The 67,488-nt window shown below is 39.5% G+C and overlaps 1 protein-coding gene across 1 annotated transcript; it reads left to right on the forward strand.

Annotated features, from left to right (window-relative positions):
- The first annotated feature begins 12,796 nt into the window (after positions 1-12,796).
- Positions 12,797-60,507, forward strand: eif3ea (eukaryotic translation initiation factor 3, subunit E, a). The gene is made up of 13 exons (XM_041792411.1): positions 12,797-12,917; positions 14,783-14,900; positions 16,863-16,980; positions 20,991-21,033; positions 23,457-23,561; positions 33,304-33,429; positions 33,813-33,937; positions 40,953-41,079; positions 43,862-43,963; positions 49,880-49,989; positions 58,538-58,640; positions 59,097-59,231; positions 60,341-60,507. The coding sequence occupies exons 1-13, from the start codon at positions 12,828-12,830 to the stop codon at positions 60,374-60,376; spliced, it is 1,338 nt and encodes a 445-aa protein (XP_041648345.1). The 5' UTR covers positions 12,797-12,827; the 3' UTR covers positions 60,377-60,507.
- The last annotated feature ends 6,981 nt before the right edge of the window (positions 60,508-67,488 follow it).

Here is a 67,488-nt window from a genome sequence, read left to right on the forward strand (position 1 = left end):
GACGGCAGGGGAGGGGAGAGAGGGATTCCATTTACATTTCAGGAGATGGATATCATCACACCACTGCTGTGTGATCCATATTATATTTCAACCACTAAAGTTTGGCAAAGACAGTTTCGGTAGTAAATATCTCACCTGTAAGTTCCTTGAAATGGCCTGTACTATCTGAGCTAGGTTGTATGTTAATTTGCACTAGTTGAGTGAATATGTAAATAAGTGTAATAAAGTCTTTATTGCCTTGAAATTACACCAACTCACTTACTTCTGAGTTTTGGCAAAGAACAGATTTTACATGTCTTTCCTGTTTGTGTCTACAGATGTAGAGATTGTGCTCTGTTCTCAGCAATGTCCTGTTTTCAAAGAAAATTGCAGAGGAAAAAAGAAGTTAGACATAATGAGAGGGGCGAGCATGGGAGTAGAGCTTGCTGAGGAAGGATTAGAGGGGTCAAATATTGATCGACTCCCTTGAGTGTCTTCTGATATTGCTGAAGTGTGTGAGCACAAGTCACTCCTTGTTTGTGCAGCAGACATGTGTTGCACAGATGTTTGCCATGCTTGATGCCATAGGGCCCTGGCTGGAAGTTTATATTGTTTTCTGGCCCACAGGCCTGGTCGATAACCTTCATCCCTTTGCCATTGAATGTGACAGTGCTGAAGTCAGCACTGGGCTCTGAATCAGGAGTGTGGGCTGCTGATTTATAACCTGACACGCACACTGAGCGAGGTGATGCATATCTAAAAAGTTTACTAAAGAATCATTGAAATTCATATGAGATGCTACGATTCGGATTCAGGGATGCTTGGCTTTGCAACATCCAGCGCCGAGTCATTTGTCTTCAGGTTTATTGATTTATATTTTGACAGATATTAGAACAAGGCCAGTGGTGGGTGTCTTTGGCAGTATCATCTCCTCCCTCTCTCTTGGATTCATTTGTTGACCAAAAAGCTTTCAGGGAACTGAAGAGCTGAGGTTTTTCATGGAATATTTGGCCCTTTACTGCAAGGCCCTTTAAGTTGATCCCATTAAGGATGAGGAGTCGTTTCTGAGAGACAAACTTGTGGAATGATGGATAACTGACTGCTGAAATGTACTGGTGTGTCTGACAGCATCCCAATCTTAAACCTGGCTATTATGTGTGGTCAAAGCCATCACAGCCTTTATCATCCTACAAAAATACACACATGCTTCGACTTTAGGAGACAGAAATGCTGCATGACTGTTTATATTTACTCCACTCTAAAGGTTTTTGTTTAAAGGTCTGATATGCTGTAATCCCAAATCATTAGTTACATTCATCCTGTTGGTCGAAAAACAGCTTGGCAGGAGGAGATAACAAAGTTGGAGCAATACTGCCAAAACACAGTTATATAAGTGAGCAGACCACCAGGAACTAAATCCACACAATCAAAGTGAAGAAGGGTTCACATTTCCAGTTATTGTAGACTATCTTGAAGCCATTGGCTTCAATGGGCCAACACGTCTGACATTTTCTGAATTTTTGTATTTCCTTTTTGTCCAGAGTCAGATGTGAAAAATCAACCATTTATGACTGTGCACTAAACAAAAACTTTTCCCAGAGTTGGTTAACTCAGCTTAGCATTAAGACTGGAAAAAAAGGGAAAATGGGCCATCTTTGTCTTAGGAGTGGTAACAAATGACACAAAATAGCATCCGTAAAGAGCAGTAACACAGGATATCTTATTTGAATGGGATTTTTGAAGAGAAGATGCCCTTTGTTTAGCTGGGTTGGGGGACCACATACGAATGGGCTGGTTTCACTGTACCAGACTGCAACAAATGTTTAAGAAGTACAAGAACAACAAAAAGTAGGCTCCACCTTGGATTTTTTTTCTTGACAAAAAACTACAAAAAAAAAACCTTGTCAATGTCAAAGTGAAAACAGATTACTATGAAGAAATGTTACTGGCCTAATTCAACAGAGGTTGAGCCAGTTGATGCTAGTAGTCTCACAATTAGTGAAAGGGAGGTCACCTGAGTGCAGTGAATGTGTCTGATTGGAGTATAGACACCTGTGTCTGTTCTACAATCCAGTAGTCCAAGTCCAGCCACTAATTAATCAGTATCCCTGACTACCATTTCACCATGAAGACAAAAGAACACTCCAAGCAACTCAGAGTGAAGGTTATTGAAAAGTAAGAGTTGGTGGATGGTAAAAAATTTTAAAGGAACTGAACATCCCCTGGAGTTCAGTTAAATCAACCATCAAAAAATGGAAGGAATATGGCACATGTGTAAATCTGCCTAGACCAGGCCATCCTCACAAACTGAGTGACCATGCAGAAAGGAAACAAGTGAGAGAGGTCACCAAGACACCTATGACTACTCAGAGGGAGTTACAAGCTTCAGCAGCTGAAATTGGAGATACTTTTCATACACAAACCGCTACCCATTATCCAGCCAAAGCTTTATGGGAGAGTGGAAAAAAGAAAGCCACATTTGAAGAAAACTCTTATCAAAATCACGACTAGAGACAAAGCCCAGACCTCAATCCAATAGAGAATTTGTGGCTGGACTTGAAAGGGGTTATTCATGCCTGATCCCAGTGCAACCTGACAGAGCTTGAGCATTTTTGTAAAGAAGAATGGGGTAAAATTGCAGACTCCATAAGTGCAAGTATGTTTGTGACCTATCCACACAGACTGGGTGCTGTGATTGCAGCACTATCTCGCAAAGCTCCAATCTAAAAAGACTGTGCTCTGTCAGAGAATGGGCCTGGCCAATCAGTATAAATTGAGGAGACATAGGTATTAGTTATAGGCAGGTTTAGCTATAGGGATAGACATATATTATGGCTATTACTAGTGTAGAGATTAGCTTTGATGTAGCAGTAGCATAACAGCAGTTTTGCAAGAATTTAACCATATTTCTTTATTTAAAAAGGAGTAATGCACCTGTCCTGCCCTTCCCAAACGCTTGCAATGGGAGGTATCCCAGACAGATGTGAAATATATCCAATGCAATGGATATATATCACTCTAGCGTGTCAGGTTACCACACACCAACTTGTCTTAAAACAGTTCCAAACATTGCATTAGATAAATGTACCTATAGATCTCATTTCACAACCAGAGGAATTGTAAACAATTTCTTGTACACAAAGCCAGATACATTTTTATATTCTTTAGTATTTTCAGTTTCTTTATTCTGATTGAGAGCTTAGATCAGTTGCATGCATGCAGTAATACCTCTTTTACAAACATGACTCCTTTTGAACTACAAAGTCTCCACACTTGAAAAAATAATTTGTTATGTCTTTTTCTGAAAATAAATCTGTTCTGACAGCTGTTTGTTTTATTCCTACCAAGGCTGAAGTAAAGCTGTAAACGTCCAGTTGCAGTTTTATAATTCATTATAAGCCAGACGACTGGTTGGCCAGGAGCAACCTGGCAAACGAAGGTTGTCGAAAAGAAGTCCCTGGTCATGGCCAAGAAAAATTCTGGTGCATAAACCCTCATAAACCATGACTTGTTGCTTTTACCATTGAGATTTCATATGGCTCTAGTAAAACAGTGCTAGCTGCTTTTCCTCAAGTACAGTCTCTTTGCTAAGCTAAGCAACATTTTCGTTAGTTCCATATGTTGTCAAGAAATAAAGGAGACATTCAAATAATTCTTAATAAGTAGGCTCTCCTACATACCTTTAAGTCTTTGTTACTTTAAGTTTGATTGGATCTCACTGATTCTATTTCTGTCTTCTTTTCAATTTTAAGCTACTCTCCTCTGTTTTCGATCTCGTGATTTATTTGACAGTTTTACTAGAAAGTGTCCAGAGCAAAATTGCCCTGATTTATCCTTCCAAGTTGCTTTATTGTTTTTCACAATCACCCCTTGCCCATTTTCCCAACTCTTTGCAAACAATGGTTTTGGTTGCTTTACTCAAAGGGGATGGATGAGCATGCTGGCACAGGACCATCCAAAACGCTTGGGTTGGGTTTAGTTCAGACCCTAATGGTGCTCAGTGGTTCAGATTGTTTGGTTTAAAATTCAATATGTACATAGTTTGAGAGCTCTAACAGCACATGTATAAAGCAATCAAGACTTAGATTTGAAATAAATGATAGAAAAAATTATCAACAACTACATAAATACAACACATGTGCAAAGCATGAAATTGTTTAATGAATATTCACATAGTGAAGGCTGATTCAGTGCTTTTATTAAGTTTTGTGATCAGCAAAGTACCATTAGTGGGACATCAGAAAAGTAAGACTGAGTAGCATCTGAAGAGAGGAAAGAAAACTCCCTGGTCTGTATTTCCAAAATACTATGCACCTTTCTTTTTCAAAGAAGATTAGCTGGTTGAAACAAGAGAAACCAAAGCAATTTGGCTTCCATATCGATGTTTAAAATACTTGATTTCTTGTCATGTTGGATTTAGTTTGTGGTGCTGAATCTATCGAAGAATGCTTATTGGCTTTGCTTGGACCAGTGAAGATTTTCCCGCCGCTTCCTAATTCAATATTGTGTAATAACAAGTATTATTGCCTGCACATAAAATGCAAGCACACAACTCGGATTACACTGAAAATTGACAATATAGTGCTTGTGTTTATGTTGCTTGGAGGAACAATTATGAGGTTATGATGATTTTGCAGTAAAATAGGTTGGAAGGACACATGGAGGTTTTACTATGTGGTAAGGGGCTGTATAAAAATTACTCACATGGTGGAAAAGGTTGAGACTTCAAGGTTTTATTTAAATAAAAGATTTTTTAATGCTTTAAAACCTCTCAGAAATGTCTGAATTAATCAGAATGTTATATTTATTTGACAATTTAGCACCAATACAACTAATTTAAATATACATCCAAATTTCAACCTGTACAAAAATATGATTACATAAGGGAAATTCACCAATATTTAAATAATGAAATCTCATATACAGTAGTTGAAGCTGCTTTCTCCAGATGGGGAAATGTTTCCCTCAGTATGAGTGAAATTCACTGCAAAAGAACTTTTAAAAAAATATTTTACCAAGAGTGAATAACAATAACTTGCCACTTAAGTGAGCATCTTTGCCAACCTAATTTTGCCTACCAACCTTTGCCACCTTAAAATTCTGTCAATACTAATAGTAGGATGCCGCTGTGTGTGCTTTACAAAGAAAATGGGTTTTCACCTAAAAGATCATGAATATGAAAGTAGTTGTAATTTTTAACGTAAATGTACTTTCACTGCTTCAAGAACACATGAATATACTACTTTGTTCCAGGCCCAAAGACGGTAATGGCTGGGCCCCTGAATCCCACAGCAGGTGGGCTGTGCAAGGGCTACTCTCAGAGACCTACACTGTCATCAAGCAGCAACTGCCAGTCCTGAAAAATGAAGCCAATGTGGAAGTGCAAAAATTTGCAATACGGATAGTACTTGAGGCTGGCTGCAGGAACACAACACATGTTAAAAAGTTGTTTATTTACACTAGAAATAAACTGGTTTACAGCCTGGTTCAAAAAACCAAATGTGTCCCATTAGCTAATGTCTTCATGTCCTCTCACTGTTTGTCAGGGTGGGTGAATGTTTTTGTACCAGAATCATTTCACTGACTGGTGCGTCTCATTTGATTGACAGATAGCTTGACAGGCGGAAGCTACCTATGCGTCAACCAGAATGCTAGCCAGCTGACAGGAAGTCTAGCTCAGAGGGAGGGCTCTTGTCTGCCGTTAGGTTGATCCAAAGTTCAGCTGAGACCGCGATTTCAATATGGAGGCCACCACAGATTGGCTTCAAAAGCAGTTTAAGTCCGCCTATTGTAAGCAGACAGCTGACATCGCACAGGCTTTGTCCAAATCTTTCTAAAGTCTATGGTTGTCATGTATGATAACAAGTGACGCAACCTATAAAAAGCTAAATAAATGTTGTACCATAAATCATAGCCACTTACTTTTTTCCTCCTGACGCTTGCTGTTGTACTGTTCTTATGATGCTATCCCTGCCTTTGTAGCCCTCATGAAAGCTTTTCTAGCAAACCTGGAATGTGGCTGACTTTCCAGGGTCTATAAAGATTAAATCCGCACCAGTTACTTGGAACACTGGATGTCTTTTTATCCATTTTTAAATCCATACTTCAGTCATTTCTATTGCAAGCAGCTATCCGCGAAATGTTCTGTTTTGTATCCAACAACACACTGTGATGGGCCAATGGTAATGGATCCATCGTTACGTCATACTCTGCCAAATTGTGCATATATTTACACCTAGATCATGCAAGAGACAGCCTGAATAGCTCATAATAAGAGACAGAGAGCCTGTGATGTGAGCCTCTGTGTCAGTGCAGACAGGAGCTGTGCTGAGTCATGGAGCCAATACAAAAAAGCTCTAACACTACATTTTGAATATGTGAATATTTTGAAAATTTTATTGTTACAGATTGATTATTTTTTCACGTTTAGTCCCCAAGAGATGGGAGACTAGCCTTGCAAAGCAGATGGATACACCCGTTTCCTTGTTTTTCACTGGCGAATCCATCTTGGAAAGCTCCCATCTGAACCATTTGGGCCCAGTTAGAAAGTGACGGGACCAATCAGCGACGAGGGGCAGCACTTTCAGGCGCAGCAGAGTCGTGACTTAAACAAGCAGCAGCAAGAGCTGGTGCAGTTATGGAGGAAGAGATTAGCGTGGATGCTGCTAAAGTGCCGGTTTTATCAGAATTTGACAACATTTATTCGTTTAAAAAAGAACAAAGAACAGCAGTGAGTTGTTTTCTTTTCAAAACTACAAAAGTCGAGTACTTACATGTCTATAGTCATCGTGCTTTGCGTTAATCCTCAGTAGCTGCGCACTCGCAGCTTGATAGTGGCTACGTCACGTGTTTTGTTGCTCTGATTGGCCCGTAGAGATGTGACAGACAGAACGTTCACCCAATCATACTCCGAATTTTTTTCAAAGTCTCTGGCTTTTCTCAAACATTTCCTGTTGAAGCTTTCCCAGATGGATGTGTGAAACACATCCATCTGGCATGTCAGGTTAATGGGAGACCAAGTTTGTGCAAAAAAAAAAAAAAGTCTGAGTCATTATTGTTTTCTGTGTGCCACACATAAAAATCTTTGAGTTGTAATTTCATTTAAGTTTTTCCTTTTGTCTTTATATTCCCATAACTTTTTTCAAATTAAAGTGACATTACTGCAGCAAATATGTTCTTAAAGCCCAGAATACCCTGAAAAAAGATCTTAAGTGCTTGACTGTGCACCACAGTGTTGATGTTTTAAAAGCATTTTGTCTAAATTGCTTAAACAAAAAAAACTCACAGAATAAACAAAGTCTTGTTAACATCACCCTTAACACAAACAACAGACATCCAGTTTTAAACTTAAGGCCCTGTCCACACGGAGACGAATTCAAGAGTATACGCAAAATTTTAAAAGTTTGTGTCAGCGTTTCATCAACACAGAAACAACATTTTGGGTGACCGTAAACGATACTTTTTGAAAACAGGTCAGAGAGTGCACAAATTAGTAAGGGACTACTGTTTCACCTCTGTGTGGACAGCCAAACGCATCTTTCTTGAAAAGATTACGTCACACATAGCGTAGCTCTCTTAAAGCCTGATATATGCTTCTGTGTCACGTCCACGGCGTAGCCACCATTGAACATTTGAAGTTCTGTGTTGAGGGAACGCGTCGCTCTGTAATTCACCGCCATGTTGCTAGGGGGTGTGGCTGTGTTTGGGTGTGTGTGCGTGTGTGTGGTTTCACATCCGAATCTTTGTTTATCTTCCGGTAATGGGAACCGAGGTGGAGTGGGTGTGTTTGGAGTTGGAGCTCATCAATATCAACAAACAGATTCTTTTGATGTAAATGTTAATGCGCAGGCAACAGGGAAGACGTTTGCAGAGGTGGTCTGTACGACCACGAAACGAGTCGAGGCTGAGAATGGGTGAATTTACCACAGTGGTTCAACCACTGAGGGACCTGGATGAAGAAATTATGTTTTGAGCAGACAATCACAGCCCTTGCGTCACTGCGACGCGTAGTTAGGATTTTTTGAAGGTGCTTGTCAGGCTATGGGCGTAGGGGTCCACGTCAGTGCAGAGGGCTACCTGTAGCTACGCCGTCAACGTGATGCAGAAGCATAAATCAGGCTAAAGACACCTGCGCGGGTCCAGCCAAAACAACAATGGTGGACTACAGGGTTGTGTTTGTGCTGCTACTGAGCTTATTATGGCTTTTACAGCAAAATCTGATGCTCCTTTGCCACCACCGTGAAATGCATATGTTCTTAAATCCAACGCGGAGAACAACCAGAAGGGCAACTAGAAGAAAGTTTTTGTCAGTTTTCTGTGATCTTCTTCTCTTTTCTGGTGCATTTCTGTGGCAGCAATACAGGCTTGGCATATGCACTACAGCGTTTTCAATCATTTTCAATGGTTCCGTGCTTATGCGGATATTTCCTGAAACGGAAAACTTTTTCAAAACAAAATGGCAGTATATCATTTTCATCTCCGTGTGGACAGGGCCTTAATCTCACTGTATCAGCATGTGTACTCTGGTTGCACGGTATGTGGGGATGCTAGGCTACTCGGCATCTGATTGCTTTGAAGGTGTTACTCCTATACAGCGTCTGATGCTACCGTTGCGCTTTCTAATGTGTAGAAAGTATTTTGTCTGTCATCTTGTGACTAAAAGTTGACGCTGCCCTTCATCCAACACGTATGCCCAGCTCAAATATCATTAGGGCAGTGCTTTGGCCACCTGCCAATAGTGCTGCAGCTCTTGGGTTAAATTCTGATGCAAATCCTAGCATTCAACTGAGTTAGGAATCTTGCCGGCCTGGAATAATGCTGCTTCGGGCAGAAGCTCACATAGGGCTCATAATCCCCAAGCATCGAGTGACCAAAGCAGTGAGCACCTATTTAGGTCACTGATGAATAATCGCATAGATGAGCTCAGGTGGTCGGTTTACAGTCAACAGATCTTGTATGAGAAGAAGCATGGTGATCCCAGTGTCTTGTAGATATGTTGAGGGTTGCTCAACCACTTTTATTCACGATTAGGCGTGTTTTAGCTTGACGCTCAGAGAAAGACTGATGATGATCCAGCACACAGTCACAGATGACCGTATAAGTCTCGCAATGACCTCCATAGCAAATCCATTTAAGTGGACGTTTGAATCTAGTGCAGAGGAAGCACCCTCCAGCATGCACTAATCATCACCAAAGCATTGGCCACTGAGTTGTTTTGGCACAAAACAGCCTTTTGTGCAAGTTCGTAAGTAAATACACATATGGCTGTCAGAACAGCACTCACAGTTAGATGCGTAGGATCCAACCCGTGAGGGTTGCACAGGCACATGAGCTGCCCAGCTGTTACATGTGCCGCATCAATCATAGCTGTTGCTAGGATCTTTGCCAGCTGATCCCCTAAGGTTGTCCAGCAGTAACATACCAGCACGTAGCATTAGTATGGCTGGTCCAGAAGGGCATTGCATTTTGCCACTTAATGTTCGCAGAAAGTCACGACTGTCCTGAACTCCTTTAGTTAACAGGGCACCAAGAATGGCCTCTGTGGCCTCAGTGCCTGGGCCGGAGTTTGGCAGTCTTACAACTGCCTCTAGGGCTAAGATCATTGCCTGAGGAAGATCAGGACTGTTGAGACATCTTGGACCTATGGCAGAGAGGGTGCGCTCCTTAACGTGGAAGGTGACTTGTGCAAAGTCACCACCCTAACAGCGTGCTGATTGCCCTCAGACATAAGGGCAAGTTCTCCCAAAGCCATGCTCAGATGCAGGTTCATTTTGATAAACTGAAAGGATTTTTCAGATAAGTTGGGCAACAGCAATGAATCTCACTGAGTGCTCGTTTTACAAGCTTTTTGAGACAAAAGTCAGGGTGAGACAAAATAGTTAAAAAATTAGCTTAGGCTTGAGGGGTTTAACATTTAGCCAACCTTCATTGGCCCTTAATGAGACTGGACCCCCTGAATGTCCAGGATGGCTTTGTTAGATCTCTTAGAGACATTGGAGGGACTAGATACTAAGAGCTCACTATCTTGGATTTTTGCAGATATCTGATATGCTAATATTAACACTCATTTTAGCTTGTACCAATATTAATACCTATACATGCAGTTCAGACCTAAAACTTCAGTCCTTGATTTGAAGTTTAAGGCTGAACAAAGAAACAAACTTCAGCTCACATGTAAAATTTCAGGAATGCATACGTCTGTTGGTCCTGACTTAAACCAACTTTTCTTGCATAGTGGCTATTTACAGCTGATATATTGGTAGTAAAAATCATCCAGAACTTTAATATCTGCAAATTCCAAAAATTAACTTTTTGAGTTACCTGCTGAAACCAATTTCATATTGATAACAGTGTGCATCCTACCTTACACACCAGAAAATGTAAAAATAGAGAAATGCATAAGTCACAACTGCTCACATAAATGAACACACACAAAACAGAGGAAGTAAATCTATAGAGCCAACTCAGTAGCTGCCAAACAGACTGGAGAGTCCAGTTGTTTTATTAAAGTCAATGAATGGTCTAATAGAGACTAATTCCTCTATGATACCTGCCAAACTGACTCAATAATTATGGCGGTGCCATTTTTATTTTAAGCATTACCTGAAATTAAGCAGACAACACAAAGGAGGCTTCAGTATGCAGAGTAGAGGCTGTTTTATTCAATCTTAGAAAACCATCACTGAGCCAGAGCCGGCTATGTCAGAAGCACCCAGTAAAACAGCAATTGGCCATGGTGAGTGGTGTCTGTTTATGACTCATTTCTACCTGCCGTCAGCGACATGGAGAAGTGGGAGTAAAAGAGGGAGAGCTCTAAGGTAACAAGGGAAGAACTGTGAGAGGATACTAGACAGTGCTCTGTGGTTGTCAGGAAAACAAGGTTCTAGTTAAACCTATTAAAGACAGGCCATTTAGTAGCTGTTACTGGCAGCAGTTGGCCTGGTTTGGTTTACAGAGGAGCACCTTTATGAGGTATCTGCTGAAGGAAAGGAGGAGAGAGGAGGATCGTTCAGATGCACAGAGAAGACATTCTAACCTCGTGGAAAAGTCAAGTGATTGGAAATGATCTGGTTGTTTTCATTAGAAATTTAAAAGGTGCTTTAGTTGGGGTTCATGGTGACTATTTTTGCCCTAAAATGGGTTTTGGTCCCATAAAGCAGTTATACACAGTCACACAGGCTTTTAGGGGAAATATTGGTGGCGTCTGGAGGACAGTCTATGTTTTCAGATTCAACAAAACCTTCACGTGGATCCCTCTTTATAAATGAAATGTTTCACTGTATCAACACCACAAGGAAGTTATTGGAACTTTGAAATGTTTACAAGACACAGGCATGCATCCTTTGGAGAAGCCACTGAAGAAGAGAAAAAATACATGACATTTTCATTCATGAGCAAAAATGAAAAGGAAAATATAAAAAAGTGTCATTCTTTAATGACAGGAAACTGTATATTGGATGCCACTTATGGAAAGAATGAAGTCTTATACCATATGTCAGCTTCATCCACATATTAGAACAAATAAACAAAGTGATCATTTATTTCCCATAAATAATTGAATCAGACATGGATTAATAGGATTTACAAGTGCTGCAAATAGTTAAAGAATGATAACTGAAGAATGACTGAAAAAGTCTGCATAATAGAATTAAACACATTGAAAACAACACCCAGTGATGGTGAAATGTATATAATTTAAAGAGACAAATTAATACATGCAATGGTTCAGTAGTAAACATCTATCTATCTATCTATCATCCATCCATCTATCTATCTATCTATCTATCTATCTATCTATCTATCTATCTATCTATCTATCTATCTATCATCCATCCATCCATCCATCCATCCATCCATCCATCCATCTATCATCCATCCATCCATCCATCCATCCATCCATCCATCTATCATCCATCCATCCATCCATCCATCCATCCATCCATCCATCTATCATCCATCCATCCATCCATCCATCCATCTATCATCCATCCATCCATCCATCCATCTATCTATCATCCATCCATCCATCCATCCATCCATCCATCCATCCATCCATCTATCATCCATCCATCCATCCATCTATCATCCATCCATCCATCCATCCATCCATCCATCCATCTATCATCCATCCATCCATCTATCTATCTATCTATCTATCTATCTATCTATCTATCTATCTATCTATCTATCTATCTATCTATCTATCTATCTATCCATCCATCCATCCATCCATCCATCCATCCATCTATCATCCATCCATCCATCCATCCATCATCCATCCATCCATCCATCCATCCATCTATCATCCATCCATCTATCTATCTATCTATCTATCTATCTATCTATCTATCTATCTATCTATCCATCATCTATCTATCTATCTATCTATCTATCTATCTATCTATCTATCTATCTCTCTATCATCCATCCATCCATCCATCCATCCATCTATCATCCATCCATCTATCTATCTATCTATCTATCTATCTATCTATCTATCTATCTATCTATCTATCTATCTATCTATCTATCTATCTATCTATCTATCTATCTATCTATCTATCTATCTATCCATCCATCCATCCATCCATCCATCCATCCATCCATCCATCCATCCATCCATCCATCTATCTATCTATCTATCTATCTAATAAAATCGAATTTATTGTATTATATTATATTATATCATATGATATTATATTATTTTTTACTAGAGGTCGAAATAAGCAACATTCTAACACTTCTTCCCCATTTCTCAGAGAGGATGCTGACAATGCCTCTGATTGGCTGTGTCCGTGTGACGTAAAACAGCTAGAGCGTGCGTTCACTTCCCTTTTCCCGGAGCCAAGATGGCGGAATACGACCTAACAACCAAAATTGCCCACTTTTTAGACCGTCATCTCGTTTTTCCTCTCCTGGAGTTCCTGTCTGTTAAAGAGGTATCGTCCCACACATAGAGTATTTGTTTCGGTGCATGTTTTACTTATTTCAAGGGCAGAAACACGGCTTTTAAACAATTAAAAAGCCATGTATGCTAAGGAGTTGGACCACATTTTCTAATGCCGTGTAAAGCAACAACATAAACCGTCGTGCGACCGGAATTTCGCACCTTCCTTTCAAAATAAAACCGCAGAGTAATTGTGAATACAGATAAAACTGTAGGAAGGAACAAAGGTTCTCACAATGTGTACTTCATTTATCGTTGTGTGTCGTAAAATGACACTGATAATTTGAAAAACGGATACTCATTTCTCGAGAAGTGTTGAGCGTAACAGCACAAGACCTACATGTTTATATGGAGTGATATACTTGAAATGAAGTATCGGAAGTTGTCTGATTGTGGCTAGCTTTTCGCTGGTTAATTCAGCCACGCGGGTTTCCAGATGCTACCGCTTTTGTGAATGCTGTATCTAAAAAGCACTTGCATTGCAACAGGATGAGGTTCATGTGAAAATTGTCCCAAGTAAAATAATTGTAGGAAAAGCTAAACGCCCCAAGCGACATCTAAATTCATAACGCGTCCTTTTTTGAACAGTAACACTCGTGCTACGTTGCTTTGGTGTCCATGGCTCGGACAGCTAATCCATTACAAAAAGAAAGTGACTTGGGAAGCAGCGTTTTGGTAACTCTATTAACTCGGAGGTAAAGGTTGTACACCGAGATGTGAAATGCTTCTATACACATAAGAAACCTGCTGCTCAGCGATGTTACCGCCCTGTGGGGATCTCCCTTGACATAAAACAATCATACCTGTTAACTTCATCGAACAGGGCTAATGGCTAATAATGTTGGTTCACTAGTAACAGGCATATTATAATGAACATATAAGGCAGCTTTAGGGAATTCTGTATAGCTTGAAAATACTGTATTCAAAAACTTGTTTAAATGATTTCATAAGAAAGCTAATATAATTCCAGTAAAGCTAATGTAATACCAGTCTGTTTCAACAATATTATACAAACAGCCTGACATTCTGTCGATTTTTGGTCACAGGTTATGTTGTGTAACATTAAATCAGAATAGTTAGCGTCTTTTGGAGGCTGATAAAATTTGCATCACCTCAAGGACCTTGGGGGCTAAGGGAAACAAGTCAACTGATTGTATAACCAATAACTTAGATATTATAATTACTGAAAATTGGAGGCATAATATACCATGTTTTGCAATAGAGCCTGGCTACAGGCATTAGACATCCATAAATGCATGCACACTTGGACATCTGCAATCCAACATATCTGAACACATCCAAGCGGTGATCCAACAGAGTGTAGTTCTCTGCCCTCCCTTTTGCTTACATGCCTTTTTTTAATTCATGAGTCTTTTCAATAAAAAACTGCATTCAACTGATTGTACCAACAAATAAGTACACTACTGGTGTCAATTTATGAATTAATGTCTGAAGGAGAAAAGCTGTTTTAAAAGTTCAGGTGCATTCTGGCAGACATAAGCTACACGCAAAGCATTTTGGGAGCCTGGAGCAGTTTGAGGCTGGAAGGCATAAATGCCCTTTTCTTTCACTATGTGAAATTCATCCACAAAAATAAAAATTTGCTTTACTGTGTAGTACATACACCTTATGGAGTTTCAGTTTTTAATGAAAAGACACCTCAATTAAAAAAGATAGCAGACAACAAAGGAGGGCAGATCACAACTACATTGTCACTTGGACATGTTCAGTGGGGCTCTAGATTATGGATGCCAAAGTGTGCATGCATTTATGGATGTTGGATGTCTGTTGCTAGGTGTCTCTCAATGTTAAACTCCTTGCTTACATATTACTCACTGTTTTTTCTTTTATTGGCAGATCTACAATGAGCAGGAGCTACTCAATGGAAAACTGGACCTCCTCAGTGACACCAACATGGTGGACTTCGCCATGGATGTGCACAGAAGCCTCTTTCCTGATAAGGAAATTCCCCATAGTAAGTTTACATGTTTACTGGACACACATCTCTAGTCCTTAGTTCCAAAGGTGGAAAGAAACTATTACATTTACTCACCTTATTGTATCAAGTAGCTTTTTGTGTATTTGTACTTTTTTGAGTAGTTCTAAAATCAGTCATTGTAGGAGACATGTTGTGCTTCACTACATTTTAAAAAGCATCCATTACTGAGTAAAATAATGCAAACTAAATGTCAAAACAAGGAGGTCAAAGCTTTCTATCAATGACATGAAACTGGCCAGTAGCTTGGCTTTGACCACACATGATGGACAGTAGCACATAGAGAGTGATAAGTCCACATCACATACCAAAACAGCTGGTTCATTTCACTTTATTATAAAGATGTTACATTACCTTAACAACCTGGTTATTGATTCATAATCTCCAGTTTTATAACAAAGATCATAATTTACAGCACAACCCCTTCAAGCATGAGAAGTAGCGATGCAATACTCAAGTAGTAAACTTTAAATGAAGCACTTTTATTTTGTACTTGAGACTCGTTTTGTTGACTAGTACTTCTACTTCTACTTAGGTAAATTTTAACTAGGGTTGTTCCGATACCGATACCAGTATCGGAAATACGTCCGATACTGCTTAAAATGCAGGTATCGGTACCGGTGAGTATACAAGTTTATTTACCAATCTGATACCATTTGGTTTAACTTTATAGTTTGCTTTGTTTAGTCATGCTAACTGTTAGCTCTATAAACCGGAAATAGTTTCTTCTTCGCTGCCGGCCTACTGTTTTCAGCGCAGCAGCAGCGAAGAACAACCAAGGGACCTGCTGCAGCTGCAAAGAAGGCAGGCTGCGTGACGGTTTTTCTCTGAATGTGATTTGTAAAATGCCTTTCAGACTGGTGCTGTCGTACAAGACATGAAGTGACACAGTCTATAAAAAGTTTAATAACTTTTGAACCATAAATCGTTACCACTTGTTTTCCTCTTGAATCTAGACGTTTTTTTTCCCATTCACGCTATTGATGCCTTTGAATCCCGTGTGGCAGCGTTTTCAGCATGCCTGAAACTCGTGTGTGTTTTAGGGACTTTAATGATTAAATCCACACCAGTAAACCCGATATTGAACGTTTTTTTTTATCCATTTTAATGGAATTACGATCATTTATTACCGCTAGCTCGCATGCTAATCGTCATATTGTTTCTCTCTGAGGGTCCGTCAGCCAATAGCAGACTGTTCCATGATCACGTGATGCTGCACAAAAATACAGAAAGGAGAGAGAGAGTTCAACGCACTTGATGATTTATACAACTGTATACATTTAGTACATATCTGTTAACAACAATTTTTAATCTGCGAGTTGTAAGTTTTATATTGTATTTGAAAAAGTGCACTAAAGTTTGTATTTTAAAAAAGAGAGAGAGAGAGATAGAGAGAACCTGTGATGCAGCCCCCTGTATCATTATTCTAATATTTAGCAGCAAAACTCAATAATCAGCAGGAAAACAACTTTAGGCTCACAGAGACGCTGTACATTTACAATTCTAATAGTTGAGCCATGTTCTGAGTCAAATATATGTCTAAAATAATTTATGAGTCTGAACAGTCATTTCAGATAGTTCAGACTGGTATCGGATCAGTATCGGTATCGGCCGATACCCAACACCTTGGTATCAGTATCATATCGGGAGGGAAAAAATGGTATCGGAACATCCCTAATTTTAACCTGAGTAACTGCACTTTTACTTGAGTATAATAGTCTGGCAGCCTGCTTATTTCCTCAGCAACACACAAAACCAAAGGAAGACTCATATCACTCACTAGGAATCATAAACATTTACAGTGCTTCACCTCTCACTCCATTTAGAATTGATTCAGCAGTAAACCCTGTTTTATAGTGTTCTGAGTGCATAGGTCTACATTGTATATTTTGATTCTAGTGTTGTTGGAGCTAATAACTTTCTTTATCCTTCCTGTGTCAGCTCTGAGGGAGAAGAGGACAGAGGTTGTTGCTCAGCTGAAACAGCTGCAGTCAGAGACCGAACCTATAGTGAAAATGTTTGAGGACCCAGAGACAACAAGGCAGATGCAGTCCACGAGGTAAAAGCTTTACTTTTTCATAAGCAAAAAAAACCCACATTGTTACATACATGATCAGACTTTGAGAGGTTTAAAAAGCCCATAACCAAACTTAGAGTTATTCTGGGTTTAGTTAGACCTGCTTCTTAAACAGCAGACGCCACAGCAGTCTTTGAATGAAAGGTTTTAAGAGCCATCTGAACTACATATTCTGTCAACAATATATGCATCATGTTCAGGGCTTTTGCTATAAAAAGTCAGCAAGTAACAAGAGAGAGACAAGATCTTGAGGTTAAGTTTATTAAGACAGTTTTTTCGTCCACAGTGATCAAAATAGTTACAATCAGTCTGCATCCTTTCCTTTGTTTCTTGGCGAGACTGTGCACAGATAATCAAAAGCATTTTTAATTCTGCTCTTGAGTTTGTACTGTTCCGTCCATCCAAGGCAGAAAAATTGTAGGATTTTCTATGGGAGATTGGAAGCCAGATGAAGCCAGCTTTCATTTGGAGCTTGTCAGGGTTTTGTTAGTTTGCTGTCACTGTGGAGTTAGGGAGAATATTCTTGCTTTTGGATAAAGAATCACATGTCTGTCTTAAGTTATATATAGTTTTTTTTTTCTTCATACCATTTGATTTGCAAAACAATGGGAGATTCATCTGCGGTGGATGAAAATTTGCTGTGAAGCCAAAAGACATGCAGAAGAATTATTCTCCTGTTATGGCTTAAATAATTCACGATGCAGTTGCTTGTTTTTAAAGTTACTTCTGAATTTAAGGATCATTCAGTGGTTGAAAAGGGTTGAAATTTGAGCCTTTTTTTTACTACTTGGGTTAATGTCACACAGATCACATAGTATTTCACAGAGTAGCAGAACCTATTTGTCTTGGTGCTGCTTGTTAGATAGTTGGCTATGAGGCATGCATGCCTTAAAAGCCAGCAACTATGCTGATACATCATTTTAAATTATGCCAGTACTTTTTCTCAAACTTTTATTATTTGACACATCTCTGTGGATTAGGGCAGTTGACTTGTGTTTATGTTTGTTGACTCATTGAGGTGTTCAAAACAACTTTATGGATGACTCAAAATGCTGCCAATGGCTCTTTTTTAGACTTAATAGTGCAGAAAGTGGCAGTAATGCTGTGCCAACTCTGTCATGAACAGTGTCCACTTGTTGGATGTCTCAGTAAGCAGCTGCTTCTCATCTAAATCTGGTAATAATTTGCAAAGCAAAATGTAGCCTCAGAGATTGCACTGATATTGTTTTGTCCATGCATAGAGATACATCTGTAGCGCTGTTAGACATATGGTTTAAAAGTTTAGTAATAGGCATTTTTTACTGACATATATGGTATGTCCAGTGGCTCAGATTTACTATCAGGATCTGTATTCCAGTAATGAACCACAGGTGGACATTCCTCACTGGAGAGAACTCAACCAAAAACTTATCTAGACCATCAGCAGAGACGAGTGGTTTGACGCAGTGAAGACTCCTGTCTAAGCCTGATAAAGATTCACCCATTCATTCCTAGATATGCATATGTTCACCTTTGTCCATATACAGCCTCAATCCCACAAAAGTTGGGGCGCTGTGTAATATGTACATAAAAACAGAATGCAGTGATTTTGCAAATTTTACAAACCCATATTTATCACATCAGAATATAATCAACAACTCAGATGCTGAAACTATAACATTTTGCCATTTTGTAAAAAAAAAAATAAAGAAAAAAAAGGGGGGGGCTCATTTTGAATTTGATAGCTGCAATGCATCTCAAAAAGTACAGACAGGGCAACAAAAGGCTTGACAGTAAGGCCTTTTCAACACAGATGTGAATGATTTATTGTCTTTTTTTATTTTTAAAGAGCTTTCTGTAAACATGACATCGTTTCAAGAAATGGCTGCATAAGCATGAAACCATTGAAAATGACTGACAATGCTCTACAGTATATGCCAGGCATATGGGTGGCACTGCAATGCTGCCACAGATGTACACAAAAAAACAGAGAAGATTATGGAGCAGGTGCACCGAAATCTTTCTGTTGAACTCCATGGTGGATCTAAGAGCATGTGGCGTATGCTGTTCTCCATGACCATTTCTTGCTCACAGTTAAGGAGCTGAACATTTTGTTGAAGCGCCATAATAAGATCAGTAGCTATAGCTACATGAACACGATCCTGTAATCCGCCATTATTGTTGTTGGTGAGGTTAGCACATGCAGGTTAAGGCAAGGCAAGGCAAGTTTATTTGTATAGCACATTTCAACAACAAGGCAATTCAAAGTGCTTCACACAGGACATTAAAATACATTGACAAAGGGAAAACAAAAGGGGTTAAGGGGAACATGATGTGATTGTTTCAGAAAAAATGGTGCTTGGTTGTACACATGGGCAAGTAAGGTTGGTCTGCCTATATTTGTCTACTCTGGGACCTGCTTTCAAAAAATATTGTTTTAGGGCTCCAAAATGCCTGTGTAGATGACACGGCCATGAGATAAAAACTTTTTCCGATACTCCTAATCCAGTCTCTGTGTGGATAGGCTTAAGTGGTACTGAAGAAAAACAGCTGGAGGAGCATTTTGCAAGAAACTAGGTTAATTGGCAACAGGTCAAAAACATGACTAGGTATGAAAGGAGCCTTTTAGAGAGTCAGAGTCTCTCAGAAGTAAAGATGGGCAGACCAAACTGTCTCAATATTGTGTAAAAGTTTCAGGAACATGTTCCTCACTGTAAAAGACTTTGGATAACCCATCATCAACAGATACAATACATAATAACAGTATCATCAAGACATTCAATAATCAGGAGAAATCTGTGTGCCGAAGGTCAACATTGGATGCCAGTGATCTTCAGGCTGTCAGACTACACTGTATTAAAAAAGGCATGGTTCTGTACTGAAGATCACTGCATTGGCTCAAGAACACTTTCAGAAATCACTGTCTGTCAACACAGTTTGCCATGCCATCCACAAATGCAAGTAAAAGCTGTAACATGCAAAGGAGAAGCCATTTGGGTACATGATCCAGAAACACTGATGTTTTCTCTGGACCAAAACTCATTTGAAGCAAAATGGAAAAGTGTTCTGTGGTCAGATAAATCAAAATTTTAAATTGTTTGTGGAAACCATGGTTGCAGTGCCTGTGGACGAAGGAGGAGAGGAACCATCCAGCTTGTTAGAGGAGAGGGACCATCCAGCTTGTTATCAGTGCACAGTTCAAAAGTCTGCATCTCTGATGGTATGAGGTTGCATTAGTGCATATGGCATGGACAGCTTACACATCTGGAAAGGCACCATCAATGCTGAAAATACATACAGGATTTAAAGCATCATATGCTCCCATCCAGACAATGTCTCTTTCAGGAAAGGCCTTGCACATTTTGGTAACACAATGCTAAACCATTCTCTGTTTAACAGCAAAACTCCTACATCAGACAGGGATGTGACATTCTTCTCCCAAAACTCCAGCAACTGGTCTCCTCACTTCCCAGATGTTTACAGACTGTTGTTAAAAGAAGAGGGGATGCTGCACAATGCTAAACATGGCCTTGATATGTTGTCTATGCTCTGTTGTGAATAAAATGTGGGTTTATGAGATTTGCAATCATTGCATTCTGTTTTTAATTTATTTTACACAACTTTTTTTTTTAATTGGGTGTGTAATAGTACTATTTTAGTTGTTAAATGCAGACTGGATTTGAATATTCAGAAGAGTCTGTGCATTCCTCTGTATTGACAAAGAAACAGCCTCTAAAGCTTCCTTCCTTGTTGGATATAATTGGCTCAACATTGCTAGCATGTATTTAAAGTAGCCAAACCAAATGTAATAAACAGGCTATCACACTGTTTTAAAAGTCAAATGGTGTTCTTTATGTGCAGCTCTTGATTTAGACCAGAAGTGGAAAAATATACCTGAATGGGACTCCAAACACCAGGATGTCAGCCAAACAGCGACTCAAGTTAAATGGCCTCTAACTACAGGAACTGTCTCACTTTTCTTTCTTTCTTTTTTTTTTTTTTTTTTTTTACAGAGATGGACGAATGCTCTTTGACTATTTGGCAGAAAAACATAACGTAAGTTGGCCTCATTTGCTGACATCTCACTTCTTCATTGCTTTTCCCATGGCTCTTATATGAACCCATGGTTGTTTTAGGGGTGAAGTGGGAGGGAAAGGCCGAGCACAGAAACGCAGAACTACTTCCCAAAACCCTTAACTCATTTTCGGGGTTTGTATGGCTTGCACAAATTCTGTGGACATTTACATTCTGTGGTGAATTGTTAAGAATAAACGGAGTAGCTCGGGACTCGTGGATAGAGCCGCAAGAATGCCGGAGGTTCTATATTTACCATGATGTTTGGCTTCTCACTCTCCCCTACATGGGTCTCCTCCCACTCCGGTATCCCGCTGACCTGCATGCTGTCCTCACTGCACCTCCTCACAGCCCAGGCTCCCGGCCTCGCAGCAGGCTGTGGGAAAGGCTCGGGCTACCCAGAGCACCCGATGCCTGCAACAGTTGTACTGAATCGTACTGACGTCAGTGCTCACTGCTGTGAGACACTAGGCGGAAGGAAGTGAAGTTATATATCAGAAACTGGAAGGCTTCAAATCATATTCCTATATTTACACATATGAATTTCTAATTTTGTTCACATAACCACTTTCTAGCTGATTTGTAAGAAAAGTTTGACATTTTCTGTCCATTCATGGCAAAAGTAATCTCTTATATGGTAAAGCAGTGTTAATTCTATATTAATTTGGCAGCACCACAGCAGGAAAATATGGCACTACAGATACTGTGAAATTAAATTAGGACATTAGTTAAAATGAGATAGTATATATGACTGCAGAAATGTTTAAGAAGTGATATCAATAATCCCAGGGAGATATGGTCTTTAAAGTTGTTGTTATCAAAATAGAGGTAGGAAATAGAGTAGTGCTGGGTGATTATGGCAAAAATCAGAATCACGATTAATTGAACTTTTTACCTTGTGATGAACGATTATCCCAACCCGACTCTGTTTGTGCTGTAAATATTTGTTTAATTATGAAACAAATAACTGAAATTGAAATGTGAATTCTTTGCAATTTATGGTTATTTTTTAAAACAGTTGAAGTCAAAACACACATCAGCTGAAATTAAAATGTAAAAAAAAAAAACCTGAAATTTTCCTAGAAAGTAGAAATAAATGACTTTTATTTCTTGCTAACAAAATAGACTGGTTTCATACTATTGTATAAAAAGTAGAAAATAACTTGGCTGCTCACTTTGCACAGTCACTTCCTTGTTTTAGTTTTAGAGGACTGGATGGGACAGCGTTGGGTGACGACTACACTATTCAAGGTGTAGGGCCCTCCAGAGGCTTGCAGTCATGTATAAACCTACTATTCGGCTGCCCTATCCAATGCTCACAAGCAGAAAGGGTTGCAGTGGGCCCAGAAATACATGAAGACTCATTTTCAAACAGTCTTGTTGACTGACGAGTGCCGTGCAACCCTTCCATGGTACAAAAAGTGACTGACCACTTTTTGCCATGGTAAAAAAGAAGAGCAGTTCCTTCTGTAGCAAAATTTTCTTCATGCATGACAATGCTCCATCTCGTGCTGCAAAGAATACCTCTGTCATTGGCTGCTATGGGCATAAAAGGAGAGAAACTCATGGTGTGGCTCCCATCCTCCCCTGACCTCAACCCTACTGAGAACCTTTGGAGCATCCTCAAGCTAAAGATCTATGAGGGTAGGAGGCAGTTCACATCAAAACAGCAGCTCTGGGAGGATATTCTGGCATCCTGCAAAAAAATTCCAGCAGAAACTCTCCAAAAACTTATAAGTTCAATGGATGCAAGAATAGTGAAGGTGATATCAAAGAAGTGGTCTTTATGGTAACATGGAACTTGGCCTGTTAAGATGTTTTTGATTAAAATAGCTTTTGATTTTGCTAAATATGACCTCCTAATGCTGCAAGTTCAACAAATGACCATTTTCAGTTCTTTACAACCAAAAAAAAGTTTAAACTGTGTCGTGCTTAATAATGTGGAACAGTGCATTTTGGGTTTTTTATTTTTTTTTAAATAATGGTTATCATTATGAAGTCTGTTCAAAAACATTTGAATTATGCTCTGATGGCTGATGACTTGGAAAATACTCTGACTGTCATTTGCATGAATATTTTGGAAAATAAGAGAAAAATGTCATTTGCTTAATAATGTGGAAAGCGGTGTAATAATTGTAATCTCGGTATCAATCAAAATAATCATCATAATGATTTTTGCCATAATCAAATAGCTCTATGTTGTATAAATATGGTTATTATATTGCCACGTATTTCTGATTACAACACCTTAGCCCTGAAACACAAACAGGAGCGGCATAAAAGTGTTATTTCTTTTACCACAGCTGTTAAAAAAAGTGCAAGCAACATGTCTAAGAAATATGCTTCAGTATCTGTTTTCTTGGTTCTAACTAATATTCTTATATCTTCTCATATTTCTCACAAAGTTTCGTCAGGAGTACTTGGACACACTCTACCGATATGCCAAGTTCCAGTACGAGTGTGGAAACTACTCCGGTGCTGCTGAGTACCTCTACTTCTTCCGTGTCTTGGTAAGTTGGTTGCTTCTGCCATTGACACTTCAACACTAGCATCTACAGCGATGTTTCCTGATAATTCCACACCTCACCTCACTTAACAGAGTGTTATACTGTCCTCTTTATAAACTGGCGTGAGGCATTTCTCTGACATATTAAAATTGAACATCACATTATGTTGGCCAGATTGCTTTAATTCTTCAGAAGGCCAGTGCTTGCATAGGAGAGGAAAAGAACACTTACAAGTAATTGAATGTGAAAAGCTTACGTCATTGCCTCTTCAATTCCCTGCACGTCTTTTGTATTAAGAGGAGACTGCTGCTCTAGGACTTGAGTAGGATCTTTTACTGGGCCAAGTGATCAGTGGCGGACTGCATAATCTGTCTGTAGTCTCTTCTCCAGGCGGGCCTCAGTAGACAGCTTATTGATTTGAGTGCTTGGGCCAGAGAGTTCCTTGTCACGACTTCTGAGCTTATGGCGTGCTTAAGTTATGCGAGGCATCTCTTAGTTAGCATCAGGAGGGTTATGCATGTTTTGCAAGGTGATTAAAGGAGGAATAATGACATATTTCATGTGGATTGATTAGGGCTGTCTTTATTAGCCAGCTCTTTTTTTCTTGAATTAATCATGATGAGCTGAGAAAGAAGAATTGATCAAATAAAATGAGTTTATTTCATTTTTTTCAAGACAAGCAATTCAAAAATTGAATAATGCCAACAAATGTTTTGCCCAGGTGCATAATTACAGCTCACAGAGAATACTGGAAGTGTTATTGTTAGTGCATGTGCACACTCCCTATTTCCTCTATAAACACACAGACTTGTTGCCTTGGTTTTGGCACTTGTGGCTTGTGTCCCTTTTGCCCTCAGAAGTGAGTGAAGGATGAACGAGTCAGTGGATGTGCTGCTCCGCTGCGACAACTGCAGACTGCTAAGACTAAACACTAAGCCTGAGTCACTGTGGAGCTCTGTCTTTCTGGGTAATTTCATATATTTTGAAGTGATATAGTCTTTGATTTCAGAAGTTATGAGTGAGTGCAGGTAGGCACATCTTTCTAAGGGTTGGAAACTTTGAGTCATCGTGGACATTTCGAGAACCAGTGTTAAAATTTAGGTGTTTCACGGAACTTATAGGCAGGTGTTGTTGTTTTGACTAGAACCTGTGGTTCATTTGCAGTCACTTTACATCACTGTTGTTTTCCCATGTCTCTTTGACATGAAAAATCACCTGTAAAAATGTTATAAGTATTTTAGAGTCCAAATAAGGGGCCAAATTCCTTGAGTAAGTTGAGTAGCCTGATAACTGAAACTCATCAAGGCTTTGTTTAAGTCAGTGATGTATACAATGCCATGAAAAGGTATTTGCCCCCTTTCTCATTCCTTATTTCTTTGCATATTTATCAAACTTAAATGTTTTGGATCATCAAACCAATTTTAATATCATACAAAAACAACCCAAATAAATACAAAATTCTGTTTTTAAATGATGATTTCATTTATTATTGGGACAAAAAAAAAATCCAAACCTATCCAGCCCGTTGTGAAATTTACAGCCAAATAGGGATGCATGATATCCTCAGAATGAAATCTAATTGCCACCCCCCCCATATTATGATTGCAGTTTGATATGTGATTATTATTAGATTTCTCATCTTATGTATTTTTCAAGGAATTCAAGCAAATAATCATTCTATATTATAACCTACATTTAGTCAGGAGCACACTCATCTTACGTTTAACCATTTTTTTGCAAAATGGATATTCATTTTCACTTGGCAGAGAAGATTCTGCTTAAAGATGCTCTCTGGGTCAGTCAGGCAGTATACTTTAACTTTACACAGAGTGCATAGCTAGAAACCCCCGTATGGTCAGATACATTCATGACAATGTGTATTGAAAACAATGAAATTATTTCAGAAGCAATTAATCCATAGTAGCATGAATCTGAATATGAGGATGCAACAGGCCTAAAAGCTATAAAGGAGGAGGCTGGGGTGGAGGAGGTGAAGCTTTGCCAGCAGCTGCAGCAGCATGGTGCATCAGCATTGATGCAAGCAGGGGTTAGAGAGAAGTACATCATATTTAAATGGACCGCTTTGTTGATAATTAAACGTTTGCACAATGTGCATAAAATCTCTGCTGCTGCTGCAAAAAATGAATAAATCTAACTGGTATTTTGACACATTTCAAGTTAAAGAAATATTGCAAATTCTGCGATTGATAAATTACAACAGGCCATATTGCAGTTTAATCTAATTTGCTATTAATTCACAGCCCTAATATCAACCATACATATTGTCAGTATAAATCCTCCTCTCTCAGCTCTCCTTAACTCAGCCTGTCTCTACACTAGAGACTTCGTGATGTTAACAATTTAAAAAAGTCTATATTTAGATCGGTATCGGACTAAAATTAGTTTAGAGATGTCGGCATATGGGATGTTGGGAAAAATACAATCTCCTGCATCCCTAGAACCAATAGATCAGATGTAAATACCAGTTTTGCCTGTAAACATGTATGTATAGATCTGTGGAGTTTTAGGCAGGATCAACATAGGATGGGTGATATATCGAGTATACTCGGTGTATCGCGGCTTTTGCCACACACGATGTATAAAATGACTATATCGTGAACATCGGTTATAAATTATGTGGAAGTTTTGAGCCGTCAGCATGTATTTCTCGCTGGAGTTTTGCTTCTCCCATTGTCCCCATTGCATCTCTCACAGCAGAGAGGCCCCCCCCCCCAAAAACTCTCCTCCACACATGTGTGTTTTCATATCAGTGGAGGAAAGCAAAGCAGGGGAGAGGAAGGTAAACAGAGCAGCGTGGTGAGTTAGCGGCTAGTTATCTGCAGTCGGTCAGCTTTAAAAAGGAAGAGGTCGAACTCACAAGCGAGTCGTTAATATATGCTGCAAGATGACTCCAACAGAACAGCGGCAATAACACAACATGTCACTAAAGACATGAGCCCAGTGTTGTTGAAAGGCCAGGGTTTAAAAATCTCATAAAGACACTAAATCCAGAATACGTGATTTGGCTGGGCAATCATTTTGCTGAAAACTCCCTGCCAGAGTTGTACACGTCAGAGAGAAGATGGCCCAGCAGCAGACTCTAAAGATGCCCCTGTGTTATGAACTTGTCAGAAACTGGTCCAGCGTTCATCAGCACAGATAACAGACTAATGTAATCACAGCTGTGAGCCTGAATGGTGGACTAGACTGCAGGTTTTGGCCTTCACACAGGATTGGTGAGTTTTGTGTAGGTTTGCTTCACCCTTAATGAGGAAAATAAATGATCATTTTATAATCAGCAATAGTAAACATAACACAGAAAACATTTCAGGACTGTCCACACACTATAAAAGACCAAGTATTTCACAACTTATGTATGTTTGATTTATTAGTAAAAGTCTGAATGAAGTCCTTTTAAAAATAAAACAGTGTGCTAAATTTGACTTTATATTGATTTTACCCTTCTGCATACAATTTTATTAAAAATCCAATAGAACAGTCCATTTTAATAAGTGTCATTTGGGGCTGAATAAAACATTAAACAGACAGAGGACATTTCAAAGTATTCAGATTTATATCTTGTATTCGGATATAGCAAAAATAAATCGGGATATAGATTTTAAACCATATTGCCCAGCCCTAGATCAACAGACCCAAATCAACTGAAAATGTTATCTTTTTCATCCTCAATCCTTTTAATTTTAAGTGAAGACTGAAATTTTAGGTCTGAACTACAGTTCCTATCAAATTTATTAGACCACCCTAACCCTAACCAAAGTAAGGTTTATGCCACAGCTGCCCTAAATTTACAGCATTGGTAATTACTAAAATCATTTTTTATGTTTCTGCAATGGTTAACACACCAATATGTAGAAGCTCTTTAACCCAAATGATAATTTTAATGCTAAAATATAATTATTATTGTATCCATGAATTTTCAAATATACTGATTTACAAAAAAACTGAAAAGATGGTAAAGCACATTAATATTTCTTGATTAATATGTCAAATTATAGTTATTTACTTGCATTCCTGGAGAGAAAAATTAGTTTTAGCGGTTGAATGTTATGCTTGATTAATTTCTGACTTCTCAGAGAAGCCCAATGAGCCAACTCAAATTTGGGTGAATTCAGTTTAAAATTCCTCATTCCTGTTCAAAATGGTAAAATGTGGAGAGCTCACTGAAAATGAAAGAGTCCGCATTAAAGCACTTCATGATGCTGGATGGTCTCGGAGACAAATATGACAGGTGGTCTAATAAATTTGTTAAGCACTGTATCGGCAGATATAAGCATAAAAAGTTGATTATATATATGAAAATTTCTGACGATATTTATAGATGATATATCGGCCATACATATCGGCAACACAAATTATATATCCACCTTAGATATCTGCGAAAAGTACAACTGTACCAACAGGAATAGGTGGTTGGCTAGGGTGCCAGACACTTAAGAGGACCCACTATGAGCCCTGAATATTTTAAATGAAACCCTAAAGTAAAAGAACTACCTAAAAGACTGTCTACGTCCCTGCTCCTCTCTCAGATCTGCTTGATTTAGCCTTTCATTGAACAGGAGACACTTGTTTTTATTACAATATAAAAGGTGTGAGTTTGTCAGTATGGGCTAAAATAAGCTTTAAAATATCATCAGAATTCCAATATTGTGCATCCCTACAATCCATACCTTTTATATTTTACATGGAAACCTTTTTTTTTTTATCTCATCTGTGCAGCAGGGACTGGGGAAAATGAATGAAGCCGCTTGATTTGTTATTTGTTGCCTAATCTGAAGCTGCCTGGTCACATGGAGGGCACTTTTACACTTAGCTACAACCTTGTTGACTCAGATTATCACTCCTTTGAAATGAAAATCATGCTTCCAGTGGGAATTTAACTCTGCTTTGGCCCCTCTGGTGTTATCTTGCATCAAGTGTTAGTAAGTTCGACTCAACTGAATGTCCTATAATGACCATGGAACCAGCCTGCATAGCCAGCGGTTTCCAAGTGTCACTCACTTGTGCTCTTGCTTTTCTGTGTCTTTGGTTCAGCATTTAGCTCTGTGGTAAAGCAAGGACTCGTGCCAAAGCCAAGCTTGAAAGAATGAGAAAGAATAAAATCTACTTTTTGTTCATTCATTAGAGCGAAAAACATTAAGAGCATCTTTTGTTCCCAGTCTAATTGGCATTTGATACTGCACTGCGTCGCCTCTTGTCTTTGGGATGTCAGTGACTCCGACTAGTCATGCACATTCACTGTACTGGAGTGTCCCCTCCTGAAAAAAAAAACTTGGCAGGGACTCTGAGCGATGATGAACTCTCTGCGCTGCAAACAACCCTCTTAACCCAAAGCAGTTGGGTACTTCATCTGATGGGTTTTTCACTGATCTGCTCAAATATGTGCAAGGAAGAGCTGCATCTGAGACAAGATGACGGGTAATTCACTGAAGCTTTCCATTTCCCCTGCCTACAAAAAATACACATTAAGAAAAGTCCTCAAAAGCTTCCAATGGATATATCCCACTGCTTCTTCAACAGTTGTTTATGGCTTTGCAGCTCACTCTAAATAAACCAAAATTGCTTTAATTGAGGTATGTTGTTCGAAGTCCAGGACTGATGTTTTTTCCTCTTTACCCCTCAAATTGTCAGACCCCTCATTTTAAGTTCCAGCCAGATCAGACTCTGAAACCAGATATCTGTTGCTTACCCTTGACAATGCAAGAGGCTTTTTAGGAGGGGAAAAGGTAGAAATGGATTTCATTAGTCTGAGTCTGTATACCGCTCCCCCTTTCCTTCTTTTCAGCATTTTGTGGACCTCCCATCCTCACAGACCTCTCTTCTGTCTTTCCCTCCCCCGTACGGGAGAGGTGAGGCTCCATAAAGTCATTTAACGTGGGAAACCCAGTCAATTAAACGAAGGAAGCCAGCCTTGCAAAATCCATGCCTCAGGTCTTGTTACAGTGTGGCCTTGTCCGAAAAGAGCAACTTATTCATATCATCACTTAATGCAGGGATTGAATGTTAAGAATAAAGATAGAGTATCCCGTCGGATCCCCAGCACAGTAAATTTATTGTTGCTGGTCAGTCAGCGAAAATGTGCCCATTTCACAAACCAATGGAAACTCAAGGTAACTGCTGGAAAAACCCAGGTATTGAAACTTTTCTAGCGTGGCCACTAGTGAAAGCCAGACTGTGTTTGTGTGTGTAGAAAGCTGCCATAATGACCTGGAGGTCAGCCAAACGTAGCAGGCCGGGACTTCCAAGAGAGGGAAAAAAAATAACAAACAAAACAAAACACTTCAGCAGATGAAATGCTGACCTTTATGCTGGCAGAGGAGCAGAGTTTTTTTTTTCTCTGATGTTACAATGCTGATCTTTCTTGTGACTTTTGCGCTTTAGAAAAAGTCAGTCGTGATGGACCAGAGTCATTTTCTTTGATCAAAGAGACTCTGCTACTCTGATGTGAGGATGGACACACTATATTACTGAGTTCTTCTTGGGGAGATTTTCTAGATATTCTCCCCCTACCTGCCATCATCTCATGTTAGCACTAGAAAGACCATGGCAGTCATTTTGGACCAGTTTGAAAAGTTTATCTGTTTAATTAAACCAGGGGCTGTTAAAGGCTTAAAGGCTGTTATTAGTCAGGATAAATGTGCCACTCTTTGGTGCTGATCAAGGGCTGGTTTGAATGACAATTTCAAGGGAAACTATACTAAGACATAACCTCTATCCAGCTGTTATGGAGGGAGACATCAGAAAAATGTGTTTCAACTAACATAGCTCGTTATTTTAACATATACGCCCCAAACACACTGACACTGTCTGATGCATGTCCAAATTATTACCCCCTTCAAAGGGGACATATTATACAAAAATCACTTTTTCAGGCTTTTCTAACAAAAATATTTGCCCCTGGCCCGTCCACAGCCCCCTTAAGTACCAGAACCCCCCCCCCCTTCAGAAAATGTGTGCTAAAGCAAGCCGTTCTCAGATTTCCCCCTTATAATGTCATTTGGGGAGTAAGCACCCACTCCAGGTTTGGTTGGCCCTACCCCGCTTGAAAGAAAGTTCCGCCCTCCTCCCCTGATCCTGAGGATCAGGAGAGCCACATCCATTTCCTGAGAGGGGTGGGGTCAGGGGCTGATTAATGTTTCAAGCCACAGACACAGAAACAGCTTGTTCTGAGCAGGGCTGAAACAGAAGGGTTTTTAGACATGCAAAAATCCAGTACTGGAGTGTTTTTTCAGCAACAGACTTTATGGGCATGTTCTGGAGACCTCTGAGAACAATATAAACTTGTCTTAAAAGGGTAAAATATGTCCCCTTTAATTGCTATGAACAAGCCCACACCGGAGGTGACCTGTCGTGGCATTTCATGCCACTGCTCTATTCCCAGTGCGGCTGGAAGAGTGTTTTCCTGAGAGACCAGCTGTTTTCTTCACATCTCGGCTGCTGTAGTAGCAGCTCTGTTTGAGAACATACAAGAAGAAATTTAGAGTCATCTTCTGTTCAAGGTGTAGAATAAGTGAGTGGCCTTAGCCACTGGTGAAATACCACCACTCTCATTGTTTTTTCACTTACATGGTGAGGCAGGGAGGCAAACCCCAAGCGAGCTCTTTCTTCTGGTATCAAGCACCTGGCCCAAGGGGAGTTTGACCGGTGACACTCTACTTCTGATGTGCTATGGGCGGCACTTTCGGTGCATGATATGACGCAGTAGTGTCTAATGTCTACCAGTGATGCAGTCTTTCTCAAATTATTGACATATGCGATTAATTGATCGCAAAGCCTTTTAATTCATTAGAACTTTTTTTATTGACTGGCAGTACTGTTTATGATACTTGGATGTTATTATTAAACCATAAAGGGGATCAAAATGGAATGTGTCATCATCAAATCAGAAATCTATTTTTTCGTTCTGAGCGTGTTAGATGAATTATCTATTATAAATGCAGGTGTTTTAATATGGGTTGATAACTTTTTGCTGTATGTGATGACAATATTGTAAAATGTCTATACGAATTACTTACAATGTACATTTTTGTTTTATGTAATTTAAAATATGCTGAGTAAATGCTTTTCTCTTCATCATCAGAGATAACATTTTGTAATCTACCAGTCAAAATGACATATCAGTCTTTGTAGTAGGTTTAAATTCTCTCCTTTTTAGAGTTAAAGGGAGTTGTGGAAATGTTATCAGAGAGTAACTGGTCTATGCCAAGGAAGAAAAATAAAACCTTATTTTACGAATAAACTTCTCAATTTGTGGGGTTCCAGCAGAAACCTGCTCTTTTTTTAGCGTTTCCTCTTCTTGAACGTCTGTCGTGTCTCACAGTCCACTTCAGCGGCTGTCCAACGGTGAACGGGGGCGTGTGGTTAGGATCTGTGTTTCTCTGGCCGCTCAGACACCCACCCTGACTTCCTGCTTGACTCATGTCACTGTGTCTGGTGTTTGGTGTTATCGTGAACTACTGTGGCACAGAGTTTCCCATGAGCCTTAGGGTGTAGCCCAATGTCCACTTCAGAGTGATTGCCTCGCTGAGGTTCAGAGGCACTCTCAACCTGTGTTTCATTACCTGATTTCTCTTTTGTTTGTTTTAGTCTGTTCTGGAAATCAGAAACAGTAGCCTGCAACATTTTAGAGGGTGATTACGCTCTCAGAGATGTGTCTTGTTAGCATTAGTTCATATTTCAGTCTAACTACCTTGTGATAACGACAGACTTGTGCAGAATTACTGAAGATAATAGTTGGAGATTAGTGCAATTATCATTCTCAAGCTTGAAGTGGAGGGAAGTTTCTAACAGTTATGACAAAGCAAATCTTACTGAAAACACAACCCAGATTTAAGCAGATTTGAGGGGAGAAAATGTTTTGCATGTGGTACTCTGTGACAAACACCTCCTTGTGTTCCTTGTCTCTACAAGTTGATGAATTAGATTTGTTTTAGAACTTAAAGGAAACTTTATTATGCTAAAATTATTGCCTTATAAATGTATGTTTCATGAAGAAAAATGCTACATTTCTACATTTTGATAAAATGAAACAAAATGGTTTCACAAGTAGGCTCCCATTGTTGTGCAGTGCATACTGGGTATTGATATCAATTGGTTGCATTGTTCTTTTTCCCACATCTTTTGCTAAGGTCTTAAAAGACTTTTTTATTTCAATCCAAGTGCGTCTTTTTTTTTTTTTTTATTTAACAACAAAGAAGGAGTTACTGTAATGTAGATCAACATGAATACAATCACAAAAATACACAAAGAACACTGCAACCTTTTGACATTATTACCCAAAATGCATTGTGCAACATTGGTAGCCTTCATTTCAATCCATCTTTTTTATTTTTCACAATTTTGAAATCTAGTTTTTATTTGCATGATTCCTTTTAATCTGATGGATTAAACTGTGTAATAAACTTCAGTGCAGTGGTCATAACTCCAAGCAGCCTTTCAATGATCCAGTTCTCTTTTTCTGTGAAGCTTTTTTCATCTAGGATGACTTAATTTAATCCATTTATTTAGCATGAATAATAAAGTGACTGCACTGTGCAGCAGTGCCGCTAAAACCAGTAGTGAGAAACCTGGTCTCACTGTGTTTGGACGTTAATAGACTATGTGTCAGGCTGTATAAGACGACTGTCACTGTGTGTTGTTTGTTTGTAAACTGGTGTTTTCTCTGTTGCAGTGTTGTGGTTTCTCAGGTTTTAACAGTACACTGTCTGTTTTTGTGTCTGTTCCCAAGGTCCCAGCGACAGACAGGAATGCCCTGAACTCTCTGTGGGGAAAGCTGGCCTCTGAGATCCTGATGCAGAACTGGGAGGCAGCCATGGAGGACCTCACCCGCCTGAGAGAGACTATCGATAACAACGTAAATGCCCCACTTCTCAGAATTTGATACGGCTTTTAGATTCCCTTACATAGACTCTCATATTGACATTTCACTCTCAGTACAGCTCTGCTGTGGCATTTTATTCCTAACCCACAAGTGCTCATCTGACTACTTAAGAACTTAGATTAGAGTATGAAGTGTCTGTATTTGATTGATGGCCCTTTCGAAGGCAAGAACACTTTTATTTTTTATTTCTAGTGTCATTATGGATTTTAAGACAGCATTATGGATAGTGAGACAGCTTTATCCGGCTGTCTAAATATATTTACATTAAGATACATTTAAGATATATCCTCTGGACTTTTTTTAACCATTAATTTTCTTTCTTCCCTCCTGCTCTCTTTTGTGTTTGTCCTATCCAGTCGGTCACCTCCCCTCTCCAGTCTCTCCAGCAGAGGACATGGCTCATTCACTGGTCCCTGTTTGTCTTCTTCAATCATCCCAAAGGCAGAGACAATATCATTGAGCTGTTTTTGTATCAGCCACAGTAAGTAGCATTCACAGTATCACTGACAATATCATTTCACTTGAGTTTCTGGTTTTATCTCCTGCTTTTAGACCCAGAATATTGAAAACTGCTGGAAAATACCAGGAAATCAGAGTAATGACAAGGAAAGCAGCAAAGGAAATGTCAGCAGTTTGATCAGTCTTTTTTCTCGTAAGATGCCGCTGTCAGAACTGAAGCGCTGATGGTGGCTCGCTTCAGCTTCATACGTAGCTGTTTTGTGAGTTTAGCTTTAGCCACATGGCTATGTTATTTACGTAGCTTGTACAGATAATGGAGCTACACAAGCTACGTAGATAACATAGAATGTTTATAGAGGACAGGCCTGTTTTTTTTACTGTAAGAAGACTGTTTATTTGGCTTCATTAACCCTTTATGGCCTACCATAGAAGGCAAAAATAAAAATAAAATGAAATTGTTCTCAATTTGCAAAAAGACAGCATGTTTGTAAAAAAAATACATATTTACAGTCGTGCAATCAAATCTCATGTTAAAACAATAACAAGTGCAACTCATGACCTGCAAGAAAACAACGCAATAGATTCAAGGAGACAAACGTCATCAAACACATACACATACAAGTAAAGTAGGAAGTGCTGTGAAAGGCAGCGGTCCAGATTATGTTATAGCTTAGTGTTTTTGATGTGTGCGCTTTTTAATGTATTTCTGCAATAGAAGGAAAGATATTTCTGGAATGAGACAGTATTCTGGGACACACTGAATGTGTGATATTTTAGTGTTACAACTCTGGTTTTATATGCGAAAAGAATTATTGCTCTATCACATTTGGTTACAATTCTACCTGTGCTTAAAAATAGATATGCAAATGGGAGCGCTGGCGCTCCCACAAGTTTCAAAGGGTTTAACATTTAATTAGGTTTTGCAGGTCGGGTTTATAACTTTGAACTTTTGATATCCTAAACCTTGAAAGAAGTTGAATCCAAATAATTTGAAGTTTTAGCAGTGTCCGTTTTGACAAACGGCGTCTCACATGAAAGAGTGGCAGTCAAAGATGTATGGTCTACAGCCAGACCTCTCTTGAATCTTCTGTTATGCCTGTTCAGAGATCCTGGTGTCTTTCTAACTTCCTTAGAGCGTAATCGCTGTAAAATGATATGGAAATGATGCCTCAGTATCTTTAATTTGTTTTAGCAATAGGATGCCAGTCTTCGCTCTTATTTGAATGTCCATCACTGTGCGATGTCTCTCTCTGCTTATGGCATTTTTGCTTTGAAGCACAATTTTTTTCCTTCAAAACTTTGTTACCTTCAGTACTACTGAATGTAAAAGGAACAGATATTTTATCGTTTAAGGCATGTGTTATAGAAAAAGTATCAAAAATCTTGACAAGCTGAGTTCAAAGTGAGCATAAATAACTAGGGCCTGACTGATATGGACTTTCGGGGGCAGATGCCAATATTAGGGAATAAAAAAATTCTGATAATCGATATATTGGCCAATTTAATTATTACATAACTTTTTAAAAGATATTAATAAATAAAATAAATAACTGCCTCTGATCCCTTATAGTTCAAAGAATGTTCTCTACTGTAATTATTCATTGCGACCAAACCTGGGGGATATTTGCAACATATTTATTGAAGAATTTGGTAACAGTTCAGTCCGACCCACTATAATATGAACTTGATTTAGAGAAAAATCATTTGCTTTAATAACACATTTTTGGGTGGGTGAGCTTCTACATGAACCCTACTGGTATTTTAATGTGGTTTCAGAAGTGTGTTTTTTGTGTGGTCTGTTTACCCTCTAAAAGTAGAGCGAGGCCATGTGTATCGCAGATCAGAAACTTTATACTCTGTGTTAAAATTTGCACACCGCCTATTTTGATGTCTTAGCTCCCTCCCCCGTTCTGATTGCAAGCTCGTTTAGTTGTTCAGATGATTGAGCTTCACATACGCTATGACAGGCAACCACAACACAGCACACTCAAATGTCTGGTTCCCTGAACTTTACTCAGTTTTTAATTTTATTGTGGATGATTAAGGAGGCCTGCCCAATAATTACTCATGAAAAGCTCACCCAACCATCTGTGTGGACAAACTGAGGTAGTTTTGTGTGCTTTGCAGTTTCACAGTGTAGAAACCTCATGTTTTCCCCACTGAGGCTTGGCTCCCCTTTCTCATCTCTTGACCAGTACTTCCTTTGGCTGAAGTCGTTGACCAGTGGTTGGCCTTCAGCTCCACATTTGACCTCCCTTACCCCTGCAGTCAGCAGATGCTGGTCCAAAGACTTGTTTGTGTCTTATTGACAGACTGCATTGACATGAGGAGCAGTATTGCTATATAATTAAAGTCCATTTTGCACGGCTAGTTCAAGATGGGACTTCAATGTGCCACAATCAATGTACAGTCAAAGTTACAGTGATCGGACAAAGCTGTTCATTTGTAAAAGAGCTGAAATGGCGTCAGTGAAACACATGGGATGGGGCAGGATGGGAAAATGTCCAGTATGTGTGCATGGCCTGATCTCAGTCTCCAGGGCTTAACCCTCATAGACTCTAATGTTGTTAGGTGTGCAGTACGTTAGACTACACGGGCTTGATATTGATTTAAAAAACAGGTATGGGACACTATTGTGCTGCTTGGAAGCAAACTGTACACTTACAAAATAATTTTAAGAAAGCTGTCCTCATTTTTGTTTTGCATTTTAATGCAGTATTAATTAGGGCTGAACAGTTTGGAAAAATAATCTAGTTGTGATTTTTTGTTTCCCCCAGACATTGCGATTACAAGTTAACATGCAATTATTTTTGAAGTTCCGTATCCTATGTATTTCCTGACAAACATGAGCAATACATCATTCTACAGGTACATCTCAAAACATTAGACTGTCATGAAAAAGTTCAATATTTTTTGTCATTAATTTCATAAAGTGAAACCCATATATTATATGGACTCATTACGCATAGAGTGAAATATTTCAAGCCTTTATGTCATCATTTCTGATAATGAAAACCCAAAATTCAGCGTCTCAGAAAATTAGAATGTTGTGAAAAAGTTCAGTATTGGAAAGTCATGGTGTCACACCCTAATGAGCTAATGAACTCCAAACACCTGCAAATGTGTCCTGAGCCTTTAAATGGTCTCTACAGTCTGGCTCAGTAGGCTACACAATCATGGGGAAGACTGCAGACTTGACAGATGTCCAGAGGACAGTCATTGACACCCTCCACTAGGAGGGTAAGCTACAAAAGGTCGTTGCTAAAGAAGCTGGTTGTTCACAGAGTCCTGTATCCAAGCATATTCATAGAAAGTTGAGTGGAAGGAAAAAGTGTGGTAGGAAAAGGTGCACCAGCATAAGGGATAACCGCAGCCTTGAGAGGATTGTCAAGCAAAATCCATTCAAGAATTTGGGGGAGCTTCACAAGGTGTGGACTGAGGCTGGAGTCAGCGCATCAAGAGCCACTACGCACAGATGAATCCGAGACATGGGCTGCAAATGTGGCATTCCTTGTATCAAGCCACTCCTGAACCAGAGACAATGTCAGAAGCGTCTTACCTGGGCTGTGGAGGAAAAGAACTGAACTGTTGCTCAGTGGTCCAAAGTCCTCTTTTCAGATGGAAGTAAATTTTGTTTATCATTTGGATATCAAGGTCCCAAAGTCTGGAGGAAGAGTGGAGAGGCACAGAATCCACACTGCTTAGTCCAGTGTGAAGTTTCCACAGTCAGTGATGATTTGGGCTGCTATGGCCTCTGCTGGTGTTGGTCCACTGTGTTTTCTGAAGTCCACAGTCAGTGCAGCCATCTACCAGGAAATTTTAGAGAACTTCATGCTTCCTTCTGCTGACAAGCTTTATGGAGATGCTGATTTCATTTACCAGCAGGACTCGGCACCTGCCCACACTGCCAAAGGTACCAAAAGCTGGTTCAGTGACCATGGTGTTACTGTGCTTGATTGGCCAGAAAACTGGTCTGTCCTGAACCCAATAGAGAATCTATGAGGTATTGTCAAGAGGAAGATGAGAGACACCAGACCCAACAATGCAGATGACCTGACGGCCGCTATCAGAGCAACCTTGGCTTCCATTACACCTGAGCAGGGCCACAGGCTGATCGCCTCCATGCCATGCCGCATTGATGCAGAAATTCATGCAAAAGGAGGCCCAACCAAGTATAAGTAGACCCAAGTAAATCCATAATATTTGGCTCCAGCCACTGAACAGTTTTCTCTGCCATTGTTGCTCAGAGCAGCTGTGGTAAACATTAGCAACTTCGTGAAAAGTTTCAATATTGAAATATGTGTTGAAAGCAGCAGAATAAAATTCCATTGGCTAATTAAAGGAGGCAAAATGTTATATAATGTTGTGTTCAACGTCGGCTCAGTGAAATGACTACAAGTAAATATGGTAAATAAAGCATTTTTATGTGTTTGAAACAAAGTTTAGGGGAAAAAAAAAGAAAAAGTCTTTGCAGAAACTTACATCCAGTTGTTTGGAAAGAAAAGGATTTGCCTTCCCCAGCAATATTAAACAGATAAATATGTTCTCTTTAAACAGTTTTTAATCATTTTACTAAATAACAAAGTATTAATATTATCAAAAAGACTTGCATGGTTAGAAATTATCAGTCAGGGTATTAATATTAAAACAAGTGAATTATTCTATCTCTGCTGTGAAAGTACTCCACTACCGATTAAAGTCCTTTATGTAGTAGCATGTGGATTAATTTTGATAAATTAATCACACGGGTGAAAAATGCGATTAAAAAATGTATGCTGATAAATCACACACTGATGCCATCACACAACCATCTAAAGTAGCTTTGTAACTTCGATTGAAATGTAAAAGTTTATTGTGCTCTTAATTTTTGTGATTTTATGGATAAAATCCAGGTTCTACTGGTAAATACCATTCTAGATTGGCTAGTATTGGACCATCTGTCCTTGATTTCCACTTCAGTTGATGCCATTCAGAAGCTTGGCCTTTCTGATTGTTTAGTTTAATGCAACCTTTTTAAATGATCAACATATGGGATTAAATGGGACTAATTAATTACTAAGCCCATAGTTCTCTAGATTAGTTTATAATTGACTAACAGCACTATAATTTTTTAGGTCACTAAAGTCTTGTTAGTGTTCTAATATGACTGGTTTACATTTATATTCTTTTCTAAATTTTGTTTATTAAAAAAAATTAAAAGAAAAAGGTTATTGAATAAAATTTAAATATTTTCATTGACAAATTGGACTGAAATGTTTTTTACATTTTTGTGGACTAAACTTGTCTAAATCTCTTAAGGTAAAGAAAGATTTAAATGTTACTTTAACAAACATTTTAATCTAAGGTTAGGCTGAGACTCAATGGACAATAGCTGTGAAATTAAACACTGAAAATGTTCCATAAATGACTAAAAAGAATGATAAACCAGCCTGCTTTATGTTAACTAAACATTTTCACGTGCCTGATTTGATATTATCAATTTACAATTAAATGATTGAATACTGCTTCAACATGGCTTATGTTTATGTACATTTCCTAGGGGGCTGAATGATCACAATCTTCATGATGTCAATTTTGGCAGCACTAAATACTCCTGCATTCATCAGGAATGCACCTCCAAGTCTATGAATCTATGAGTTTGGAGTTATGGACAGTCCATGTCTGTGCATGTAATTAAAGCCCCCATTGTTTTGACAGTGCTGAAAATCAATGTGAATTAACATAATGGTACACTAATACTATTATACCCATTACAGTGTTCCGTGTGAAATTTAGATGGGACTTTATGGCTTTGCTGAAGACTGGCACTGGAATATGGATTGAAATATGACACAGTTGCAAACATGGCAAATACTAGGAAAGTAATATGTCACATGCTAGTTGTCTGTATGACTTATTTAGTTGTTCTAAATAATTTTCTTTCCTAGACATGCCATGAAGTGTCCCTCCCTGTGTTCTCCCACAGACCCCCCTGAACAGAGGAAATCTGAACTCATACTTGATTTCTTGGCTGCATGCCTCAGTAGCATCTTCAGTAAACCAGTGCGGCGATGCTTGCTGTTTCAAAACTCAAAAAGAGAGAAAGATAAATTCCCCTAAGTGGGGTTGAGTGAGTTCCCCCCAGATATGGTAAAGTGACTCATGCAAGTTTTCTTGCCACTGGAGCCCCCCTGGAGAGTGAGTAGGTGTAAGTTAATCAGGAACACAGCACGGAGCGCTGCGGTCTTCCACGGGAGTTGAACAACTACAAAGAGAAGGAGGGAGCGAGTGCTCCTAAAACCAGGTTGACGATGGCTTTGCCAAGCAGCCCACTGCTGTTTTTAGACTCAACATCACTACTACCACAGGTCTCCTGTCCCTTTAATTGTTTCAGCTAATTAAACTGAAGTCGGCTCTCTCTGAGCTCCATGTGTTCCTCTGTTCTTAACTCCAGCAGACCTTAAGGGGCCCACTCAACTTCCTCTTTTCTGTTTTAATTTGGTCAAGTTGGGGTTGAGTGGAGGGCGAAGTTCAAAGCTACTTAAAAACCAATAAGGAGTTTTGACGACAGGTAATGTCTATTGATTACCATCCTGATAGGACAAGTTGTCTACTGCCGGTATGTGTGGAGCTTACATGTTTTTCTTTATTGAGAACACTGTCTCCAGAGCTGGTGTGGGATTAGATCAGCCTGTAACAGCGTCCTGTCTCTTGTGTTCAGACCTGAGCCAGTTGACCTGTGGTTGAAACATCAGTCCCTGCTGGATTGGGTTTCAGCTACTGGGCAGGTCCTTGCTCACTGATCTATATCTTCGTGCCAGGGTTTCCTTTTCCTCCTCCCTCTCACGGGGCACTAATGAAAGAGACGGCTTAAGGCTGGGACCCATATCCAGAAGTGAGGGTCCTGTTAGGACATTTATCTGTTTCAGCTGCAAAGGCTCTTTCTGTGTCCTAAATGCCAGCAGCCCAACATGCAGCCAAAATGTTTTATTATGTGTCCCTGAAACAATCGTCTTTTCTTACATTGATCTGATTACTTTTATCCCCTCTTGTTCCAGATACCTCAATGCCATCCAGACAATGTGCCCGCACATTCTGCGTTACCTAACCACAGCGGTCATCACAAACAAGGATGTCCGTAAGCGCCGGCAGGTTCTGAAGGATTTGGTGAAGGTCATTCAGCAGGTACCAGATATTCTGTTCTCCCCCTTTTTTCAAAAGAATATGTATAAAATAAGTTACTGGACAGGTAATTGAACAGCTCTCTTAACACTCAGTTTTTCCTATTGTGTTGCACTGTGCCCATTCACTCCACAACAATAACAGTTACGAATGATGGCTGCAGCATGTACTCTGTGCTCTGTGGTCTCAGATCAGTTTTGGACTGTTTAGATCATGATTGGGCAGTGTTTGTCATGTGTTTCCACTAAAATCCTGTCATTTATTAGGATTTAAAGTAATTTTTGTTGAGGGTGGTTATTTTGACTACATAGTCACAATAATCAGCGAATAAACCAAAGTAGGATTTAATATTTAATGCATTCATGCTGAAAATCATCATTTTTAATAGACTCGATAAATAACTTGAACATTTCATATTTAAGTCTTTAACTCCATCTTTAAGTATCTGCATGCTCTATTGTTGTCATATTAATGTTAGTAAACATCGATAACATTAAGTTTCAGTGAATAATCATAGGGCATGTTCTGGCATTATGCCAGTTTTGTTATCATTAGATATTTTATGTTTATAATTAATTTTAGAATCCTTTTACTCATCATTAAGCCTTAATTTATTTGTCCCCATACATACGCCACTGACTTCCTTATGCTGATTTCGCAAATCAAATGCCCATTTTATTGCACAACGATTTTGGTGGGATAGCTTTTAGATTTTATGGCCCTAAACTATAGATGTTCCTAGGTGAATCATTTGACACCCAATCACCAGGGGTGAGGGGAAAAAAATCGATATAGCGTAGTATCACAATATGTTGTGAGACGATATATTGTATCGTATCCAAGGTTATTATAGTTAGCTAAAACTAACTAAATAACTAAAACAAAAATGTTAAAATGGTTTTAGTAGTGTTAATTTTGTTAAAAATATGACTAAAACTATTCGTCGACAGCCTTTTTTCCATGACAAAAACTAGACTAACAAAAATAGATCTGTGATGACTAAAACTCACAAAAACTAAGTTTAGTTTTCATCAAGATGACTAAAACTAGACTAAAATGTAATGTAGTTTTCGTGGAACATACAAAATCTGTGATATTTCTCCGTTGTGGGTATATCTGTCAAAAAAAGCTTTGCAGCCAGCTATTCTGCCTCTGAGCTGTGGAAAGCAGGGACCCCAGGTTTGGCAAAGTGCATGGAACACAATACCATGATTTGGTACCAGATATAGAAAGATAATAAATGCTTAGAATAAAAATAAAGACTAAAATATGAGAAATTTTTATGGACTAAAACTAGACTAAAATGTTTTGAGTTTTCATCAACTAAAACTAAAAAGGATAGAAATTACTAAAAAGTGACTTAAACTAAAATGTATTTCATTTAAACTCCAAAACTGAAACTAAGACTAAATTTAAAAATAGCTGCCAAAATTAACACTGAATTGTAGTTAACTGAAACTAAATAAAAACTAAGCTTTACCTATAAAACTAAAACTCACTACTAACTTACTAAAACTGTATTTTACGCAAAGAAAACTAACTGAAATGAAATAAAATTAGGGACAATATCTCCTTAGTTTTAGTCTTTAACCCTAGAATACTGACTGACATGAACACCTAAGCCTGGAGAGAGTAAAATCGCCTGATTTGATTGATGACAACTTCACACAACAGTGATTTTAGGTCTTGAGCTTTATACAAACATTAAAATCGAATAATTAAAAAAACTAAACAAAGTGAGGTGAACTTTTTGGTCTTGCCCTAGACAGGTATCCCACATTGCAGACAAAACTAGCATTAAAACGAATTAAAACTCGACTAAAACAAACAGCAGTAAAAACTAATTAAAACTAAACTGAAAATTTAAGGAAAAGGTGCATACGAAATAAGAAATAAAACTAATGAAAAATATAAAACTATTATGACCTTGATCGTATCTTCCGCCAAGTATCAATTTTTAAAAAATTAATTGCTGATATGAACTGAAGTCTATGATACGTAACATCAGTTGCTTTTTTGGCCACTTGGTGATGCTGTTGCGCTCTTTGTCCAGTGAGGACGGCAGAGGTGACGGTCATACAGCAGGAGAAAGTTAGCACAGCCAATGTGGCGGCACCAGGGACAGGACATTAGGAATGCAAGCAGAGAAAGAACAACATGGACATGACACATGGGGTTTGCACAGAGTGCCTCATGAAAATAAAATACTGCAGTAATACAATAAAACTGAAGGCAAGGCTAATGCTAATTCAGCTAAACAGTTGAAAAATGGTATAGAGGGCAACGTATCACAGTATAAGGTATTGCAATACTCAGTGTATTGCAAAATGTTTAAAATTGCAATAATATCTCATTGTTGCAGAAGTATCGTGATAATATTGTATCGTAGAGCCACGCTAGGGATAGTGTACTGAAATCTGGTACCAATATTTCTGTTTCAGAAATATCCCAGTTTTTGATCATCAAGATGAATCATTTTTGGTGTATTAATGGCTGAAGGAGGGAGGAATCGTTGATTTGCAATTGCCTTTAATGAGGGAGAGTGTGGCGCACTGAGCGGTGTATTAGCGAGATTATCTCTACAGAAATATATTTCTTAAACAATGCCGATAGACTGTGCAGGAACTTTAAGTGCTAACTCCTGTCCTTAAAAAGTTTTTGTCAGCCTGAGTTAAAAAATCATTTTTCAGGCATTTTGGGCGTTTTTTTGTATGAATGGCTCTACTTAAATAAAGTTACTATCTTAATATCTTAATGACTGATTTTAATCTTATGTTGTTTTCAGGAATCTTACACCTACAAAGATCCGATCACAGAGTTTGTGGAATGCCTATACGTAAACTTCGACTTCGACAGCGCCCAGAAGAAGCTCAGGGAGTGTGAGTCTGTAAGTAAACACTATCCATCCTTGATTGTTCCTGGTCTATCAGCCTCTCCCTGATGAACTCACTCGTCTATTTTCCACCCAGGAGCGAGAACATTCACACGCATTAAAGTTTGTCACTATTGAAATCATTCAGTGTTTTTTACCCTCTAGACTACCTTGGTTCAGTATGGACAAACTATTGGTAATCATATCTTTAAATGAAATACAGAGATCTTCATGGCCACTGTGAGAATCTGCTGTCAGATTTTAGTATGGTCTGTAATTGACTCATCAGTTTAAGCTTTATACTGTAAGCCAAAGTCTCCACAGAGGCATGCAGACATTTATTGTGAGATGGAATATTTGTTATTGCCTCACTAATTAGAGCATTTATTTCAATTTTGGTTTGTAATAGCTAAATGTAACAGTTGTCTTTGATGTGATGGTTGATTGTTCTTGTTTATAACCACAACATTTAGCATGGCTAAATGGATCAAAATATAAAGTTAAACAAAACGGTGTCAGATCTGTGCATGAACATGTAATTTCGCCATTATTAATAATTTCATTTTAAGCTGTATGAGATGTATTTCCAACACTGGTATCGGGATCAGAACAACTTCATTTATTACTCCAGAAACTAGGGATGCACGATATTATTGGCCTGATATCGATTTTGGCAGATATATTAAAATTTCTGCCAATATTTACATCCAGTAATTTGGCAGTGAATATCAGCATATATTGACTGTAAAAATTGGCCATATATACTAATAAAGTAGTGGAGTTTAAGGCTGGACTGACAGACCTTTGTAAGTTGAGATCTTTTTCTTTATTCATCCTCATTCTTTAAACTTTAAAGCATGTTTTAAGAAAAAAAAGTTTGATGTTTGGGAACCTTAGCCCTCATAAAAGAGGATGTACAGTAGACCATATTTTGCCATGGAACATTGTTTGAGATGTTTAAATCCAGTAAGATACAGCATTTGGTTATGATAGAAAGCATTTGTATGAAGTAATAATAAACCTGTTTTAGTAATGGTGAAAACTCTGCAGACGTTTTAGTGAGAGGCTGCCCAGACTCTTGGGACACTGTCCGTAGACGATAGAAAAAGTAGCAAGAGCAGGTGTCCTAGCTGGTGTTTTTCCATCTATTTATTTATTTTCATCTTTAAGTAAATTATTTTGGTATTCACTGTAATTTGTTTTCCCAGATGACTTGATGATTTAAACCTATAAAGAAATAAAGGGGAAATCTTGAGGTTATTTGGCTACTTTTTCATCCTTTGCCTCTCAACAGTAAACCTTCAAAATTAAAAACATCTGGCCTATTTAAATGGCTCTTTCCCTGGAGAAATGTTTATAAATCATGTCAGCAGCTTTCTGATGGCTCAGTTTTGTTTCTATCAATTTAGGCTAATAAAAGTAGTCTTCAGCTTCCTGAATCACTGTTTAACAAATGGGAAAGTTAAAAACCAAACCGTCTTTGGCAGATTTGCTTTTACTTCTTATTCCCTCCAAAAATCTGTGCACAGTTAGAAAAAATCCAAAGCACCTTCCAAGAGGAAAATGAGATTTTTCCTGTGCAAAGACCTCCAGGGGCCATCTCCAAATGATGACATGAACTATCAACAATATTATAGCTGTATCCCATTACAGCGAAGACATGACACAAGCCCTCCATCGCTGACCTTGTTAAACACTTGCACGCACTTTTTTAGGAGCTCTCTGGGTTGGTCTTGACCTTGCCTCACAGGGTTCTGTTTACAGAGACTCCTCTGTGGTTGAAACAGATGCTGGATCTCAACTACCTCTCAGGTCAGAGCCCAAGCTATTCCAGGTGCTTTTAGCACTGGCCTACCTGTCAGTCTTATCAGAGCATGTCCAGTAGGCACAAAAGCCCTCTATTGACCTGCTCCAGTTCACAAGCCGGTCTAACGAGGTGGGTGGTTCCAAAAATGTTTAACTGCACCTTTAATGCATTACCTGTGTTGGTCTGCAAACATTTTTCCAAAATGGTCTTGTTTGAAGTCAGTAATGCATTTTTGGGCCCTGCACAAAAATTTACACGCAAGCCTTTAAAAAGCACATTATTTCCGAGGTAAGGGGATGTTTCGCAGACTTTGGAGGGATTGAGGTAAATGGATACCCCATTGGGATGGGCTCTTGTCTTGATGAGCATTTGTACTGCATCAATTTTGAGCCACTGAGACGAGTGGCACCCATCTATTTACTGATTGCTATAATGGCAAGATATGGGTATTGTTTTCAGCTCTCCTGTCTTCAGATCACGCTACTCTGTTTTATAGTTGGGGCCAAGTGCTTTCAAATGGAGGGTTTAGTTTGGTTTAAATTGTCCTGTTCGTACTGTGCAAGTGTTTTGGTATCTTTCCCACTCCACCCAAATCTGGAATCACTGTCAGATGTTAGATGCTTGCATGTCAAAGAATGAAATGTATAGGCTTACCTATAGTCAGGCCTTTAGATTGCACATAAAAGAGCTCTCGAAGCCCCTCTCAGAATTTGTTTAAGCTTCGTGGTCTGAATCCCAGATGACAGTAATTAGGGCAGTTAGCTGTTCAAAGTTTATCAGCCTTAGATAAGCGTTGTCTTAGCTGAAATGTGCATTGCCTGATAGTGCCATGTAGTTGAGATTTATTCGAGCAGAACTCGGGCAGCGTTCTCAGCTTAAGAAAACAAAGTGCTGGTCATTCAAAGAGAACTTTTGAAGATGGAGGCTTGTGATGTGAAATAGCACTGAATGGAGAGCTGGAATGCAGCACGTACTGAGAAATGGGAGCATTTCACACAGTGGTACCTCTGGGGCCATAGCTGGGTCATGAACATTTACAGTAGATGAATTGGCCATATGCAGTAGTGTCAAAGACTCAAAGCAAGGCTGTATTTCTTAGTGTAACAAGCCACAGGTGATACTGTGCATGGACGGTTGAAAAGACTTTCTCTCATCTGTGAGTTTATTTGGACTGGCGACGCTACAATTGTTGGATGACTGTAGCTGAGAAAGTTGGCAAACCAGCAGGGTTGACATTGAAGCACCAGACCAGATGACTGGTGATAAGTCACAGACACTGTGGTCATCTCTGTGGCTGAATCTTTTCTTACTGTACTGTCTCATGTGGTGTTTACACGACTCTAAGATTTCTGGCTGATTTGAAGCACCTTGCAGGATCTGAATTACTTATACCTTACACAGTGACCTCTCATCTTTAAACTGAAGCCAAGACAAACCTTTCATTAATATACATTTGTAGCATGATCCTCCTTTACTCTAGCTATATCAAAACCCATGACTTTGACTTCATTTAGATGATTTTTTTTTGACAGTTTAAAAACTTGAAGATCTACACTGACAACTCCTCATACTAAATTTATTGATTCTAGTTGCTTTTAGTAATGTGAGAAAGTCCCAGAATTATTTTTGTACTCAACCAGTTTTCCTTGATACAACCTTCAATCTTGTTAGCATAAAGATTTCCATACTCAAGCAAGAATCATCAAATGAAAGACCTAGTGCGCAGTGTTCATCCTTATCTAAAAATGCATTCTATTTAATGGTGCTTGATATTATAGCTGGATGATAAGGCTTCTGTAAAGGACCCAGTCACTTTTCTCACTTTCTCAGCAAACCATTCTCTGCTATTTTTTTATACTTTCTTCTGGCTACTTCATTCCTGCTTGGATTTTATTTTTATAGAAAAATTGACTTATGGTTTGTTAAAAGTTATGACAGAGTGTTAAATACTACAAAAGAAATGGAAAAATGGTGAAGCTTTTCCCAACATGGGTTGTTTATTTGGATGGTTTTATAAAATGTATAGCTGATGAGATTGTCACAAAGCGGTTTACAGGAGCAGCAGCAGGAGAAATCACCACGTATGTCTGGAGAACTGAAGGAAAGCAGGTTGCGCTAGTAATAGTTGTATGTAAACAAACATTTATGTTAAATGTAAGGCGAGGGATTCATCATGAGGCCTGATGTGCCACGTCCTGGGGCTGGAGAGGCAGGAAAGGTCAGCCAGAGTCAAGCTGGACATGTCATATGCCTGAAGATCTCTAGCGGATTTTAGGCCCTTGGGACATCCAAAGCATGACCGGTGCTTGTGGAAACCCCTACTACCCTAGAGGATACCCTAGGCCGTGCTTGCCATATCATCCCTATAGTCACCCCAAAGGTGTAATCTTTGTTATTTTTTTAACAGATATTTTCCCCATGCCCCTGGTAAAATGTAAAGGCATTCAGAGCACGACTCGGGTTGTGTCAATTAGGGCTGAATGATTTGGAAAAATAATCTAATTGCGATATTTTTCCCTAGTACTGCAATTGGGATTTGATATTCGATTATTTCTTAAGTTCCTTATATTATGTTTTTTCGCAACAAACACAAGCAATAAATAATTCTATATTATCACCAACACAATATTGAATAAAACTAGAGCTGAACAATTTTGAAAAATATCTAATTGTAATGTGTGATTTTGACTTGTATTGCGAATTGATGTACTGAAGGGAGTTATAGTTTTTATGTCATTGTCATATTTAATAAGAAAAACTTTAAAAAAGTAAGATTTTATAGACTATTCTAAAAAATTGCCTGTGGATGATTGCATGATCTCTAATGCATAACATCTCAGCTGCAAAAAAAAGAGAAGTTTTAAAGTGCTATTTGACAAAAATTTCAGGTCAAGAAATATTGCATCTTCTGCGATTTGAAAATTGCAGCAGGCCATATTGCGATTTAATCGAATTTTCAATTAATTGTCCAGCCCTAGTGTCAGTCCTCTTTCCTGCCCAGTGGTTTCCACAGGGGACTTACTTGTCTCATCTACGCCTTGATTTATCCTTAATTTTTTGGCCCAAGCATGCCTAAAGGTTCTGCACAGTACCGTATAACCTAACATAATTAAAAGAAGGTAATGTTCTCTTGGGGATGCACAATATTATTGGCAAGATATAGAAATTCTGACGATACTTACAAGCAACATATTGTCTGAAGATATTGGCCTACATTGGTTGTAAATATCAATCATTTGCACAACTAAGTTTATGGAGGTTTAGGCAGGACCAACACATCTGCGATAGCTGAGGTCTTTCTTTGTTCATCCGTATTCCTTAAACTGAAGTTTGTTTTAAAGACTTAGTCTAAAGTTTTAGTTTTTAGTTTTTGGTTTTAGGTCTAAACTACATCTATGAATGAATTTGTAAATATCAGTGTATTGGATATTGACAAAGAAAATCAAATATCATGCATCCCTAGAGATTCTTAAATACACTAGTTGACAACATAGTTGTCAAAAAACTGAAAAAACTGAATAAATTGTACAGGCTGTATACAAATGAACCTTGTTAAACCAGTGGATTGGCCAGATTCCATGTCTGTCATCAGGCAGGTCCATCTTGCAGGAGTTTTAGCCGATATGCTCGTCCCCTTCAGAGAATGGGTAAACAATGGTGACTGGTGAGATAAGTGTGGTTGAAGCTAAAGTAGCAGTTTTATCACAGCTGGACAACCTTTCTTTTTTAAAGGAAGCGCAAAGAACCACACTAAAAGCTTTTCTCAATGGAAACCATGTTTTTACTCTTCTCCTGGCCGTCTTCAGCAATATTTTGATTTACCAACTGGCTCCTCTGATGGGGAACAATGATAACAGCTGCCTGTTGAGCTTGTGGTCTGTAATGTATTCTGTATGATGCTTACTTACTTCTGGCCCATACTGAATGTGATGGACAGAGCCTTCATCCAATCACTCTCAAAGTCCTTTTTTGAAGGATTTTGCCTATCCAAACACCGTCTATGAACTGTCGCACACATGAATGTGAATAACTCTCATGTTGTGGACTTGTAAAATAATCTGTCTGGTGTGTCTGGTTAATTTCAGATAAATGTTCAATAAAACATATTTTCTCTTGTCTCTTAGGTTCTTGTGAATGACTTCTTCTTGGTTGCTTGCCTTGAGGACTTCATTGAGAATGCCCGTCTCTTCATCTTTGAGACCTTCTGCAGGATCCACCAGTGCATCAGCATCAAGTAAGTCATCAGTGTAGTCAAACATGACACTAGCAGTTATTATGTCTGGGGATTTTACTGTTATTTTTGAGCCCTGATAATGTTGCATAGCAGAATCTTTGCCAGACATCTTTAAAGACTAACAGGAAGTCTTTTCTGCTGTCAGAATACTTTGAAAGCGGTCTGTTAACAGGAAGTAAGAACCTGGCCTTAGTGATAAGTGGAATTCTCCTCACAGATAAGTGTTTATTGCCCCCTCTACACACAGCAACACCGACCCCAAACATCTCAAGGATTAAGTATTGTGAGTTTTAACTACTTCCAGGTCTCCACAGGTTACTCTGCTCACTAAGCTTTTAAGACCACCTGTCCAAGGCCAATTTGTGGATAGTTTTCTCCCAGGAAGAGGTCAGGGTTTAGACATCCTGAGACGTTCCCGGCTGCTCTTGCTTGCAGGAACCTTTCAGGGCCTTTTCTTTGAGTAAAAGGAGGTCAGAGGGTTTTGTGTCTTTATTGACTTGTAATTTAAAATAAAATTGTCTTTGGATGCTTCCCCAAAACCAAGAAATTTAGTCAAAGCTAATTATAGTGGAGAGAAGAAAAACAGATATCATAATTGTCGGTAATTAAGAGAGATTATAGGATTTGGCTGCCTTTGTGTATCAGTTTTAGAGTGACTAAGATAAAGAGAGAGTGTTCGCTGAAATCATCCATTAATCATTGTTGTTGTCACTGTAGATTTGTGCTTGCTGCTGTATCTAATCACTGATATGAGGTAATGCAGAAGATTTCCTTTGGTTATCCTGTTCCTAAATAATTTACAGTACAGATTTCCTACTACTTCAAGGAAGCCATATTCAAAGTATATTGCCCATGAAGCACAAAGTGATGGCTGAACATTTGAGGGAAGGTCTGCATTTCCAATATTCAATGCTCTACAGAAAGGGGGAATGAATTACTTCTGTTGACACGAAAATGATTGCATTGACTGTTCTATACAGCCGTGGAGGTCTGTAGTCAAGGTTGAACTGTGGAACATGATCAGGCCCTGTCGAAATCTCCAGTTGCAGATTGTCTGGAATTGATTAGGAGTCCTGGTTCTTTTTGGCAGACTTACTGCAATTGGATCCATTTACTTGTTAAAGACCACAAAGGTTAGTGGTCACACAGAAAGAGGAAGTCAAATGGTGATTTTTCTACTTTTCACCTTTTTTCTCCATCTCGGGCCCTCGGTAAGTTGAGGTCTCGGAGGCAGAAACAGCATATCAGAGCAGTTTCAGGGATTTCCGTGTTTATTTTCGTTTGTGTTATGACGAATGACAGAACATGTCTATTTTTGAAAGACACCCAAATTCCAAGTCATTAGTCGTCTACCCAGAAGCCCTCTGCACCCAAGCGTGGACCCAAATGAATTTGATGGCTGTTTTTAATGAGGACATTTTTACAGCTGTTGGCCATGATGGTTTCACAGATATTTAACTTGCCGTTTGCCCACAGCTTAGGACACAAAAGTAGACCAGAAGTTGGCGTAATTTAGTTGTTTTATGCAATAAAGGCTTATGTAAAACTTACTGTAGGCAGTGAAAATGGGACTCAGCCTGCTTTCGTAATTGCATACACATCTTTTTGTCTAGACTTCTCAGTATCCTGAGTGTGTTTCCAATTTAGCGTTGTTTTGCCTCTTTGATTCAAAGCGTTTATTTTCTTCGTCCTTCAATGAACATCTCAGCAGTGGGACCCTTCTGTGACCTCAAACGCACACTTGTCCTTTGACATTTGGAGTAAATGCTTCAGACGCACGATCATTTGGGCCGTTTTTTCCCCTCATCACGAGAGAGTATTTGTACACAACAGCTCCCTGGTAGTTGGAAAGAGTGTCTTGTGTATTTGGATGTAACACTAAGGATCTTTCCACCTCACAATTGAGTCATTAAAAATACCACACGATCATTTCGGTTTTCCCGAAAATCAATTTTACCCAAGCTGAAAGCGAAGTTACTCCAAATGGCTTCAAGTCCCAAATGCTATCATATGTTAGTGTTTAACAATGCATTCATTTCAGAGCAGTCATGTTAAGAAAGGGGTCTATTTTTGAGAAGGAAGCCCCTAAATTCTCCTCTAACAGATTTAGACCTCAGTGCGTGACCCTTCTCTTCAAGTGTGAGGTTGGTATTGTGACCCAAAGGAATCCCCTAGCCTGAAGTCGAAAGCTCAGGAGCCAGAGTGAGGAAAGGGTCGAAATGAAAGTGATCCCCTCTCCCCAAAGGAACAGGATCATGGTTGTGTAAAATAAAACCAGCCATGGAGGCTGTCTACTTGGCTTTAGGGCCAAAGGATGTCAATAGCATAGGTTGTTCGAGTCAGACCCATTCCCTGCTTCCCCCTCATGTCTCCCTCCTTTTCCTTTTATTTTTTTTTTTCCCTTCCTCTTTTTTTTTTTCTTAGAGGTTTAAGTAGGGTTAGCTGCTGTACACCTCTCCGAGAGACAATGAGGTAAAGCAAAGTAAACCCTCCTCTGATTTACAAATGTCCTTCCTGGGAGAAAAACATTGCCAGATTTTGTATTATAAATTAGATTAGAGGATTTGGCATGTACAGGCCAAGGCCCTGGGCCTTTTGGGGCGCTCTGTGTTCCTGTGCTCTTGTGTTTTGCAGCACAGATCACGTTTAGAGAGGTTAGGGGTTAGCGTAACTCCCCGGCAAGGAAACCAGATCATGTTTGTTTTGATCATCATATCTGACCTGGACTTGACTGGCATGTGCCCCCACTTTACTAAATTGCCAAACAAAACACCCAGTACGCCTGTGCAACAGTCACTTAATCACATGGCTAATAAAGGGAACCAAAGACAAAATTGATTCAAATTTGCTTTAGATTTCTTTATTCTTGGGTAAATACAGGAAGATGTTTTTACATGTCACTGAGTCTAATGGAGATGTGCTTTTAACAGATGTTGACTGGTGTTTTTGTAGTTCACACTTGGATGGCATGATTTAGAGGTGGATGCATTGCTTTAAAGAGATTTAGGCAATATTCATACTGCAGTTTAAAGTGAATCAAATCTGATTTTCTTTCCTCGCTCATACAGTGATGTGAAAAAGCTCTGACTTCTAGATTTCTTATTTTTTTGTATATTTGTCGTGCTTGTTAACTCATGGAGTAACTGTGATTCACCGAATTTTTTGGAAAGCTACGCTCAATTTCACTGGCCACACCCAGGCCTGGTTACTGCCAGACCTGCTGAATTGAGAAATCACTTAAATTAAACCTTATTGCAAAGTAAAGTAGGCTAAAAGATTTTAAAAAGCAACACAACATGGTGCCATCTAAAGAAATTCAAGAACAGATGAGAACAGGCAGCTTACAAAGCCATTTCAAAGGCCTTGGTACTCAAGTTAACCCATCGAGACATTATCCACAAATGGGGAAAGCTTGGAACAGTGGTGAACCTTCCAAGGAGTGGTGGGCCTACCAATATTATGCCAAGAGCTCATCAACCACTCATCTAGGAGGTTACAAAAGAGCAAAGAACAACATGTAAAGACCTGCAGGCCTCACTTGACTCAGTTAAGGTCAGTGTTCATGATTCATCATTTAGAAAGAGACTGGGCAGAAATGGCAATCATGAGAGAGTTTCAAGGCCAAAACCACTGCTGACCTAGAAGAAGAAAAAGGATTGTCTCACATTTGACAAAAAAAACATCTGGATGATCTCCAAGACTTTTGGTGGCTACTCTGTTGACAGGCAAGACAAAAGTTGAACTTTTTGTAACATTTGTGTCCCGTTACATCAGGCATTTCATAAAAAGAACATCATACCAACAGTTACACGTGGTGGTAGTGTGATGTTCAGGGGCTGCTTTGTTTCTTCAGGACCTGGACGCCTTGCTGTAATTGAGGAAACCATGAATTCTGCTCTACACCAGAAAGTCCTGAAGGACAGTGTCCAGCCATCAGTTCATTACCTCAAGTCCAAGCGCACTTGGTTTGTGCGGCAAGACAATGATCTGAAACCCACCAGCAAGTCAGAATGGCTTTAAACAATTGAAGGTTTTGGAGTAGCCTAGTCAAAGTCTGGACTTAAATCTGATTGAGATGTTGTGGTATGATCTTAAAAGGCTGTTCATGCAGGTAAATCCTCCAGTGTGGCTGAATGAAAACAATTCTGAAAAGAAGAGTGGGCCAATATTCCTCCACAGTGATGTGAAAGTATCATAGCCAGTTTTTACAATTGCTTGCTTGCAGTTGTTGCTACCAAGACTGGTAAAACCAGGGACTATTACTTTTCACATAGGGCCAGATAGGTTTGGATAGTTTTTTTTCATCTGGCTGCGACAAGAGGAAAAAATATGAACTCGGGAAGGGGCAAATGGGTTTTTAACAGCATGGTATGTGGTACTACATTAGATACATATCAGATCTGTTTAAATTTGACTGCAGTGTGAACAGCCAGATCACACTGAATCTGACTTTGACGTCTTTCTGGAGCGATACAAATCCTAGTTCTGCACCATCAGGCAACTGTATCAGCAGAAGTGGGAGTGAGTTGCACTCGGTGAAAGCAAACATGGAAGTCAGCAGTGATGAAGGGACAGTGAGGTGTTGGGCCACATAAGGATTTATGGTAGCCCTTCTGTACAAGCAAAGCTTGGGATAATCGGTCATAATCGACCTGTTCTCAGAAGAATTTTGGAAGAAATGGCTGAACATGATCACAGAAGAAATGAAGCCAAAGAAAGGGGAAACGTCTGAAAACTACGTTTAAAGAGGCTTAAGTCTCCAATCAATTTTGCAGTCATAATATTCATGTGTCCATTTTACAACTAGTTAGACTGTTTTTTGGGGATAAGCTCAGCTGTAAACCATTATAACTGCTGGATAGCTCTGTGGCCGCAGCTGATGAGGAGCCTCAAACTTAAAGTTGCCATGTTAACATCCGGTAAACACTGTGTGATGCATGATGACATTGTTGTTCAACTGAGTTAGTTAGAACTGTGATCTGTTTACATGGCAGTCTGCATGCAGACTATGTCAAAAATGTAAATGTGAACAGCCAACCAAAAAAAAAAAAAAAAAAAAATCAGATCAGAGCTATAAATCAGGACTGAGGATTAAGGTCTGCAGTGTGAACGTAGCCTTCCTGCTGCTCACTAAAATCCTAGATGTTAATAGCATCAGTGTGTGATTGCTGACATGTGTTATCCATCACAGTTTTGACTTGCGTCATTACACAGCTGACAATTTTCCAAACTTGTTAGATTCCCAATTATAATCCATAGGAGCAATTGAATTGTCAGGCATCATTTTCTACATGATCTGATGACCTGAAATGTCCAGAAAAGTGGCTTTAGAAGTTTATTAGTCTGACTGACAGGTTGATCTGAGTCTTTATATCCTCTCTTCCTCTGAGCTGCAGAGTCACTCATGATTTGACTCCCAACTGGTGCTTTTCAGTCTCATTATTCACCACCTCCATCACTTCACTGTGGTGAAAGTGTTGAGAGATATGCACTGTCACTTGGAGACCAAACACTATTTTGCTCATTATGCTGAGGTAATGTTGTGTTTGTTGTTTATGCTTTTAATTCCCAATCCAGACACTGACATCATTCCGCTTCCCTTCTTTATGTGGCTTTGCCACCATTTGACCGACATTCATGGGTTAGAAAGTGGTAGTCTTTTTTTCTTCTTGAGGTAAGACAGACATTATCACTAATCCAAAATAAGATTACGTTACACCAAAAGAATTTCTTAAAGAATCAAACGTTTATAGTGATAGAAAGTATGATGGGATGTGAGAGGCTGTGGCGTGAGAAATGTGGTGGTCTGGGCAGATTTTAGCTTACTCAAGGAATGAGTCTAAAAGAATGTGATTAATGGAGCAGGAAGTGATAATTAGTAGAGTAAATTGTTTTTATATAGGACCTATAACCCCTGTTATTTTCTACAAACACAATATATAATGACTAATGTGCACGTACAGTATTTCATTATGGATGTGTTTTTTTAAGGGTTTTAGGTGGTGGCGGTTTGGGGGTGGGGGTCCATTTCTTACTTAGATTGGAGGGAAGGTTGCTGTAGTAATTGTGGGCAGTGCTCAGAGGGGTTGAGGATATTTATTGGGGCCCTTATATGAAATGTGGTAGGCGTGGAGGGAGGCGGGGGTCAGACAGAAGGAAGGGGAGCAGGAAACGCTGGGGGAAGGGGGTCTAGATGGGGATATCTCGGGGGGTCTAGTTATTTTGAAAGCCACAAGGGAAGCCAGCTGCACTGGGGAAAGCTTTGGATCAAAGAATACCAGCCACCCTCGTGTGCCCCCTCCCTCTGCTGTGACACATCCACGTCTTGCTGTATCAAAGGGTAACCTGGCTTTCATTTGAGGGACTGTCACCATGTCATGAGGCTCTTTAGCAGCCAGGTGGAGAGAAGGTGTCCTGCACAGAAGTACAAAAGATATAAAACTGTATTAAGTACAGGGGCTCACAGCACGGAAGAGTGTATACGTCTAATTGAGTTATTCATACAAGTCTGTAAATCAAGCTTCCTCTTGTGGGGGACCAGTAGACATGTTTTTAATAAGATGGGCTCATTGTTTTTCAACTATTACCTGAGCATTTGCAACACAACACATGTTGGACCATGTTGTCCAGTGTTAACTTAGAGATATTTGACACCTTTTTATATGTATTGATGCAAAAACACATTTTAAGAAGCAGCCCAGATTTAGTCAGATTATTTTAAAAAGCTTACCTGGAACCATCTGAGTACAGAGACTGATCTTTTTAGATTGGCCATGTGTCTGATTTTAAAGAAAACTTTGGCAGTACTAACACTCGACTAGTAATTTATGGATTATTTTGAGTAAGAAATTAGTTAAATAGTTTTCAGTTTCACAGTTAAAAATTTCTAAGAAAGGTCAGGCAGACTTGCATTTCCATCTGTTGACAAGCGCTATGGTAATGCTGTTCATTTGCCAGCAGGCCAAAACTTCTAGGAACTTGTTAGCTGACCTCAAAATTACTGTGAGTGGCCTGACCTGAACTCCGTAGAGTAGCAGTCTTAAACTCAAATTGGCTTGGGGCTACCTTTGGTCCTGCAGTCCTGGATGAGGGCCACTTCAGCTTTCAAGTTTCCGATATTTATATTCATATTCATATTCATTAGATATTCATATTCATATTTTTGTAATGCTTAAACAAAATATGCAAACAGCAGGTTGAAAACATTTCTATGAATACTTGCTCTTAATTCATCATTCAGATCTTTTTGCTGCTTAATTTAGTCTTGATATAACTCCATGCATTCACTTTATCCTGTTGGCCCCGCCCAAATGAAACCCAGCATGTTTTCACATGTTTGCATCAACCGTATTCTAACATATCTAGTGTATGAAGACAAAAACTTTGGATTTCACTTTACAGGGACTTTGTCTCAGTTCAGCAAAAAGAAAAAGCAACTCTCTAGACAGTCAAAAGTCATTTGCACAATGTGTTATCAAACAGTTTAAATTTCACCTGATTTTCAGCTAAAGAGAGACATACAATATGGGGAGAGAGTTGGGGGGTGCACCAAACCGTGAAGAATCTGGGAATGGATCCAGTGACTAGTACCTTAAAGACTACAGTGTCTGTAAATGGGTGCCTGCCATACCCACGGAGCCAAACCAGCAGTTCTATAAGAATTACAATTTCTAAACATTTGCCAGCCCTAAAAATGAAAAAAAAAAAAAAAACAGTATTGCTTGACTGATTGGTGTTTTTATTGCATAACCACACCATTGAAACCAAATTGATCCACATTGCTCTGTTACTAACTACAAACTGGTCATAGGCCACTCATTTAACTTACTCACCAAGTTAGTAGTTTTATGTGCAGCATCCTTTTCACTTTGTATAAACAATTTTGCTCAAATTTCAGGCCTGCCTTAGCTATGTAGCTCTCTTTTCCTCTGCTCTGCTTGGCACGTCTCATACTGGTCTCTTGGTCTAGTCCAGTAACAGTCCAGTAGAGCCTGTCTTTAAAACTCCACAAAAAACACAGCCATGCTCATGGTTTCTGGAATCTGTCTGTGATCTTCTTCCACTTTCCTTTTCAGTTTGGAAACAGACATCTAATTAGTGAGCGATCAAACACTAACACAGCCGGGCATCTGCACTCAGTAACTCGAAGCTGCCAGACATGCCCAGGCATGTCGTGTTTCATGTTCCATGTAGTTTCATTACATACATGGAGATCACACCAGTGAAGGAGATAAACATCGTCATCATCCCCTCCCTGAATATTTCCTGCTGCATTCTCTTGCATCCACACATGCAGCTTCACTGAAAATTCAATGAAGTTTTAGGAGTTTGGGCATATGTGGAAAGGATTGGTTTATTGTGTTGGCATGACAGCCTTTGTTGAATTAATAATTGTACAGGGCCCGAGCATATTTTAATACAAGTCTAATTAAATGGCAAAGATGCTGTCTTTGCTTTCAGGACAATGTGCCCAGCCCTTAGACCAACCTGTCTACCCTTTTCAAAGCTGTATACTCATGTTACAGTCTCTTGTCTGTGTCCTTAACAGCATGCTGGCAGACAAACTGAACATGTCCCCTGAAGAAGCTGAGAGATGGATTGTGGACCTCATCCGCAACGCCAGGCTGGATGCAAAGATTGACTCCAAACTGGTGAGACCTTCTGTTTTTTTTCTTGGAAAATTGATTTAGAGCTTTTTGACAGCCAGCTTTCATAAACTGTGGATGATGTTAATAATCATAAAGATCCTCCTGTAAGATAAAGAGGCATTATTTATGTTACTTTTTTAAATAGAGGGTACACTCTTGGGACACGTAACGAAAATAGTTCACTGTTGTTTGGTCCCCTCCCGAGGCTCCATGTTGAACCTGCGTGCTTTGGCATAGACATCATGACAGCTCTCTGTAATCAGTAAATCACAGCCCAGTCCTCCAGAATGACATAGAATTATAGAGAAATTCTTACAGAAGATGTGAACAGGACCTGAGCAGCCTCTGATTGGTGTTTGTAGGGTAACATTTCTGCAGAATGGTGTCTAAAAGACCAAATTTGATTGGCTTCTTGATTATTATTGTAAACGTTTCGTTCATTGTTGTCCACATTTCCAGGGCCATGTGGTCATGGGAAACAACGCTGTATCACCTTACCAGCAGGTGATTGAGAAGACCAAGAGCCTCTCGTTCCGCAGCCAAATGTTGGCAATGAACATTGAGAAAAAGCAGGCCCACAGCAACAAGAACGAGGTGAGAAACGCACATACTGTACATACGGAATACACACGAACCAGCACCCACAGCATCCGCTGAAGGAAACCTTCCCTCCCTTAAACGATCGGATTGCTAGAAGGTCAACACGAACACGAGGCAGTTCAAAGCATTTCAAATGATCAGCTCAGAGCAACAAGGAGAAAGAATGTTGATGAACAACCATCAACAAAAGCGCTCTTTACACGAAATAAGCCAGTAAGAGCAAGTTTAACAGAGCTAACGCTTTCATCCCTCCATTGCTCTTCAAAGGCCTAATGACAAGGTAGATCCCAAACAACCATAAAACGATGCCTGAGCTCTGTGACTCAGCTCAGCAGCGTAAATAAGGTGGACCCTCACACTGGCTTTTTGGGTGAACATTACTCAAAGCCTGGAGTTCCCTGCACTTAGGACCTGCTGCAGCTGTCTGGCTCAGGGTCCAGTCATCCCATTTAAGTGTTTTTGATGTTGACCTTGTGCATTTTAGTGGTATGTAGACCCTTCAAGCACCACAGCTACACAGAATGTCATAATCACGCACATCCTCTGAACTGGAGCTCCTTGAAGACACGCACATGTGTCAGAGCAGATTGATGGGTCTGTTCGCTCAGCGGACACCTGACAGCGCCGAGGTCATGAGTTACAACCGACATGTTAAATGTTCACTTTTTAACCGTGCAGCTCTGGAGTGGCCATCTTTTGATGTGCTCAATTACTCTCCTCCCTTTTGTTTGAATATCTGCAGCGGCAGTGCAGCCCTGTAAAAAAGCAAAGGCCCCCCTCATTAAGGACTTTTGTAATTAGACAAAAGAGGCTGCAAACAACTCACAGAGCACCATTACATCCTGCTGTCCTCAAGGCTACAAATCACTTACATATAGAGCACATTTACTGCCTACCATCTGGGCTGACTGCTTTGAGTCCCTGTCAACTCTCACAGCCACCCAGAGCTCACCAACAGAACACACGCAGCTACAAGGAAAACGACAACACTTAACTGCTTACACATGTACATTGCTTTTCCCACAATCAGCATCAAAATTTACTTCTCATCAGTCTTGGTGATCTTGAAAATGGTCTTAATTTTACATTTCCTTCTCTTCCAGACACCAAACTGGGCAGGTCAGGACGCTGGATTTTAGCGACACAACGATGGAGCAGACTTACTCATTGTATGACATCGTTTTTCCACACTTGTCTCTGAACGAGCACAGTGCTGCTTTGCACTTGGTTCAAGTCATCACCAATTCAATAAAAGTGACCAACAAAACCATTTTCACCCATGATTGCCTTATTTCTGGACATTACAAACAGTGGTTGAGGTTTGAGTGGTCAGACTTTTTTCTATCAGTAATACTTGATGAAGTTTTAATGTGCACATTGAGTCACCGAGTGGGACAGTTAAGACTGCTGCGTGTGATGCGGCTCATGTGTGCGCTGTAATGATGAATGGCTGTTTAGTCTGTCGGTTTTATGGTGTTTTAGTGGTTCGCTTCACCGTGGCAGACGTCTCGCTGAGTGGGCCGTGAGCAGGAGGGGGCGAACAGAGGTGATGTACAGTTACCAGTGGTCACACTCTCTGCCAGTCATCCTGCCCATCTGAGGACATGAGGGAGCCATAAAGAACCATTAGCCAGACGGACACAATCTTTTTAATGTCCCACCCCACCCCCGCTCCTCTCTGGCTTCGACCTTCTCATAACTCAGTCGTCTGCTTCTGCCTCCCACCTGCTTTATGTTCAGACCTTCATTCCTTCACAATGATTCTTAATATAATTTTACTGCCAAACAGTGTTATGTTTTAAAGGTACATCTTTATCGGCTTAACTCAGAAGACTAGAAAGCACATAGACTTCTTATCGTCTTATACTCTCTGCACTGAATCTACACAGTAGCTAAACAGTAGAGGCCTACGCCCTCATAAGCACTACATGCTTGTGCATCGGTGTATTTTCATTGCCCTGCAATACTCAAACACGACTCAGCAGTGCATTTCTTATGCCTTAGTCCTGCTTCCACACTTCCTGCTGCAGGAAACCATGGCAAGTGAAACTTAAGCTTATTATATTTAGTGATGTTCCTAGATGTAAAATTTCACATCTTATTCAACATAAAATGCAACCTGAATTCCAAAAAAGTTGGGACACTTTGTAAAATATGAATTTAAAACGGAATGTGAGGATTTGTAAATCTCATAAAACCATATATTTTTCACAATAGAACATAAAATATCAGATGTTAAGAATGAGACATTTTACCATTTCATGAAAAATATTAGCTCATTTTGAATTTGGCAGCAACATGCAAGGCCTTCTCTGAAAGAGACATCTAGATGGGAGCATATGCTGCTCTGATACCTCTATGTACTTCTCAGTATCAATGATACTTTTCCATCTGTGTAAGCTGCTCACACCAAAGGCACTAATGCAACCCCTTGCTATCAGAGATACAGTCTTTTGAACTGTGCCCTGATAAGCTGGATGGTCCCTTTCTTCTGCAGTCTGCAGGACACGGCATCCATGTTTTCTGAAAAGAATTTAAAACATTTTGATTCATCTAACCACAGAACAGTTTTCCATTTTGCGTCAGTCCATTTTCAATGAGCCTTGGCTCCAAGAAGATGACATTTCTGGATTGTGTTTACATCTGACTCAGTTTTTTTTTTGCATGATGATGTGGATGGCACGGTGTACTGTGTTGACAGACAATGATTTCATGAAGTGTTTCTGAGCCTACGCAGAGATTTCTAGTACAGAATCGTGTGTATATTCATCCGGTTGCTGCCTGTAGCCCTGAAAATTATAAGCATCCAATATTAACCATCAGCCTCATCCCTTGCACAGAGTTTTCTCTAGATTCTCTGAATCTTTTGATAATATTATGTATTGTAGATGGTGGGACAATCTTAACAATTCTACCCTGAGGAACATTTTTCTGAGATTGTTCTGCAATTTTTAAATTTTTTTGCAGATTGGTGAACCTCTGCCCATCTTTACTTCAGACACTATCACTCCAAAATGCTCCTTTTATACACAATCATGTGACTGACCTGAAGCCAGTTAACCTAATTAGTTGCCAAATGCTTTTCCAACTTTTGTGTTGCTGCAATCAAATTTAAAATAAGCTTAGGTTTTTCATGAAACTGTCAAATGTCTCAGTTTTAACACCTGGTGTGTTGTTCATGTGCTATTGTGTATAATGAATGGTTTTATGAGATTTGCAAATAATTACAGTCGGTTTTTAACAACATTTTACATAGCATCCCAACTTTTTTTGGAATTGGGCTTTTACAGTTGCTTTTAGCTGACTAGTCTCAAGTCGGGTATATACATTCTTTTAACCAACTTCACACAACGATAAAACCAAATCACACTGAAACAATGCAACCTTATTTAGCAGAATGTGGCTAATGTCCTTGGAACTCTGGCAGGTCAACCTCCACATACATGAGCTGAATATCTTAATCCAGTGCTTCAGTTATATGCGAATATGACTTAACCCAGCCTCTGAACAACTTGATACCTATTTTCTAGAACAAAATCTTGCTGAACCGTGCTGTTCCCAGGAGAAACCATAAATGCTGTAGCAGTAAGCGGTTGTTTATATTAGCGTAAAGAGCATTGTGGAAGAGACCTCAAGTCTATGGAATCACCACTCTGAAATCATCACAGCAAGCAGCAGGTGTGCGGGCTCATCGTCTGCCTGAATCATTTATTATGAGGATTATAATTTTTAAAATCAGTTAAAGGTGTCCAAATGTCTCCCATTTAAAAACAAATCTGTTAGGATTTGTAAATTGTCTGGTGTGTAGCCGGCTTAATAGACTATAAAAGAGAAAAAAAGGAGTCCTTAGAAGAAGATACAAGGCAATAAAAAGGGAAAAAAGGTTTTTCTCTCTCAGCCCATTAAATGAGCTGACCAACTACAAATTAACTCATTACATTGTGACCATGGAAATGCCCAAAGCTGTGGCTGTAAACATCTTTTTTTAGAGGGAGAGAGGCTTCCCCACGCTGCTGAATGTCAGTCATCTTTGTTTCCAGTGCAGGTGTAATTTATGCACCTACTCAGGACCCACAGACGGAGAGCATGAAGGTCCCATCTTTCAGCACTGCTCTGTTTTTGTTTCCATTTGTTTTGTTTTGGCCTACAATAAGTCAGTCCCCGCTGCCAACCGCAGCGCTTCAGGCTGGTTACTGCAACGTGTCTGAATGGTTGACCTCACTAAATGTTTTTCAGGAAGAAACCCTGATTTATTTGTTTGAACGATGATGAAATCTGACCGAGGTGTTGACTTAACGTCCCGGACTTGTCATGTCTTTCACTTTCTTTGACCAAAATGGAAGTGAGAAACAGTAAAGTAGAAGTTCAGAAGCAAAAACATCCCATAAAATTACACGAGGAAGAAGTGATCAAATTTAGGGGAACTGCTTGTGCCGATGTGGCGTTTAGGAGGAGCTTACTGGCAGAACAGGTTTGAAGGGCCTTTGGTGAGCAGAACAAACGTACCCTTTATTGTGCAATCAAAAAACTCTCCTCAGGACTTTATAGCGTGCTTTTGTAATTTCAAAATCAAATCCATTTTGTTGGGGGATATTTATTTGTAGATTAGATGTGATAGTCATATCACCTCCAAATTTAAAACTCTGGTTTACACCCCCTGGAGATTTGGGATAAACCTCTCTCACAGACCGTTGCTGTGAGATGCCATCTCTGTCAGAAGGAAAGTGTCATAATTTGCTGGTACAATGTAGTTCTAGTTAGATTTTTTAAATCAACTTAACTCATATAGTCTGACAGTTACATTCATGAAACAGTCACATTGCAAACATTACAGACTGAGAAACATTTCATTAATAAAACAGAGAAAAGGGTCGGAGGTCTAACATGGGGAAAATTATGTATAGAACCATTTTAGAAGTTGATGTGTAGCCAAAGCTAATGTAGGGTAGTTATGTAGCTTACATAGCTAATGTTAGCTTTGTAGCATTGTTACTTGCGAGCTACTGAAGGTATATTCTATTTTACTATAATGTGTTAGGCCTGACACATTATAGTGAAATAGAATACTTAGACGACTTTAGCTACTTAGCTCCTTTATCTACATAGCTTACGTAGCTTGGGGAGCTACATTTGCTATGTTAGAATGTTTTCATGTAAGCAGACTTGGCTTCATTAAATGTTTTGTGATTAGGTTTGGCAGGTCATGTTCAACTTTTGGTGTTTTAACCCTGACTCTAACTCTCACCCTTACCCAACTAATTTGATTTTATTTTGAAAGTTTAAGCTTATATTTCTGTTCTGACAGATGCAACGTCTCACAGTAACAGTATGCAAGAGGGGCATCTGAGATCAACGCTCTGCATCCACACCCCTCTCACTGAAATCCATCTATACATCCATGGGTCTATGTTTATGCCATCCATCTATCCATGGATAGATGGATGGGTCACAGGCTAACCGAGTCAGCCCACACATCTCTCTCCCCAGTGACATTTTCCTGCTCCTCCTGGGGTCGTTCTCATGCAAAACAAGCTATATTACCCTCCTTTGCTTTCTAAGTCTACCCCAAGGTCTCCCAGTTGGACCTGCCTGGAAGACCCCCAGAGGCAGATTCACAGGAGTCATCCTGATCAGACACCTTAACCAGCTCATCTGGCTTCTTTCGATTTGAAGGAGTAGCAGCTATACTCCAACCTCCCTCTGGACGTCTGAGCTCCTATCTTTTAAGATCCTGATCACCTTTCAGAGGACACTTATTTCCTCCACTTCTATCTCAGGCTTATTTTTTAACTCATTACCCAAAGCTTGTGAGCAGAGGTGAGAGTTGGGACATAGATTGACCAGTTAACCGAACGTTTTGCCCTTTGACTCAGCTTCCCCTTCACCACAGCGGTCCGGCGCAACGCCTGCAATTCTGCTGATGCCGCACCAATTGGCCTGTCAATCTCACGCTCCATCCTACTGTGAACTGCAGATTTAAATGCCCATTTATCTAAATTTACATTTCGGTCCAAGCTCCAGAGCAGCTAGTGAACAAACCCTGAGGTATTTTTTAACTTTGTGGTGACAGTAAAAGTGTATTTGCACATGTGGACTGCAATTATTCTGCTTTGTTTCCAAATGTCATTTTAGTATATTTCAGGACATTGATATTTGTCTCATTCCAGCTACAAACAGCTGAAGTTTCTAACTTTAACTTGAACTTTCTGTGTTGGCCTCATTCTCTGACATTTAGAAGCTCCTGACTTGGATGTCCACTGTGGTCTGGAAAGGTTTTTCTGACTTTTTACCTTAGCAAAGCATGACATCAGCCCACGCCAAGGAGCGTCCAGTCTGGATCTGTGATGCACAGAGTGTATAGCAGCTTCCCTCATTGCTGTTATGGCACTGAGGGCTGCGAGCCAGAAGATCCAAATGCTGACGTCACCTCACTTATGTGCACTGCAAAGAGAGGGAGGGAGGAGAGGAGAGGAGAGGACGGATGGAGAGAATAAAGTGATTGGTTTACCGGCTCCCTTCTCCATGACACATCATGAAAATAAAAGTGCCTGAGGCCTAAATTATCACATTCACCTTAACCGTGCACTCTCTCGTGTTATTTTAGAGAGGAATCCAAACCAGCAGCACAGCCTGCGGCTAACAGCCCTCCTGACCACAATGTCTGTCACTGCTCTCTGGATAAATAAATAAACAAAGGCAGGACAAAGGTCACCATAGGTTTTGGCAAGGAAACAACCATGATTCCTCCTTTTTTTTCTCAGCTTTCCCCCCACAGGTTTTTTTCAATCACTTCTAGTGACAAAATGGAAACTTGCACTTGTGTGTCTAAGTGAGGGAATGTTTTACTGCTTCAGGGCAGAAATCTCCTTTACTTCGCTGGTTTCTCTGGGGTTCAAAGTGTAAAACCAGTGTGTTAATGACATTTTCCCATTTTAAGATGAGGTGTCTGTGCGATCTCAACCAGAGCCAAGTTATTTCATCACTTTCCTACACTGATAGACATTATATTTTCATCCATATGCTCTATAACTATGATATATTTAATTTCTCATGACTTCACATTGGTTTGACTGGTGCAGAATAACAGACTTGAACAAAATAGCTCTCACATGAAAATAATTTCTTCAAATAAATAAAAGATTAAGTGCCACACCTAGTGGCAGAAGGGGGTAGAGCATTCACAACTCTAATGAGGATGTGAAGCAGCTGCTGAGGGGAATAAAACAGACATTAAAAGGCCCTTCTATGTTGTTTCAAGTCATTTATATTAATCCACATAATTATTTTCTTTGCCTCACATCTATATGCCTCTGTAACGCCGCTGTCACATCTCATCTCTTGCCTGTAATTGACACACAGCCTGGCTTATGGATGGTTGCCAGCAGCTCATAAGGTAAGGTGGTTCAGACTGAAGACATCTCACATGTTTCCCTCGATGAGGTCAGGCGGGTCAGTGGGTCTTTAAAACTTTGAACTTATTGAATGATTTATTCATGATCCACAATTACAGCCTCGCCAAAGATTAACATTAATTTCAGAGGAAAAGAGGAGGAGGGGGGAGGGGTGCAATTTAAGAGGCGTGATGTGATGGTTGAGTCGCTGGCCCTCCTCATTACGCACATTATGAGATAATTGGCTTTTTTGGCGAACCTCTAATTATTAAATACTGCTATCATGAGAGCAAGAAAGCCTGACTGAGACAGTGAGATTGACTTTGCTGCAATTACTCAGTTTTGATCTTTGATTTAGAGGGTCAGCAAGCTCCCATCTGGAACTAGGGCTGGGACATATGGACAGAAATCATATTTGAATGGCAATGCAAAATATAGATCTCACTGGCCTTTATTATAATAGGGTAGAGTCGCTATTATAATACTAATGTTTAATATGTTTAATACTGGTCTAACAGGGAGCACCATCTAGACCTGCCCTCTTTGTAAAGTGTCTTGAGATAACTTTGGTTATGAATTGGCGCCATACAAACAAAGACTGATTGATTGATTGATTGATTGATTGATTGAAAGTCATCATAAACATAAAAAATGTAGGGCTGTTGGGCCCCGGTTTGGCTCAGTTGGTAGAGCAGGTGCCCGTATGCAGAGGCTGTAGTCCTTAACCCATGGTTGCAGGATTGATCCCAAGTCTTGGCACGTGTTTGGTGCACGTCTTCCCCCACTCTCTTTCCCCATATGACCTGTCTCTCTTCAGCTGTCCAATCAACAAAAGGCAAAAAAACCTAAAGGTCCTCCAA

The sequence above is a fragment of the Cheilinus undulatus genome, linkage group 8 (genome assembly GCF_018320785.1).
Source record: "Cheilinus undulatus linkage group 8, ASM1832078v1, whole genome shotgun sequence".
Classification (NCBI taxonomy): Eukaryota; Metazoa; Chordata; class Actinopteri; order Labriformes; family Labridae; genus Cheilinus; species Cheilinus undulatus.

Bases quoted from the DNA above. Each gene is read 5' to 3' on its own strand.
- eif3ea (XM_041792411.1), top strand. From the start codon at position 12,828: ATGGCGGAATACGACCTAACAACCAAAATTGCCCACTTTTTAGACCGT. The intron at 14,901-16,862 runs GTAAGTTTACAT...TTCCTGTGTCAG, and splicing joins TGATAAGGAAATTCCCCATA to CTCTGAGGGAGAAGAGGACA. The intron at 16,981-20,990 runs GTAAAAGCTTTA...TTTTTTTTACAG, and splicing joins AGGCAGATGCAGTCCACGAG to AGATGGACGAATGCTCTTTG.